The 65,824-nt window shown below is 40.2% G+C and overlaps 1 protein-coding gene across 3 annotated transcripts; it reads right to left on the bottom strand.

Moving 5' to 3' along the window:
- Nucleotides 1–6,887: 6,887 nt before the first annotated feature.
- On the bottom strand, nt 6,888–56,905 carry LRIG3 (leucine rich repeats and immunoglobulin like domains 3). 3 transcript variants are annotated; one of them, XM_040491550.1, is made up of 19 exons: nt 56,548–56,905; nt 50,878–50,949; nt 50,595–50,669; nt 26,915–27,046; nt 25,979–26,122; nt 24,823–24,966; nt 24,378–24,521; nt 23,841–23,984; nt 22,837–22,917; nt 21,864–21,935; nt 19,397–19,468; nt 18,735–18,898; nt 16,137–16,457; nt 14,309–14,590; nt 12,880–13,332; nt 11,954–12,112; nt 10,011–10,154; nt 9,642–9,917; nt 6,888–8,414 (listed from the first exon to the last, which is right to left on the bottom strand). In XM_040491550.1, exons 1-19 carry the CDS (start codon nt 56,790–56,792, stop codon nt 8,170–8,172), a joined length of 3,369 nt encoding a protein of 1,122 aa, XP_040347484.1. In that variant the 5' UTR covers nt 56,793–56,905; the 3' UTR covers nt 6,888–8,169. The 3 variants fall into 3 exon arrangements, with proteins under 3 accessions (XP_040347484.1, XP_040347485.1, XP_040347486.1); XM_040491551.1 differs by lacking the exon at nt 9,642–9,917; XM_040491552.1 differs by lacking the exons at nt 50,595–50,669; nt 50,878–50,949; nt 56,548–56,905 and adding an exon at nt 34,255–35,166.
- Between the last annotated feature and the right edge of the window lie 8,919 nt (nt 56,906–65,824).

Here is a 65,824-nt window from a genome sequence, read left to right as displayed (position 1 = left end):
GAGAGAGAGAGAGAGAGAGAGAGAGAGAGAGAGAGAGAGAGAGAGAATATGAATCTAAAGCAGGCTCCAGGCTCTGAGCTGTCAGCACAGAGCCCTATGCAGGGCTCGAACTCACAAAATGTGAGATCATGACCTGAGCTGAAGTCGGATACTGAACCGACTGAGCCACCCAGGCTCCCTGGAATTATACTTTGTAAATCACACAAAAAGATGGAAAATAACAGGATTGGAAAAAAGACATAAAGCAAATAGAAAATTAATTGGTGTAGAATAAACATTAGCCACTCCAATCAGCTTATGCTCAGAGCAACACTGCTTTTTAAGGAGTGGGGCGTAGAAGAAGAATCAATGGAGGAGACCAAGAAAAAAATGAATGGGAGAATCATGAGCAGAATAAGAAGAATGTAGAGATTCAGAAAGTAAAGATTATGCAACAATATATTAGTTCAGTCAAATAAGGACCTAAACACGTGAGCAAATGTAGAAGTTCGGAGTACTGATGATCTCTATTGGTGATCTTGGCCAAAGCAATTTCAGTTGAATTTGAGCAAATTCCTGTCTCTCAGATTGAAGAGGAATTGTGCTTTTGAGAAGTTTGAGAAAAAATGGGTGAGAAGATAATGTACAGGTGAGGCTAAGGGATTATAAATATTGCTTTACAGGACACATATAACCATTTTTATATATTGAGAGCAAAGAGATTAAGCCAGAGGGGTGGCAACATCTCTCTCCAGCTACATCTCACATACATTTCCTTTAACACAGGGCCACTCACTGGTCCCTGAACAGCCCTATACCTTCACCTGTACTTTGATATCGGTACTGTTTCCAGGGTCTAAAATTTCCTTTCCCTTTTTTGCCACTTCTTACTCATCCCTTTAGATTTAGCTCAAATATTCCCTCCTTTGTTAAATCCTCTCTGACTCTCCCAGGAGAACCAAACACTCGATCCATTGTATTCATTGGGTTTGTAAATAAGTCTGTTCTTCTGTAACAAATGTTATTTATACATGGAATTATCTATGCCATTTCTAGGTATGAGTCTAGCCATGGATTTCTCCTCCTTAGTATAAGTCATATTTCCCTGCTTCTTTACAAACCTGGTAATTTTTTTATTATTGTATCAAATATTATGCATTTAAACTTGAGTGCTGTGTATTTTGGTATTTCTATAAATATTCTTGAGCTTTGTTTTCAAAGACAGATAAGTAACTTTGAAATAGCTTGACTCTTTTGAGTCTTCATAGTTTTTAGGTGGGACCAGAGCAGTCTTTAGGGCTAATTTTGCCCCATTACTAAGGCAATGTCCTGGGTAGTCTACCTGATGCCCACTGAATTATGAAGTTTTACATTCCAGTTAGTAGGACCAACTACTGCCCCTGTGGGAACTTTGGAAATGTTCCTTCTAATTCTTTTCCTGGCCTTGGGTTGTTGCCTCACACGCATGTGCTAATGGGTATTCAACTAAAGACTCAAGGGGAACCTGTGCAGATCTCTGAAATTGTCTGTGTAGTTTTCTCCTATGTAGTACCCTACACTCCCAACTCTCTTTCACTCAGATAGATGGCTGGACTCCAGTTGGTCCCCTCTTCCAATGCCATAGCCTGGTATTAGAGGGCTCACCTTATTGATTTTTATTTCCTTGGGGATCATTGCCTTGTGATTCCCAACGTCTAATGTCTGAAAATGACTGTTTCAACAATCATTATGTTTCAATGAGGAAAAGAATGGGAAGCTAGGAGCTGGGAGGTTTCAGATTAAAAAAAATAAATATCAACAGTGAAGTTTTTAAAGTTATACATGCATAGCCATAAAATTTAATCATTACTGATTAAATTCTAACTTTTGATCACCACGATATTTTGCATAGATTTAATGGCTTCTCCTTCCCTATATAGCTGTTATTATTCGCATAGAGCTTCTCGGGTATTAGCATCCATGTAATATGATACATGATAAAGCCACTCAAAAGGAGCTACACTGTGTAGGCAACAGGTTTTTTTTTCTTCTCCTGGTTGTGATAAGCTTGTAACTACTTGTGTCCCGAGAAAGGCAAATCACATCCACTATTGATTATATTAATACCTACTTTTATTGAGAATTTTACCATAAGAAAATCATCACTGTTTTATCAGGGTGTGACCTCCTGAAAAGAAGAATCCTTCAGTGATCCAGGCCATGTCTCACTGACTTTTGATATCCCAAGAGTCTATCACATTGCTGGTACTCATGTGTTAAGAGACCTTGAAACACAGTTGCAAAAATCTGTATGACCAAATACACTCAATAAGCCTCCTTTAAAAGTATATCCATGGTTGAGGTGGAAAGAGAGGACACTGTAACAGCGGTGGGATGTACCACTGCAAGAGGATGCTCAGTAAATGCTAGCAGGGTCAAGGACTTAGTGACCCACCACAACAGTGGAACCCAAGTCCTGGCATCTATGTTAGGGCTGGTCATTGAGGCCAAGCTGTTCATTTTTAAAAGGGAGCTTGATAAATTAATGAAGAACAAAGTCAATGAGCATCTTGGGCTGTTCTTCATATTAAAATATGATTTCAAGCAGGGGCAGGACAAGCTGTTATAAATACACCCCAAATGCCATGTTCAAGTGCAATAAGCACTTTTTTCCTCACTTATGTTGCTAGTCTTCAAAGCAAATATCCCAGGTTGGTGGGGAGACCGTATTCCATTCAGCCATTCAGAGACCCAGTCTCTCCTACAGGTGAAGTCAAGGAAGAGCAGCTCTTGGCTATGGCTTTCCAATCAGACAGCTGCAGGAAAAGGACATGGATGGGTGCTTGTAAGTAAAGGTTATGGGTCCAGGCTTTCTACTTCTGTTCACATTCCACTGGGGGGAAAAGTCACACAGCGATAGACACACCTAAATGCAAGGTGACTGAGAAATACACAGTAGCTGGGCGGCCATATGTGCAGTTCCTACCCAAATAAAAATCTGTTGACACACCTGGCCACCTGTTTACTTTTAGTAAACTGAACAGGAAATTATTTTCCTGCTGACTGCTGGACCAAATCATCTGGTGATTGTTTGAAAAAGAAACAAAGATCTTTTGACTTCCTTTAGTTCTTTCTAGAAGGCGTCCTACTGACACACAGGTTAACTGTTCTTAGTATTTTTCATACAATGACATCACAGCTGGCTTTGTAACTAACAGCTTCCTGTGCTACTCTCATGACAGTTCATATGAAGTTCTATGGGAAAACATTGCTACGTGTGGGGCAAAAAGTAAAAGCTTGCTTTTCAAGGAGCCTCTGGATTCTAACAGAAGAAAAATAAACATTTCAGGACAATAATTTTTTCGTATGTCTAGGAGTTTCTTTGGAGAAAAATATTTATGAGTATTTAAATATTTAATTTTAGTATTTAATAGCCCAAGCATCTAAGATAGCACCTGAGAGTACTCAAAAAAAAGTTTGCAAAAACAAAAATGAGAAAATACACACAAGGACAAGAGTGTTGTTGCCAAATTTCAACTTTAGGCTGTACATGTGTCAATATAAACCACAGAGGTGCATAGGGGCTGGCCAGGGGTACTGTACTGTTCTCTGAAAAGCTGGGAGTAGGGGGTTGCAAAGCAGGTACGGTTTGAAGGGTGGGCTGGATCTATGAGTGAAAGATCTTATACACCATAAATGGGATTTAAAGCTTAGCCATCAATGGTTTTTAAACAGGAAAGTGACCGATTCAGATCTAGTTTAGAAAACTAATTTTGTGAAACAATGAATCGGGTAGGAGAGAGACAAAGGACAAAAGACAGATGAGGGTCTGAAGTTGGCAGTGGCAATGGGCTAAGAGGGAAGGCATAAACCATCTTGAGGACATTCAGGTGCAAAATCAATAGGAGTGGTGATTACTGATGATTAAACATGGAAGGGAGTACCAGAAATGAAATTGTTCTAGGATGCAGGTGGGAAACCTGGATAATCAACTTGTTCTAGGACACGCGGAGTGAAGTGCATTTAACACTTGTAGATAGTTCCATTAAAATTACAAAGTTAGTTCAAAAATAGCTACAGGGGCCAAAGCTATAGCATTTAACGCAAGGTATCATAAGTATTTATGAACCTGCTTCCTGTCCCTCTGATTAATTAGGACAAGGATTTTACTCATTTCTCTATCACTGATTCAAAATATACATACAACTAAGTATATAAGAAATGTCTGACGATTGAGAGTGTGTTATCGAATTTCCACTCTGAGCTGTAGATAGATCAAAACAAAACCATATGCAGAAATATCACAGTAACTACCAAAACAATGACAATAATCTCATGAAGGCATTAGGTGTTACGTTTAAACAGGATTAAAAAAAAAAGTTTACTTGTTAAAAGCCAAAATCAACCATAAAACCCAACAGAGATATATGAAAATTATAGAAATCCAAGAGTGAAATTGTAACAATTGTGGATTGCTTTGCCTTATTAAGATGTATTCTTAAAAATTCTTTAACTAAAACATGTAATTCTAATAAAAGGCTACATGCAAATACTGATTATAATTTCTTATGCTCATGGATATCAATCATCATATGGGAGGATACAGAATTCGGACCCTAGACACTAAAACCGGTAGAAATAAATTATCTTGAAATTTTTACAATAGAGAGATTTGGGGAAACTGTATACATTTCAATCTATAATATAGATTTTCATGTTTTTTTAATCTCAGTAATACATCTCAAGTTAAATCAAACATCTTTATTAAAAGACACCAATTATCAGATTTCTCAAAAAAAAACCAAAAACAAAAACAAAAACAAACCAAATGGTCCCAAATATTGGGATCAATATTTCTCTGTTAAAAGACTTTCTTTTTATACATTAGTTTAAAAAGTGCCTCATGGAAAAAGGTAAGCTCTGGTAACTGGATATTTCTCAAATATTGAAATAATTCAATTCATGAAGAAACCGTACCCCTCTTTGAAGACTCTAATAGTTTTTTTGGCAGGACGCTGAGCTATTCAATGTGTTCATGGAATGCCGTCTTAAAAAATAGTGAGTTCTAAATTATCCTATTACACAAGTCCAACCACTGCAGATTCCGAGAGTGGGAGGCACACAGCAGGCTCTCTGTGGTGACATTTGGTTCTCCTTCTTGAAAAATACCCCTGTAGCACATCTATTGTAATGTTGGTTATAAATTACTTCCTATCACATTAAATCAAAAGGACTAACACCCTTCAGGTGTGTACAAATAGCAATTCACTTTCCTTTTTGACATCAAGTTTTTAAAAATAGTACCATTGGCTTTATTCTGAGAAGTAATTTCTGGCTTCTGTTAAGAGGACTGTGAAAGTGAGTTGTAAACGTTCCACAGACTAGACATTACAAAATATTGCTGGGGCACCGGGGTGGCTGTCGGGTAAGTGTCCGACTTTGGCTCAGGTCATGATCTCACGGTTTCTGGGTTTGAGCCCCGAGTCAGGCTCTGTGCTGACAGCTCAGGGCCTGGAGCCTGCTTCGGATTCTGGGTCTCCTTCTCTCTCTGCTCCTCCACTGCTCGTACTCGGTCTCTCACAAAAATAAACATTAAAAAAATTTTTTTAATGTTGCCTGCCACAATTATATAACCTTTATCTCCGAATATCTTATTTATTTTTTTTTTTCTAGATATTTATTAAACATCTACAATGAGCCAGATCCTGTTCTGGGTTCTTTTTTTTTTTTTTTAATTTTTTTTTTCAACATTTATTTATTTTTGGGACAGAGAGAGACAGAGCATGAACGGGCGAGGGGCAGAGAGAGAGGGAGACACAGAATCGGAAACAGGCTCCAGGCTCTGAGCCATCAGCCCAGAGCCCGACGCGGGGCTCGAACTCAGACTGCGAGATCGTGACCTGGCTGAAGTCGGACACTTAACCGACTGCGCCACCCAGGCACCCCGTATCTCCGAATATCTTAAAAAACAGGTTGAGCTTACACACAGTAACGATGTTATCATTAGCACTGGTAATGAAGAAAACACTATGAAAGTGGCGTGAACATCTATTAAGATATGTTGTATGTGAATTAGTCTTTATCAGCACAGAAAGATTACATTGAAAAATTTTAGGCATTATTTTTCATAAACTAAATGATTTGGTATTTATCTTTTTCTGAAGTCTGTATTATTCTAGGATATATTAATACTTACTAGATTCATTTTGTGATTATATACGTTCTTTTCCTGCAAATGTCAAAGAGAAATTGAGCTCCTGTTTTTCCACACAGCTAAAATTATCTGTAATCCATATATACACACAGAGTAAAAGGGAAAAATCATATTAAAGTAGAATGAATATAATTTTTGAATTTCAAGTGTTAATGATTTAAACCTTTGTGGCTAAGTCCGGAAAAATGAAATCCTTTAAAAGAAGTTCTTAATCATTGAATAGGCCCCCATCAATGCTTGCAACACATCTGGCAATAATGAAGACAAGTTAATAAGATTTTGAAAGTCTGGCAATATGATAAAGCCAAAGCATACAAAATCACTTCTCTGCACGTAGTCACTGGTGGTCCAAGGAAGGATCAACTTCCTGTCCTAGACTCTGGTGTCTACATTAAAGGAAGAAACTCTTACTACAGTCTGGGGTCGTTTCTGGCTCACAGACGACAAAACTGGACACTCCCTAAGCAGGAAAACGTCACCCCCCCCAACATATCCTCCGAGAAGAATCTGCTTTTCTACCAACTGCTTTCACTTTAGTTCAAAGGACTGAAAATGGCATAAATTCACACCTTCATCAGGTTGGATTTTAAAGCTTAATGTGCTGTGCATTAACTCTTCCCATATATATTTAACTATTCTTGGGCAAGAGGATTGGTCTTTAAACTATAGACGTAAACAAGAATTGCCTTTAAAAAATCCAATTTCATCACCTGAATTAGTAGACTTAAGTTTATTTCAAGTAATTGAAATAATGTCACTTAATTTTAAAGATGACTATATTCATGTTTTGTGTGTATATATGCACCATGTAATGACATTTTCACTTAAATACTATTTAAAACAAATATTTTAAATAGTTTAAGTAACAGATTTGATACTCAGTTTTTACCAAAAGCAGGATAACCAAATTAGGAAAATATTTTAATTCTTTAGAATAGCTTAAAAGTACCTTTTTTATAAGAACTGCTCATCCAACACAAAATCAGTAAAAAATAGCCAAGATTTCTATCAGCATCCCACTATAACCTGGAACAGTAAATGAAAATCACCTCTGTTATAGCCACTTTAACTACAGAAATGTGCAGTAAACCATGCTCTTGTTATAATTAAAGGGATGGTAAATGTGAAACTATTTGGAAAAGCACAAGGCATCAGGCCACATAGGGCATTATTATAATTAAAGAAACATGGCTTGGGCAGTGATTTAAGCAATGGTGGTTGCACTATATTATACCAGACTATACCAACAAATCTTTGTTTGTAAAGTTAGAAATAAATTAATACACCTCAAATCTTTGTAGCTCTTTTTCGTTGTTTGTAATCTTTGTTTGTAAAGTTAGAAATAAATTAATATACCTCAAATCTTTGTACTCTTTTTCGTTTACAATGTGCTTTTATATACACTAATCTGATTTGAGTTTGCATTACCTCAACTCTGTGTGATAGGCAGAATGGTCAGTTTTGGCTCATATTTTAATGTGCTAAGTAGAATTTCCTTCAATTTGGACATGATAATATGAAATTATTAAGCCTAAAATGTGTTGAGAACAACAAAAACTGTAATTGTATAGATGGGGCTTGGGATCAAAATGACACATTTTATTAAATGCAATGTGCAAAATAAAATGAAGTGACCTCTATTCAAAAAAGGTACAAGACAGGTATTAATTAAAATGTTTTAGTACTCATTTTCAATAAAAAGAAATCTGGCATTATAAAAATACATAAAATAGTCATGGATTCATACCATTAATTTACATTAAGATTTTTTTTCACATAAAACAAAGTTAAAATAGTTTAAAAAGGTATCCTTATATGAAAGTTACTCCCAGTATAAAATTTTTTATAACTTTTTGTAATTTTGGTCCATCTGTATAAATAAGACATTTTATCCTTTTAAAATTCATAACTCCATTTAAAAACATAGGATTCTCTCTCTGTTAAATAAAAGTCTGCTTGAGGTAGTATGTTAGAGCTCTTCTTTGCTCCTACTCAGTCTAGGTGTCCAAGTCATAAGACTGAAAATTTGGAGTCCTATGGTTTTCTAAGGTCTGTTGATAGGTACACGTGTGATTTTCTTGCTGAAAATCTGTCCTTTCTTTCCCATATTCCTCTGACTCAGAGTCCAAGTCTGGAGAAGAACGAGCTTTTAGGTGAAACGCTCTTGGCTGACAATCTGATGGCTGTCCAAAGCTTGAAAAAGCATCCAGGTGAGCTCTCTTCAGAGGCTTTCCAAACGTTCCTGAAAGAAAACAAAAAACAAACAAAACAAAACAAAAAAGACCCCTTAACATATGGGTCCTTTGGCTAGTATGGATATCAAAACACATTTTAAATGAAGGAGCATCTTACCCAGTGAGCACAAATAAGTGTTTTGTACAAGTCATTTATGGTTTCAGGTATATGTGCATCTGTGTTATGGAGAGAGAACTTACGGAACGGAGCTGAGGAATGAACACATATGTCCAATCGTTGCATTTCATAACCTACAGTAACATTAATCACTGTGCAATGAAGTTCCCCAATATAAGTTCTTCCAAATCCTAGCTTTGTTACTGAAGGGTCCACAATTTTCCATGAAGGAGATTTGGATTGTTGGTTACAAGTAAATTGTGCCTAGATACAGAAACTTTCTCTCAAAATCATCCTTATGCCTTGCCCTTTCTTCTTCACTAACAAAATATTATTTGACTCAAATTCTTGTCATAGTCATATAAAAGATATTTTCATTGTTAAAAGAAGGAATATAAGTAGTTACACTGTGACAAAACAAAATTTCTTAAAAGCTGGTAAACAGTTTTAAAATTCCATTTTTTAAAAACAAGATAATTTGTGGTTCATTTTCCCATATCCTCACTCAGTGAAAAGATGGCCTCAGTTCTATCCGTTGCCTGTCTGAAGCACTAGACCAAAAAACTCACAAATGAGTCTTGGCACTAGCCAGTGTCTACCACCACCAACTTGGGCTTTAAGGCTCTGATGGGCTCCTCCGCCAAAGCAGTCCAGCTTGGCAGACGGGCAGATGTTGCCAGGCGGGACGCTGTCCACCCTCCGACCATGGTCCAAGTGTGAGCGCCACCAGACAGCCCAAACCACAATCATGCAGCGCGCACAACTCCACCCCAAAAGCTGCTGTAGCCCAAAACCACTTTTTCCACATGGCTGACAAATGGAGCTCCTAAGTCACTCCCCAAATTCTTGTATTCTAGATGATGCCACACACAGTGTTAACCAGAAAGCTCCTAGGGCTTACTTACGGATTACATATATAATCAAGGAAAATCCCCCGTGGCTGACTCCGCCTTTAGAAACACGTGTACTAACTCACAGGATGTCATGACAACACCATTTCAACAATAATGACAAAACACTCTTCACAAGTTTGGCATCTGAGGCGCTCACTGCTCTCCCACATACAACATGCAATGTGAGTCCTGAGTTGAGGGGTCTACTAAGTTAATAAACTCACCCATGAAAGAATTACTTGAAGCAACTGATGCTGGCTCTGGACTTAGACTGAAATCTAAAGAGGACTTGTTTAGACACAAACTTTTCATTCCGGGTCCTTCATTCTGAGAGTAAGTGGAGTTGATTAATTTCCTCACATGTGAAGGCCATCCTACATCACTGCCATTCTGTTCACAGGATTCTTCTGAAGGATAAGGACATGGGTAGCACTCCTTTTTCTTTATGTGACTGGGCTCACAGTGGTCCATTAAAGCTGTTCTCAGGTCTGGGCCACAGCCTTTCGAATTTGGGGACATTATCAGAAAGAGCCAGAGTTAGTGCTTCTGAAAATCTCTCCAGGAAACAGAGCTCAGATAAGAAAACCACATACCTGTATGATAGGCTTCAAAAGGATCGGAGCCACATACATTCCCCTTCAAATACACAGGGCCTGAGGGTCCCAAAAAGGGACAAAGGAATGGATCCGTGGAAACTTCCACATCGGCTTCACTGCTATTGTCGATATTGCACGTTCCTTTAAAACAGACATCTCGGTCACCAAATGAATTTGATTCAAGTATCCTTCAACACTGTCTCCACTTTTGGTATTTTCCATTATTTAGAGATAAAAATTTTGGATAGAATGACATATAAAAGAAATAAATTGCAGAAATTTATAGCAGGAAATTTACTGAGGCCTATGGATTAGTAACTAACTAAATCCGTGCCATCTTACAGAAAGAGTACTTGATTAACCATCATACGGACGTGTTCACCTCAGTGAGCCTCCCCGCCCGGCTTACGAGAGAAACTGATCTGTGTCTGCGTAAAGCACCTAAAGCAGCCATGGTCTGAAACACATGATGGCATCAGCACTGCCCCCTTCCTCCGTAATGTCACAGGTGAGCAGGATGAGGAAGGGGCCTTCAGCAAATGATCTCTGAATGCCCAGCTCAAAGATGAGCTCGGCCAAAAAAGAAAAAAAAATCCCTACTGTGAGTATCTGAGCCAAAAAACCCAGAAATGATATGCCAGTTAGCAGTGGCCACAGTAGAAGGAGGACAAGAGATGCGGTGCAGGTGAGAGATGCCATGATAGGCCACGTGCCTGAGAAGTAGGAACCGGGCAGTCTTCGAGAGAAGAGACTGTGCAGAATGTGATCAGTGATGCTGGTGGCCTCTGGAGCTGCTGACAGCACCAATCTCCAGCCCCAGCACCCACGTGACAGCATTATTGCGTTCCAGTTCTGTTGCTTTAAACTTTCATAAATGTCTCTGGTAAACCCTGCTACATTTGAACAAGCTTGGGCTTCTGCCCTTTGCAACCAAATGAGCCCAACCAGAACGCCCACTTGGGTGTGCAAATCTTCTATCTCTACACCACTGCCTTGCCAAGCACTTTGTGATTATTTGTTGAAATTTTTGTCTCATCACTGACTATACTATGAGACTGAAAACAAGTATCTTCCCTCTTGACTACAGAGTCCACCACAAAGCAGATATTCCATAAATGCTTGTGGGACAAGATGGTAAAATGTTTGAAAAGAATGTCAATAGCTTTCACTTTTTGAGCCCTTTACTATGTGCCGAGCACTATGCAGTTTTCCAGTATCATTTTGATTTCACAACAACCTAATAAGTACTATAGAAATGCCCAAGATACACAGGGAGTAAGTGTCAGAAGTGGGTCTTGAACCAAGCCTGCGTGCTTGTCTTATGCTGCCTCCATGGTTATTCTTAAAACCACACAGTTCTTTTTTTAATGCTTATTTTTGAAAGAAAGACAGAATGTGAGTGGGGAAGGAGCAGAGAGAGAGGAGACACAGAATCCAAAGCAGGTTCCAAGCTCTGAGCTGTCACCACAGAACCCAATGCAGGGCTCAAACCCAGGAACTGTGAGATCATGACCTGAGCTGAAGTTGGAAGCCGAAGTTGGAAGCCGACTGAGCCACCCAGGTGCCCCAAAACCATACAGTTCTTAAAGAGTCAGAATTTGATTCCTCTCATTTGACTTTTAAGACCATACATGAAACCAGTTAACGCCATTTAAAAAAGGAGAACGTTCAGGGCCAAAGAGCATTTACGGTGTAAAGAAAATACTGCGTTGCATGGGGAAATTAAACTTTAGTTCTTCTATTGGTCTTCTATTATTATCAGAAACAAAGATTTTTCCAGTATTTAAGAGAACAGCATAAAAGTATTTAATTTCAAGCTTTGCTAGTGATGCTAGGCCAGTTCCTGAATATATGAGTGTATCGATTTCTTGAACTGTACTTCAGCCTTCCATCAAATTATTTCAAAACAACTATAGCCCGTGTTCATTTTAAACACTTACCGTTACTGTCGTGTTGCGGTAAGAAAAATCCGCCTCCTGAAGAAGTGACGAACTGGTGGTGGCTTCCACTTTCTGAGGAGATGTACCCATCCTGCCTGTCGGCTAAGGTTCCCTGAGATGACAAATAACTAGGGATATCTGCTGGCAAGTTGGTCTCATCTACAATCCAACAACAGCACTCTGTTAACCCAGGATGACCATACATACCCCACAGCCTTCCTTGATGAACAGTAAATACTGTTTGGGTTTCTGTACAAATCAAGTAAACCTACTCCTGAAAACCCATCTTGATTGTATAGTATTTAGGTAAGGAAGATTAGGGCTTTCTGTCTGCTGCTCGGCGAGCACAAGCCCATTTTCTACTGATCTTCTCCAGAATACCCCTCCCAAATTTCATTTCAAAAAATAAAGGCTTAGGAATTTTCATGGGATGTATCTAAGCTCTTGAATTAAGCTTGATTTCTGCCATTTTTCCAACTTAATATTTACCAGCAGAGGAGTCTGCACATATTAGTCAAGTGACAGCCCCCTCCCACTAATAACAGGATCCTCCCCAGATGGCTGCACGCACATGACAAGACAAAGAACTACGTCAGCGTGTAAAGCTCACAGCTGAAGGGCTGCTCCTGTTCTCCATCACCACCATGTGAAAGAGTGAGTCTGTTTTACTCTGTGATTTGGGCTGTATCTCACAGCCAACAGGATATTCTGATGAGGTTTTAACAAAAAGGATTAATCTTTAAACGTCAGCTTTCTTTGGGGCTGAGGTGTTATTTTTAGCTAACCATATTTCTGCAGCTTGCAACAAGTGAGTCACCCCTCTGCCATGGCCTCAGGATGTGAGACACACATTCTAGACGAAAATTACCACGGGACCACAAACACACATGACGACGGCCTGCTGTGCCAAGCTTCTGTTTACACACCTGTGTTGGTAATGCTGCAATCTTCGTTCCTCCGCCTTGTGTGGTATATGATGACCACCCACACGAGCGACGTGCCCACCACACAGCAAACCACTGCTATGATCACGACGCCCACGGTGGCCCATCCGTCGTCGTCTAACGACGAAGCGGTCATCTGAGGGGAGTCGCAGGTGGGAGTGGGGATCACACTGAGGCGCACGTTGCCTCTCTCAGTGCCAAGGGTATTAGACATTTCACACGTGTACTTCCCAGCATCGCTGACATCAGAGTCCACAATGATCAGCAGCTGATTGCCTGCTGCAAAAAAGTGCCTTTCGGTGACCACCAAAGGGCTGTCATCCTTGGTCCAGTTCAATCTGGGAGGAGGGCTACCTCCAGCAATGCACTGCAGGACGGCCGTTTCTCCCTTGGTTACAGTTCGGTCCAACAGGGGCCGCAGAAAGGATGGTGTCTCTGAAATGACAAGTTATGCTTTTAATCTAAATGAAATTAGGTTTTGCATATCATAAGACCCACTAGTTCAATTTACTAAAATTGGCACCTAACAATGTATTCTTCCACATCTTAATGTGTACACTTCTTTAAGAGCCTAAATGTGTATACAACATTTGGGATTTCATTTCATTATTTGGCTGTCATTTATTGTGACACCTGTTAAGGATAATATTTACTATTTTTCAAATCTCAGCCTCTCTCACTCTTGGCAAGATTGGGAATTGTGGAAGAAAGGCAATGTGAAACATTTTAGACATTTCTTAGAAACAGAAGATATATAAAAATAATTTTAAGCAGGGGGATGTGTTGATGGAGGAAAGATTTCAGAATGTTTAAATGTTTTAAAGGGAAACTTTCTAGTGCTAGATGTCCAAAAACCTATATTTAAATTATGAAAGTATTTTTATTTTCTGGTATTCATAGGTTACTTTGCTCAACTCTTTCAAAGATACACAGATGATTAACATATTCAAATGCTTAAAAAGCTGCCGTTTAGGCAAAAGGTAAAAGACAAACTCCTGATTTCCAGAATGGCAGGGCAGGCCACGAAAAGAGAGCAGGTCCTTCCCAATCTGCTCACATGTTTTTTTTTTTCCTTAAATATTTTTTATAGTGTTAGGATTATTGGTAGAGACTGGGCAATGGGAAGAGGAGGGCAGAGGAAAAGGTGACTCCAAAAAGGGGAAGCTTCAAAGCATTTACTTTTCTCCTGCCCTCGGAACAGAAGAAGCAGATTCATCTCACTGGCCTCGGGCTAGAAGATGTAATGCACTCCCCACGTCGAGCTCTCAAGAAGCCATCCGCCCTCTCCAAGGGAAGGCAGTGTCTTATGGATTACCTCTCACCCTCACAACTTGGGACACTTAGGGCCTCTGGGGGAGCTAGTTATCTTTAAGATTAACTTACATCACGGAACCTGACAACAGCCACTTACCTAGGACAGTCAGAGTTGCATTTGCAGAAATGCTTCCTGCACTGTTCTGAGCTGTGCAGCTATAAACCCCGATGTCCTCTATCTTCACATCCACAATAAAGAACACATCGTCCTCAGGCATAACATGCATGCGTCTCTCCCTCGCAGCAGGGAAGTCTGTGCCCCCGTCCTTCTGCCAGGCTATCTGTGGGGCTGGATGCCCCAGGGCGGCACACTCCAGACGTGCCATTGCCCCGGCTCGGATGGTAAGGTCCATGGGGGTCTTGGTGAAGGAAGGAAGCACTGAAATCAGATAAAGAATATGGGCATCAGTGCTATGGAGTTTTAGGGGTTCATTTCCATTCTGGTTTTTTTTTAAGTACATACCTACCAATGCCCCTGACATAGTTAAGGCTGGTGTTATTTCTGATTGCAAGATAAGGAATGTAAAGCTGAGATGAAGAGGTGCCCTCAAGGTTACACAGACACAGAAATGATGAAGTCAGGCTGAAACAACACAGGTCACCTGATGTTCAGAGTGAAGGTCTTTCTGCTATTTTCAAAATACTTCTCAGTTCCCTCAGTAATCATCTGTGAGATCTTGGGCAAATCAATTAATCTCTTTGTACGCTGACCACTCTCTCCTGGCTCCAACATTCTATGACTTTAGATATGTGTTTTGTCCTACAATTTTAAACTCAAAATTGTTGTATGTGTCAGGCCTCAGCAATCATTTGTAGAATGGATACATTAATGTATCATACAAGAAAATCTCCTACCATGGAAAGTACAAATGATTAAAGATAAAGTGGTAAGACTCCAGTCATAAAAATGTATACCAGCCACACAAAGTAATTACATATTTTTACTAACACTAGCTAATACTTACTGCCTTTAGTGAGCACTCACCATATGCTAGGTATTCTGCTAAGTTCTCTGTACCAATTATTTTATTTAATGAAGATCACACCTCTCTGTAAGGTAGGTACCATTATTCCTAATTGAAAGATGTGGGGCGGGGGGGAAGATGTGGAAATGGGAGGCACAGAAAGGTTAAGTAACTTGCTAAGGGTTACACAGCTATAAGCACGAGTTGCAGGATTCCAACCCAGACCTCAGAATTAAAGGCGGTGTGCTCTAACAGCATACATCATGGCCTCCCCACATCAGACTAATACATCGTTGGGGTGTCTGAGTGGCTCAGGTGGTTGAGTGTCTGACTCTTGATTTTGGCTCAGGCCATGATCCCAGGGTCATAGCATTGAGATCCACATCAGGGTCGGCATGGAGCCTGCTTGGGATTCTCTCTCTCCCTCTGCCCCTCCTCTGCTTGCACGCACACTCTCCAAAAATTAAAAATGAAAAAAAAATGGGGTGCCTGGGTGGCTCAGTTAAGCATCGAACTTTGGCTCAGGCCATGATGTCATGGTTTGTGAGTTCAGGCCCTGTATTGGGCTCTGTGCTGACAGCTTAGAGCCTGGAGCCTGCTTCAGATTCTGTGTCTCCCTCTCTCCCTGCCCCTCCCCCACTCGCACTCTGTGTCTCTCTCTCTCTTTCAAAAATAAATAAACATTGCAAAAAATTAAAAAAAAAAAAAAAAAAAAAAGACTAATACATTGTGAACTCCCAGGAGAGCAAAGAGTGTCTGATTCAGTCCTGTGTTACCCACCACGATGGGGTCCTCGACACAGTAACTGCTTGCATAGATGCCAAGACTCTTAATTTTGCAGAGAGGCAGAGAAGGGAAGGGTTAGGTGGGAAACTCTGAGCAGAAGACAGGGTCAGGATTAAGAGAAAACCAAATCTAAAAGGCGTCTTTAAATGCAAAAGGAAAAGTCAGACCACATACTATTTACTGTGAGCTTGGCTTTGACAGAGTAGGATGAGCCAAAGTGATTGGAGATGACACACTGATATCTCCCCTCGCTGGTGAATTCCACGCTGCGCAGCCGGAGAATGGTGGTGTACTCCATCACCTCGCCGCCTTGGGCCCGCAGGTGTGCGTAATTTTCCATTTCAGCATCATGCAGTAGTTCATTGTCTTTTTTCCAAGCAAAAGTCATCGGGGAATCACTGCTGCTGGCAGCCGAGCAGATAAAACTCAAATTGGAACCTTTTATTGCCGACTGTGTTTCTGGCTGAACCGTGATCTGGGGTTTAGGAAAATCATCTGTTCAAAATGGAGGGGAGAAAACAAAACGATTTTAAGGCTCGAGAGTCCAAAAGCTACTCACTTTTTAATACCAAGAAACCCAAAACAAATGAGGGCTTAGGTTTTACCCTTTGTGTATGTTTCACAGATGGACTAACAGTCTTAGTGTTGAAATGATGGCTTGGGAGAGTGTTTATCAACTAATTTGTTCACTTCAAAGAGAGACTGAAACTTATTTATCAGTCACTAACTGAGAGGAGACTGCTATTTTGGAAGATAGGTTATCCTAGGCCCCTTATGCTTTTTTCATACAGATACAAGAAGAAATCAGTTATGGAACTTCCAGGCTCAGAGATCATACTTAAATGCTACTTGTTTTGGGGAAGTGCGATTTTTTTCCATGTTACCCATGAGTAAGCAGCAGGGAAATTAAGAAATCACTATCACTAAAGACAGCAATTAACACCCCATTTACCAAAGACAGAACCCATATTAAAAAGCAGTAATTTTTAGATACAGCAGAAAAAGATAATCCTGCAGTGAAAGAAAAAGCATCTTTCAAACTTCCTGTGAGACCCTGGCTTCAGCCTGGGGTTTCGGGTGGACAATCAATCAGGCCGCTGTGCTACACTGTTGGAGCTACATTATAATTAGAGCTGAGCAACTCTTTCATTCCAAACAGCTATTTTTAGTTCTCTGTTACTTTTTGGAAAAGTTACCTTCTTGAACTGCAGTTTCTTGGAGATGGTCTAAACCCAGAAGGAAAACAGCTTAGAAATACTGAAATGTATTATTTGGGTGCTCTAGAAAAACAACTCGTGAGTGTGTGTGAGTGTGTGTGTGTGTGTATGTGTGTGTGAGTGAGAGAGAGAGAGAGAGAGAGAGAGAGAGAGAGAGAGAGAGAATGATTATGTATACCTCTGTGTCTGCACATGCGTGAATGGGGCACGGGAATGTTCTGATAACTCCAATGCTGCACACTTCCAATACCATGGTGTAATCAGGATGGTTTCTTCTTCCGTGGAATTATTCTAAAATTCTCATCTGGTATATCAATGTTTAGATCCACAATGGAAGGAGTGACAGAAAAATCTAAGGACACCATATGTACGTCTCAAAGTAATCGTGTTCCTATCTTGAGACTAGAGAACTGTGAAATAAGCACCACGGGAAAGGCATGGCTCAGGCCCTTCTAGATGAGTGCCAAAAGCTTATTTAGATCCAAAAGCTACATCAGACATTTTATTTCCAGAAACCGTTGGCACTGTTTAATGCTGCAACCTAAAAAAATATATTTTTCTTGTACTTGACTAAACAATCGCAGGCAAAGCAGTTTCAAATAAATTTTTAAAGGCCAATGTAAAATTAGGTTCTGTAATATCTTAACACACACGCTAAAATTTAAGCACAAGTCGATTTCGTGTTCTATGTGCACATTTATTTTTACAAAGGTCTCCATGGTGGTGAATAGTAAACAGCAGTGTGGTGTGGTAGACAGAAGCCTGCACCAGGGAGATGAGAACCTGGGTTTTGATCCGATCTGCTGACTAGCAATGTGAAGTGTGAGATTTCTGACACTGAGATTCTTAGATGCTATGACAATGGACCTTACATTTATTTATAATAAATTCAAACTTTCTACTCCTTATAGTGCTTTACCCACTGGGAGCAAAATTGTTAACGGCCCATCAATCATAAGCAGATAATTTTTCTCTTTCTACTCTTAATACACAGCATTTACACAGGGGTTAGTTCAGCTTCTCAACAACCCCACGGTTGGGAAGGGAAGTCCACAGAGTTCCCACCTCACGGACACAGAGATTGAGATTTAGGGAAGCAGGAGGGCTGCCCCTGTCCTTCAATTCTCCCAAGATCCAATGTCCTACTCTTTCCATCAAACCACCCTGATGTCAAAACAATGACATTTTGGAAAACTCTCATCTGTAACATTAAAATCATCACGATAGATAGCAGACACGGAAGCTTCATTAAGAGAACAGAAGCTTAGGGGGCGCCATTAGGGATGGCCCAGTCTGTTAAGCATCTGACTTCAGCTCAGGTCATGATCTCACAGTTCATGAGTTTGAGCCCTGCGTCGGGCTCTGTGCTGACAGCTCAGAGCCTAGAGTCTGCTTCAGATTCAGTGTCTCCCTCTTTCTCTCTGCCCCTCCCCCACTTGCACTCTTTCTCAAAATAAATAAACATTAAAAAAAAAAGAGACAGGGAACATAAGCTTATTCAAAACCATTAGCTGGAGGGAAAAAGAAGGAACGCAGAGGCAACAGGTACACTCACCACACACAAAGCCATCTGGGCTAACAGCGAAAATACTTCTTCCTTTTAGCAGCTGAGGATGGGCACAACTGGCATTTACAAAGCTCTGAAAGTTGTTTTCTGCCACCCACTGTGGGAGCCATTTTAGCTGGCAATCGCACAAAAGGCTTGATGTATTTAAATGCCTGAGGAGAGTAATTATGTTCAATTTGTTTTATATGAAATGCAGATTCTACAAGTAAACTAACTCAAGTAAATATTAACAAAGCAATGAATGTGGAAACCAAATACACCCTATGAAATAAATATTCTCTAGTCCACCTTAAAACGTAAGAAATGTATTAGCACCATATTGTTTGTTCTTACCGACCTGCTGAGGGAGAGGGACTGATGATATATCAAAAATCTCTCACTACTTTAGACCTGTTACTGGGATATTCATTGCCCTGCATTAGGTCCCAAAAATGTAAATTGCAAATTCCTAACAGAAACAAAAAGATACTCCTCTTTTCGAGCAAGGGAACAAATAACCAATTCCCTTTGCTTTCTGGTATAAAAATTAAGTAATGCTAAGGACATGCTAGACACTTTTCATAGACACGTGATCTAGGATGACATACCTCATAAGAGCTCCCCCCACCATGTTTTATTTGAAACCCTTGGAAGGAAAAAGAAAAGCTTACAATTGCTGAAGTTTCTTCATCTGTGAAAATGCATTGCCTTGTAACGACATGATTGCGTTGTCACTCAAATCTCTGAAAACAAAATACATTAGAGCGAATTATGGTCACTGCATGTCTCAGGGAAAGACTGGGCCCACACTCCTCACCCCATTCACCGAACTACTCCATGCGCTAAAATATATAAACCATGCAACTCCAGAAGAACACAAGAAACTTAGATCAAAGAATAAGAATATCTATTTGTATCAGAGGTAGGTTCTGTTATAGTAAAAGAGATTTGCTTTATATCATTATGTACAGGTTATTTGACTCCTAAGGGCCTAAGCTGTTCTGCTGTATTTTTTAAAATAGTTATATGGCTTGTTCTGCTGGGATACTTTATTGTTTCTCATTATTCAAGTTAGTAACTTGAGAAGTTAGAACTTCAGAAGTTACTGAGAGTAACTTTTAAATACACAACTAAATTCTTCATAGTTATCCTTTTTAAAAAACCCATCATGCATCAAATCCTTTCTATGACATGCACTGGGTTAAATGACTTAACATTTACTCCTCACAGCAACCCAAAAGAAGATGGTTTTACTACCTTGTTCAGCATGACAGGCACAGCTAAGATGCAAACTCCATTAGTTTCAATTTCAAAACCTATGCTCTTAATAGCCCATTCTGCAACACACATGTATGTCACTGCTAAAGACAGTACGCTGTTCAGACGAGATGTACTTGCCGTAACACACTCTGGGAAGCGCATTAGTAAAACCAGAGAATATTCTAGGCTGACTTTATTTGTAACTAGTACCTACAAGCAGTATGAATTAAAGCACTCTCCACAATGATTACTACTCTGGTTTTCTTTACAGGTCAGAGTGTACAAAAAGGATTTTGAATGAGATGAGGGGCAAGAGAGGACAGAGTGAAGGTACCAAACATGGGCAGAGAAAGAGGCTGGGAGAGTCAAGAAGGTTTAGAAAGCTAAAGCCGAGGTCAATATACTCCACTGATCCACTAATTCCACTTTCCCAGAAATGGAATGGGTCAGATGACAAACCCTTTTGGCTAGTTTCCCTCTGAAAGCAATTTGTTTCAAGAAGTCCAGCAACACTGGCCCGCCCTTCCAAATTCTGCAATACAGAATCACCCTCCTCCAGCCCGAACTGTTTCTGTCGGTGTGGCTAGCCATCCAAACCTCCCTCAAACTAACAAGTGAGTCTGAAGACAACAAGGTGGTCGTGGATAATGGTGAAATCTTCCCTCTTGATACGCAGTGCAAACATGGGTACAACAAAATGCGTACTGTAAATCAGAACATCTTTTGTCGAAGTTAATAGTTATTAAAACTTTTGGCTACAAACATTCCCTAACAGAGTGGAGACATTTAGTATCACTTTGTACTTTTGCTGGACAAGTATAAAACACAGATCCAGTTGTAAGAAGCTGGTCGGTTCAAGCTCATGCAGGTTTCGACTCCTACCAAGGTTGGCTAGCTTGCCTTCCTAGTGGCTGGAAATATCGGAGTCCCTGAATGTCATTTCAAAACTGTGTGCCAGGAGTTGCTAAGAGGGGGTGGTGCAGAGCTCGTGGAGGTGAGAGCTGCTTGGCACAGGGACGCCTACGGCAGAGGCAGCCCTGGTTTGAGTCCTACTTCTGTCAATTGCTAGCCGATGGACTGGTAGCAAAATGGAAAAAGAGAAAGAACAAAGGTGGAAAATGGACTGTCTGCTTTACAATTAACCACAACAACAAACTACTAAAAGCCTCCCAGTAGTGCTACTAGTCTCCTAATGTCATGCCTGACGATTGCGGGGAGTGGTCTTTGTATCTTTAAAATTCAAGTCACCATCTTAACTGTTCGATGGAATCAATGGACACTCTGGACTTCCATTTCTTCACTTCAAAATAAAGGTAGTAATAGCTATTGAATAGTTTTTCCTTTTTTAGAGACGGAGTGCAAGCAAGGGAGAGGGGCAGAGGCAGAGAGAGAATGTTAAAGCAGGCTCCACGCTCAGCGCTGAGCCCCATGTGGGGCTTGATCCCATGACCCAGCGATCACCTGAGCCAAAATCAAGAGTCAGACACTCAACCAACTGGGCCACCCAGGTGCCCCTGAATAGTTTTCTCATGAGGATTAAATGAGACTGTATATAAATACCTGGCATAATGCCTGACATGTATATACAATAAATGGTAGGTTTTTGAAAACTAAATATGTCACCGCTTGAGAAAAATAACTAAAAGAAAACCCAATAACGTGCAGCAATGTCCTCAAATGCAAAGGAAAATATATACCTATATACTGCCATGAAGATATAGATAGGTAGAAAAATAGGTGCAGGATAAGCAGATGTGTAAATATACTTTATGGTACAGAAAGGATGCCAACAAAATTACATTCTACTTTATCTTTCATGACACATAAGTAGATAACCATCTCAGATTCCTTTAGGGTAACTAAATTCCAGTCACTCACAGATGTTCTAATGCGTCCAAACCAGTAAAGGCTTTTTTGGTAATAGATCGAATCCGGTTCCCCTGGAGTATTCTGGGGAAAAAAAAAATTACATTGGAACACTTAAAGCCATTTGGGGATGGAATTCTCATGAAAAGAATTGCTTTTAAAATCATTTGTGAATAATTCTATCTTCTTCAATTAAATAACGTATCCTGTAAAAATGTTATCCATGCCATCTATTTCAGTAATACAGTTCAGCAGGGTCTCAAAGCATTCAGCAGAGAACTCAGCAAAAGTAGGTATTCAGTAAGTTACTCTGGCAGTTAAATTAAAGCAGTGATTTTGAAAGTCTTTTTAGGAAGAGGTAGAAACTTTCTTCCAAGTAAATGGTCTCAAAAACTATAATCAGTAAAGAAGATATAGTGGAGATCTTCTCTTTACCCTTCCTCCCCATGGACACTTTCATCATCCACAGAAGCTTAGGGCTATATGAAACTCAACCCGAAAACTTAAAACCCAGAATCTGGCCATCTACAAGGCCACTTTAAGGCTAAATAGAAGCAGGTTTTCCTCCTCTACTGCTTGGAACCTACTGCAGTACTATCAGTGGACACTGGGTCACTCCACTTAAAAACTCCTGTGAGCAGAATACAACTCTGAAAGGTTCAAAATGGCGGACTTAGTAAGCATATTAATTTTTATACAATGATAATCCCAAGAGCCTAAGCACTCAAAACAATTTAACACTCTTATCTAGATATTAAAATAAGTTACAACTCACCAAAGTGTTGAACAAAACCACCATCTCAAGGAAGAAAAGCTAATTAATACCCATCTTGTGTAACAATACTCATTTGGGAAAATGTCCAAGGGAAACAACCAGATATAAAGCCTCTAGTTCTAAACTCTTCCAAATGTGAACCTGTAGACTGGACCTTCAGTGAACGTGTAGGTCAGAGAGTGAGACAAACATGAAGCAAATCCCACTCACAGCCGCCTCAGTTTGTCAAGCCCAGAGAAAGCACCGTTCATGTCTTCAATAGTCCAGGAAATTTCATTGTTCTTCAGATCCCTAATTATTGAAAGAAACGTTACTGAAACCGGTACCAGATATTTAACACAAGATACAAACACTCCCCTTAGAGATATGCTCAAAAAGCTAAGATCACCGCCCAGGTGGCATATAATTTGTAACAAATTCTTCATGATCCCTCATATCATCTCTACCCCTTTCAAAACAATACAAAATTTTCTCTCTCCCTGCCCTCCTCCCTCAACAACATTTTAAGTATTGCTGCCCAAAAATCAAGATAGTTGAACCTGTCCTATTAATTCCTCTATCAAGATGACTCAATTCTGAAAGACCTGAACAGTCTGAAAAATACATTAAACTTTAAAACCACAGCTCCAACCACATTAGCAGGAGTTGGCCAAAGCACACAGCATGTCTTTCAATTATGTCATGCTTCAAATAGTGAATGGAGCAAAAATTTCTGACAGTGCAAAAACCAAAAACCCACTGCACAACATTAAAATGAACATTTCAGAGATATTTCAAAGGTCAATTAATCCAAAATTTTCTCTTCTCTTAGGAGATGGATTAAATCTGGATATAACTTGTATGATAAACAGGCATCTTCCTTTGCTGCCCTTTGTAGATCTTTTCGCTCTGGGTAATTTCTAATCTGCATTTTTATAAAGAAAAATCAGTGGATTTACAATCGTTTCCCCTTTGAGCAGTTACCAACTTCCTGGAGATCTTGAGAAGGCTAAGTGTAATCACCAAACCAATCTGATCATTGTCCTTTTTAATCCCTCTAAGAAACACATGGATGAAATGGACCTATTTTAATCAAACTGATCTGGGAAAGATTAAGACACTACTTCTGAGGCTGTAGATATTTCCTTCACAACAAAGGAAATCTGCTTGGAGAAAAGTGGGCACATTTAGGAACCAATTAGGTTCATGTACGGAGAGCAAAATGTGTAACTTACAAAGTCTTTAAACTGGAAAGCCCCCGGAAGGCACAATCAGCAATGTAGCTGACTTTGTTATTCCCAATGTGCAGTGTATTTAGTAAGCTTAGGCCCAGGAAGCTTGAATCATCCAACCTCGATAAGTGATTGAAAGTTAGGTCCCTGTAAAAACAAAAAACAAACAACAGCTTTTATTTTCCAATTCAACACAATGATTTGTTTTCTAAACAACAGGTGATATATGTAACCACAATAATTCTTATTTTGACACTCTGCCTTCTTAATAATACTCAGGTAAACATTGTTTCTAATCCTAGTAATTAAAAAAATTCTCTTTATTTGAAAATAACCGTCACTGATTTAGCCCATGTGCCCCAGAAGTCAAATAGCAGAGTTGGCTTCAACTTATCACAACAAAAATATGACTAGGTTGCATGTGAAAAAAGCTGTCACCTTGGAAACTTTGTTATGAAAATTTCACAGATCAGTGGTAAGAAGCTCATGCTCTGGCATGATCCCTGCTCTCAAACCTGGGGAGAATAAAAGGCAACTCACAGCTCACTGAGTTTCTGGCAGAACTCCCAGGCATCAGGGCTGATCCTGTTGATGGCATTTTGGCTGAGATGAAGTTCCTGCAGCATCAGCAAGCCGTAAAGCCAGCCTTTGGTAATCTCTGTTAGGTTGTTATGGTCCAGCTGCCTACATTTACAATAAGAATCAAAAGCAGGATCAAAAGTTCATTATCTAGTCTTTTCAAAGGAGACATATGATTACAACCTATTACATATTCCTATTGTTACAAGATGTTTAGCTTTTGTGATATAAAGGCATCAGCCAAAAGTACCATGTGCTTCTAAATTTCAGTCACATTACCTGAAACAAAACTGGGTATTAAATGAGGAGACTGTAACATAGGATTTCAAATAAAGCTACTGCATGTTCACTGCGTGGTCCATGGTCGTACTACCTAAGCAGGAACTGTAGGATAAGCCATACTTACAAGATTTCCATGTTGCTCAGCCCCCAAAAAGCTCCATCCATAAGTTTTGTTACTCCATTTCTTTGCATTTTCAGAGACTTCAGAGCACCAAGCCCTTGGAATGTGAGCCCATCTACATTTCTAATCTTGTTTCGGTTCAGTTCACTGCATTGGATATAACAGTTAAACGGTTAGCTTATATGACAAATTCTGGAGTTAGTAATAAAATGCAACATTACTATAATATAGTTAAACCAGCCGGTGTTAAATTACATGGAATGTTTTAAATTACTAAACATTTTTAGTGAGAAGAAGTTTGATTTATTAGCAGTGAGGGCATTTCCTTCTGAAACGTGTGATGTATTTTTAGAATGAAATACTGAAACTAGACTACACTTTAATTTCTAAATGGTCATCTACTCAGTATATTTGTCTCTAAATTATCCAGAGTGAGAATACCGAATATAATGTTAAAGCATGAGGTCTATTTCGGGTGCAGGGCCGTCAAGCTTAGCTTGCTTACAAAAGTTGGTTGGTTACTCTCTTTGACGATTCTTTTTATGTTTAATGCTTTCTCTTTAAGGCAGTCCTTTTCAACCTTGGTTGCACACTGGAATCACCCGGAGAGTTTTAAAAATTACCGAAGCCTGGATCTTACCCCCAGAGGTTCTAATATAATTGGTCTAGGGTGTGGCCTGGACATTGGGATTTTTAAAAGCTCCCCAGTGTCTATAATGTGCAGCCAAGGTTGAAAACCACTGTGTTGCAGGAGCCTGTTCACAGATCATTCCACTGCTATTAACGAGACAGTTCTCTGCAGCCACTTAAGCTATCAGAGCCTCCTGGAGTTGTCGGTATTATTCTCATAAACCACAGCTGTTGAGAGTCACCCACGATGTCTTCTGTGCCACAATGACGCCTTTGTGTGGAGATTGTTCAATGATTACACTGTGCATTCCTTCAGTAACAATCTAACCTGCCCTGTCAGGCAGGAGTCTGCACTAGGTGACTGTGAAGGCTCTTTCCAATTCAGAAATTCTACCACTCCAGCTCTCGATGGAAAGACAGCCACATCCTTGCTTCTAAACTCCTTTGGCCATGTTGTGGATTTTGGGCAACAGATGCCAAGGGTTAGGAGGAGCTGAGGAAACAATATCTAAGAGAACATTTTACTTACAGGTGTTGTAGTTGGGACAGTTTAAACATCTTGGGGGGGATAGCCGGGATTCGGTTCCTGTTCAGCTTCAACACCAGGAGCGTGTTGGCCAAGCTGTCAAAATACCCAGGTTCCATCGAAGTGACCCGGTTGCTGTTGATATACCTGTTAAAAGTTTGAAGATGAGCTGCTCTTTCCGGTTCTTTGGAAAGTTAAAGCACAAACATTCTCTGTGTTATAATGTCCAGAGAACCTAACTATCATCTGTAACAATGGACACTTTAAAAATTAAGTATTCAGGTCCTTGTGGACCAACGCTAAACTAGGGTTCACACGTACTGCTCAGGAAAGAGTGACTGGAATAACTGAAGGTTATACAAGTTTGTTAGAGATGCTTATCCAATTTTTATAAAATTCACTTACTAATGAAACAAGCAGTGGTTTAATTTTTTCAAAGGAGCACTTTTAACTCCACCTATTTTTTCTAACACTCAAAGGAGGTCTAATTTTTTTTGTTTACATTTTTTTTAAATGTTTATTTCTATGAGAGCGAGCGAGCATGGGGGCACACGAGTGGGGGAGGGGGAGAGAGAGCGGGAGACAGAATCCAAAGTAGACTCCAGGCTCCGAGCTGTCAGCACAGACCCTGCTGCGGGGCTCGAACTCACGAGCTGTGAGAGCATGACCTGAGCTGAAGTCAGACACCCAACCGACTGAGCCACCCAGGTGCCCCGGATGTCTAAATTTTTTGTAATCCAAAAGTACAACAACAAAATAAAGATTGTGGTTATTTGGGCTTACAGCAAATTACACATCAATAAAAGTTAAGTGGCTGATACACCCCAGCAATTTAAAAAAAAGGCAGATTTTATTATATCCTAAAGTTGATTTTTTGTTATTATTACAATGATATTTTCATCATAGGTGAATATTTTTGTTAAAGAAGAACTGACTTACAGATATTTGAGTTGTAGGGGTGGAAGGGGAATTTTAAGCTCTGAAATATTATTGCTGCTCAGGTCCAAAGTTTCGAGGGATTGAAACTGTTTCAGATGTTCAGGTAATACTTCAACAATCCTGTTTCCAGCTCTGGAATTTAAGGATAACACAGATGACAAGGTTAATAGTACAACAATCTGAAAGGCCATTCCTAATTTGTTCTTCAGAATTATGGAAAATTGATTGCTCTAAACTGTACTTTTAAAAGTTAAACAGCAACTCTTAAGTCACTTCAATTTTGCCTTAAACAGTAAATCATAATATTAGAATGTATGAAAAACATTCCTATGTAAATCTGAATGTGTTTACCAGTTGTGGTTACCTAGGTGCTATGCACTTAAACTGATTTTTCTTTATGTTATTTTATTACCAGTCCTTCTTCCTTACCATTTTATTATATGTTATGTAAAATGACTAGCACCGAGTTGGCATTCTAGGTACCGGTGTGTTAGTTCCCTATTCTTTTTCTTGATTCCTAATCTATTTCTAATTCTTCTCCTGGAGAGTACCCACACTACAGGTACCAATAACCTTAAAATAATCATCAGGTTGGGGTTATTTTTTAAAGCCACGCTAGAGAGCTCTCTTTTTAAGAGACAGCAAGTTTCAATGTATTGCTACACAGTCTTCAAAAGCAGTGGATGTGCTCCAGGGCTTTGAATAGTATAGAAGTATTACATAAAAAGCACACCAGTCTAAAGAATTCCTAGAGAACTAGATTAATAAAGTTTGACATTAACAGCCTTAAACACCTGACCATGATGACCAATATGGTAGGTAGCCATATGTAGCACTTAAAATTAAATTTAAATGTTAAAACTCAGTTCCTTAGTCACAGTAGCCACATTTCAGGTCCTCGACAGCCACATGTGCTTGGTGGCTGTCAAATGGGTCAGTGCACATACAGAATATTTCATCACTGAAAGTTCCACTGGTGCACCCTACATAGATCACAAATGAAAAACAAAACAAAAAAAGAGGCCAAGTCAATCTCTTAAAAGGTCATTAACACAACAGCTTTCAAGGGGAAAGTCAGCATTAAATGACAATCTTGCTAGAGAACAGGAATCAAACTGATGTGCGAGCCATCTTATTTGTCATATTAGATCAGGAAGCGTGGACTTCTTAAACCATCATTTGGTGGGGGAAAACAACATGTCAAGGTAGGAAGCTAGGAAGGCCAGGATGAAAACAGAGTCCACCTGCAAAAAAAGTCTCTTTACAATCCAAGGAACAGGGAAACAATCTGAAGGCTCTGGGCAGAACTCAGAAACAGGATGAAAACAGAGTCCACCTGTAAAAAAAAGTCTCTTTACAATCCAAGGAACAGGGAAACGATCTGAAGGCTCTGGGCAGAACTCTGTGAATGTCACATGCTGACGTGTTTATACATAGTCTACGGTTAAGCCTCATTTAATGAGAAAACTTAGGAAATACAGCTCATATGTGTATCTTTCTACCAATAACTTATTTCTATAGTGCTTTCAGTTTATTCAGCTCTTTTGCATTATTATAACTCACAGGCCTCTCACCATCTCAGAAGGTCCCTGAGTTAGGAGCACCTCGTATGTATTTTCACAAGATCCTACACTGTGTTCTGACATTGCACTTTTACACTGCTGATCTTCTCTGCCAAACTGTAGCGAAAGTAGGGATAGGTCTCTACCCATGTCTTGGATTGTATATGAAATCTAATAATGTTGAGAACGTCTCACATGTCAAGCCAAGGCTAAGCATTTTTCATATGTCGTGCCATTTAATCCTAATAGCATTTCTCTAGTGTAGATATTATAGATAACTGCAAAATTAAGAAACTAGAGCTTTTAACCTAACAAAGCCATATTGGTCCCAAAGCAAGGCTTATTTCATAAAACACAGTGTCAGATTTATTTTGGCAATTCAATTCTTACATGGAGATGCACGTCCAGAAAGGGCCACTACTTCCCACTCCTGCAGACATGTTTAACTTCTGGTTTCAAACTAATGTGGGAATCAACACCGGCTCACAGAGCCATCACCATGCCAACAACAAGGATGCCCTGGACACAGGGTCTCCCCAGTCTTGCTTGTACCCCAGGAAGATAACCCAGGGGTTTGCACGTATTTGCCATACGCCAGAGCTTCTAGAAGACTGACACTCTGAATAGGCGCCAATGTCGGGTGCTGATTTCCCTGCCAGAAAGGACAATAAGGGGAGAAAACAGGTTGGATGCTTTCTATTTAAACGACAAACTAGGGGCGCCTGGGTGGCTCAGTCGGCTGGGAGTCCAACTTCGGCTCAGGTCATGATCTCACGGTTAGTGAGTTCGAGCCTGCACTGGGCTCTGTGCTGACAGCTCGGAGCCTGGAGCCAGCTTGGGATTCTGTGTCTCCCTCTTTCTCTGCCCCTCCCCCACTCACGTTCTGTCTCTCTCTTTCTCTCTCTCTCAAGAATAAACAGTAAGAAAATGTAAAAATAAATAAAAATAAAAATAAACAAACTAACAAAACTTGTCAAAATACTGTTAAAACCCTCCATATGTTACTTTTAAGGACTGCAGGGATTCATGTCTTGATCCAAGTCATCTGGGAATCTATGTTTTGAAATAATCCTATACAAGGTAACAGGCATAGGTGATGTGTATCTTAAGAACTGAATTTGTCTGAGATAATAGTAAGGTTAAAAAAAAATAAAGGATTAACAGTCCTATTTACAAGTAACAAATATCAAGCCCCTTAGACTCCCATAAAGTCTTACAGACTTTGTTTAGAGTCAAGTCAGCCATGACCTCTGATTTTGACCATTTCCCACATCTGGATTTGCCAGTGTTTAAACTCCTTGATCTAGTTGTGAGGTATAGGGTAATGCAACAGAGACAATTAGTCAATTTCTAGGTCCCGGAGATGGATTTAGTCCAAGAGAAAAGCCACAGGGCCTTAGGGTCAGGGTGTGTGGGTTAAACAAAACCACACTTTAGGGGACAAAAATGTTCTCTTAAACACATAACCCAAATGTTTGCATTACCAGGATGTCCTCCCACAAACAGTAGAGTAACCCTGAAATGCCCCTCTTTCTCCACCCCCCTCCCTGTCCCTAGTCGCTACCTCCCATCAAACTCTGCATCTGGTTTTGGCCCCCAGGCTGTCTGACGCTGGTACAGCTACACTTAACGTTTAACAACACAAAGAAAACGCTCAGCTATAGATTTCTGCAATAAACGGAACAACCTGGTTTTTTGTGGGAAGGAGAGGGAGGCCTACAGGTGTCTATCACGTTGGTCAAATAAGGCTACAGGTTAGATAACAGGCCATACAATCTTTGGTTTATATGTTCGTTTGTTTATTAAGTAATTATGAACAAGGTATTAAAACTGCCAATTACTTGAGTGACGAATAAAATTTTCCTTGCAGTTAAAGTATGCTCCAGCCAAAGCCAGCAATTTCCTGAACTGCACACTTCCTAAATTGCAGTGTGAAAGTGCTCAGTTACAGACGGAGTGTGCACAGTGCCCTCTTTGTCAGCCCTGCTTCCTCGCACAAAAATCCCTTACAACTGCCAGGATAATAGTCCCTGTATCACAGAATTTTAACTCTGTTCTAATGGAACTGAATTAAATCCAAATACCAGTTTCGTATTAGCTCTCAGACTAACTGACAAATAACCACCTGATATGTACCAGTTTAAACAAAACAAACTTGCTTTATATCATGCAAGAGTTTTTAAAAAAGGAGACAGCTCCATTAAAAAACTAGATTGAAAAACCTTTCTAATCACCTAAAACCCTCAAAATAAACATAATTCTAATAGAGTTGGTCACAAATAGCTGCTTCTAAAAGACAAAGATTCAATTCAACTCCAGCTTTAATTTTTCTCCAAATATGGATAAATGCCAAAATTGATGAACACACTGAAAGCACTGCAGTTAATATTTTTGGCAGGATATGTGCAATGCTTTAACGAAAACAAAACAGTGTGAATACCTTTTTCCACGACTTGATGTGGAAATGCCATCTCTGCATTGTTCAAAATAGACAACATGTATGTCGTGTAAGTACTAGAAGGCATTTTAACCTTGTGCAAATCCACCTAAAAAAGACCGTGAACATTTTGGTCATCTGTGTCTGTTGACAGTACAAGGTGTTCCATGGTCAAATCACTGCTGAGGTCAAGTATAATTAGTCCCTTGTGGACACACACAGATCTGGGGGCTTGGGCTGTCGGAACGCAGATGGTTCCCTGAGGCTTCCAAGAAGCCACAGGAAAAACAGGAGTCCCAGGTATAGCCTTGGCTTCTCAGGACCAACCATGCTGGTTTCACTTTGTTGCTAATTTCCCACTTCCGGCCCACTTTACCCAATACCTTTGGAATGCCGAGGCAAATAAAGCTTACCATTTGCTTATGGGATATTTGCTCTGTGAGTGAAGATCTAACAAGGAACAAGATGGATATGGTCCCTGACCTCACGGAGCTTACGTTCTGGTGGGGCAAAGATGCAGGCAGATGAAACCAGTCACCAGAGTGATAACTGCTGTGATAAGACTGCAGTGGGAGAAGAATGACCAGCTTGTTACTTTTTAGGAGTAAAAGGTGGGGGGGGGGGCAATGGTCAGCAGAACTTCCCAGAGCAAGGAGACGGGGCTAGCACTCCAAGCAGAACCAAGTATGAGTAAGGCAGGGCTTCCCTTGGAAGAAATGAAAGAAAGCAAGCCTTGATGGCTGGAGTAGGGAGTTCCTGGGTCAAGACTGGGGAGAGATGAATCCAAGAGTGAGGTAGCTGGGAGAAGAGGAGTGCAGGCCAAGTGGGACCCTGTAAACCACTGTAGGCACTGGACCTTTGTCTCAATCAGCTGGGGGAGGAGGGCAGAGGACTTCGAACGTGGGGTGGCAGTATCAGGTGTGCATTCTAGAAAAGCTGCTCTGGCAGTGGTGGGTAGAAACACTGGTGAGGGCAGGTAAGACCAGGTGCAGGAGCACCAGCGGGTGCAGAGGACCAATGGCGGTGTGTCGGGATAACAATGACCTCTGCCTAGCGATCAACTTTGGGGGTGAAGCACCATTCTTCATCTGGTTCCCCAGGACACAGGCTGTGTTTTTCTCCTCCCCTGACATACAGGCTCAGGTTTCCAGTTCTGCAGCCTCTGGACACTGGAACCCAATTCAGCACCACTCGCCACTACCACTCGCGTGTTGTGCCGCTGACATGGAAGGCCTTGTAAAGCATGGGACATAGACTAGGATTGCGTCTCGCTCAGGTCTGAGATGCTACTGAGCAGAACAGCCCTGTACTGGCATTTTAATGTCTGTAACCGCTCGGAAAATGGACAAATGTGTTATTCCCATCTATAAGAATGTCCCAATTTGTTCCGATACTCTCAACACCTGCACTGAATGTAAACCCAGACTAAATTAACAGTAAAATATAACTTTCGAGGCTAGTGACATGATCACTTGGTATGATGATTTACCTTCTGACTCACTACTATCTCCACAAAGTGTAAGAGTCTCAAAAGAATTTCATGGACTCTTAAGTGGATATAAATGGTATCTGTTTATTTCCAGAGTCTGAGAGTGCAATATTCTTTGTGAGGAACCAGAGTATCAGTTTTTTTTTTTTTCACACTGGAATTCCTGAACTAATTAAACTGTAGCGTCTTGATGAATAAGAAGTATCTGTCAATAGTTTCAACTGTCTCCTACATACTGCACAAGGTAACAGGCAGCTTAAAGTTTCTCAACTGTGATGTGTAAAGACGTGCAATCTTGGCTATTCAGAGAACGTTATATGCATGTGGCATTTACCTTTTAGAGAAGGTGTGAGCAGTAAAGTTCACTCTGAACCATATATGTTGCAATGCCCCCTTTTCTTAGAAAGCATTACTCTAACCACATCACTTATGTCCAATTCAGTGACAGCAGCTAACAAATTGCCGAACCTGTGGTCTTTCTATACAACCACAGGACAAGCGTATTAACTGTACTGATGGGGACCAATACAGTGGGGGTCGGCCTGGCCCCAAGGAAATACTGATTTCTATATATAATTTGCAAACAACCAGTTTAGCACCCATTTATGAAAGAATTACAAGTTGTTAAAGAAAACGTTACATTTTGCAAATACATTAAAGGTCACTTACACTTCCAATGATGACCTTCTCTCCCCAAGAAAATGCTTCCTTGAAAACTATCTTGGCTGAAATAACTAACACCCCATAATATTAGGCTTCTTTTAACAGAGAGACTTGGCAAGCAGAGAGCCTCTCCCAAGCAGATAAAAATAAACTGTCTCTGCTCATCTTTTTTTCTAAAAAGATAATTAAGAAGTTTCATTAAAAGAACACATGTTCAGACTGGTCCGCTGGTACTGTGGCATCAAAGAATACAGCCAATTGAAGAAACTTTTGCAAGGAGAAAGATTCTTGATTAAGAACTAATGATACTAAGCAGCAAATGAACTACTGTAAGGAGCAAAGAGTTCTTTCAGCTAAAAGCCAGGTCAACATAAAATATAATTGTCTTTTGGATCAAAACATGAATGAAGATGGCCATATTTTAATATAGAGGTTCTACAATAATCAGGGCCTTCTTCATGTGCCAATATAATACATGTTATTTGCCAATATAAATACATGTATTTATAATACATGTTAAAAATGAAAAAAAGAAATAGGGGTCAAAAACCCATTTTCACTACATATGAAACCACCTGTTTTGATCCCCAAGTGTGAATTCAACTTAAGAATCTTTTTTAAGTTTATTTATTTTGAGAGAGACAGAGACAGCGTGAGTGGGGGAGGGGCAGAGAGTGGGGGGTGGGGAGAGAATCCCAAGCAGGCTCCACACTGCAAGAACAGAGCCCGATGCAGGGCTCGAACTCAAAAACCGTGAGACCATGACCTGACCTGAAACCAAGAGACAGGCGCTTAACCAACTGAGCGACCTGGGTGACCGATGTGTGAATTCCATTTAGTCCTTTATGTAAACAGAGATTTCAGGGTGAACCCGCTAATGTTAAATGTCAAAGATACTTACTGAACAATTATCTGAATCTCAAACAATTTAATTATGTACAAAAAAATTTAATTTCTAAAATTTAACAATTTTCTCTACCTCTCTTGTGAGGCAGAGGCTTTCGATAAGAGAGTTTCATATGCCAGACCACTGTTAGAGTTCAGATGTGAGTTTGAGTTTCCCCTTACCTTGGGACTTACTTGTGAGTAGAGAGGCTAAATCATCTTTGGTTCCCCAGAACTTAGGATTTTGATTCTCTTCCTGGCTCTGTTTTGATTTACTACACTTTGTGGACCTTGATTTTCTCACCTGTTAATCAAGAGGACATTGAATGGACCGATTTCATCCATGTCTAAGAGGCTGTGATTCTGGATTTGGATGATGAACTCTGCAGAAGATCAGATTTGCCACAAAGTCTTCACAGAACCATTATTAGAAAATGAAGCCTGGCTCTGGAGGGATTTCACGTCCTTCCTCTGCGGGGGAAGCTCACTGCCTGGCTGCCCAGTCTTCATCCTCAGTTTACTTGTTCATTTTCCTGGGACATATCCTCCACCAGCTTTACAAGAAACCATGCACAGAGGTGCTTTCCTCAGCCCCCATGTTTGGAGATGACTTAACAGGATTGATAGTTTAGGTGTACACAGAATTTAGAAGTCATTCTCCCTTGGGATTTTGAAGACATTGTTTTACTCTATATCCACAGCGCTCATGCAAGTACTCAGAGGAGCTGGAGGCCATTCTGATTCTCTATCCCTGGGTTTCTCAAACTTTGGCAGGCATCAGAACTGGGGGGTGGGGGTGGGGGCATGGCTTCTCCTCCAGCAGGTCTAGGTGGGACCTGAGAATCTGCATTTCTACCAAGTTCCCAGGTGATGCTGATGCTGCTGGCAGCACACTAGAAGAGCCACTGTCAACCCTTATAGGTGACCTGTTCTGTGTTTTCTCCCCTCCTCTCAGAGCTTCTTTACTCCTGGCATATGGAAACTGCAGTAATGTCTCTAGCATAGGTCTTTTTTCAATTGCTGGCGCTCAGTAGGGCCTTTCAACCTAGAAATGTGTGTTTCTCAGTTCTGGGAAATGTTTTTGTATCTCTGATAATTTCATCCCTTCTATGTCCACAGATGTCTCTGTGGAATTCTGATTAGACAGGTTTTAGATTTCAGTCTGATATTCCTATTTTCTCATTTTTTCCTCTCCCATTTTCCATCCTTTGTCTTTTGGTTCTTCCTTTTGAGAGAGTTTTCAGCTTTCTTCCAATATTTCTATTGCCTTTTTAAAGTGTCTGTCATCTTTTTAATTTCTAAGACTTCTTCCTTATTGTCCCAATATTCTTTATTGTCATGCACTAATTATTTACCATTCTTTACTTATTTCGTGGATGTAACACCTCTTTTCTTTCCACACATATTAGGTTGTTTTGAGATTCCCTTTTCCTTCCACTGTCTCTGGCTCTCTTTTTCCATTTATTTCAGTCAAACACTGATTTTATTATTAGAAACTTCTACAAAAGTCTGGCAACCACTGGGCTATCCATTTATATTTAACAAAAAACAAAAGTCTGGCAACCACTGGGCTACTCATTTATATTTAACAAAAAACACTCAAAAGCTTACTGAGGGTGGGGCACCCGAGTGGCTCAATCGGTTAAGCGAAGGACTCTTGATTTCAGTTCATGATCTCATGATTTGTGAGACTGAGCCCCACACTGGGCTACGTGCTGACAGTGTGCACAGCCTGCTTCTGATTTTCTTTCTCCTTCCCTCTCTCTCTCTCTGCTTGCTCTCCCTCAAAACAAACAAACAAAAAACCAAACCAAAACAAAACAACAAAAACAACTTACTGAGGGCTGTGTGTGGAACAGACTTGTTGCCTGGTGAGTCCCAGCCACAGGTGGCAGGCAGAGTGGCGACCTATTTCATGATGGGATCTCTTACATGTCTTACTGCTCTGATCCTCCAACCTCCAGTCTGGTAAGTCTAAGCATGATTGCTAGCCTCTGGAAGGGCTAACAGGTACATAAGCTGAGGTGAGGCAGTGTCCTCCTCAGTGTTCAGATTAGATTTAATTGCCCTGATGCTGCCCTGAATCCCCACTCTTTCTCTGCCCAGTAGGTCTTGCCTCCTAAACTCTAGAGACTCACTGTTTCAACTCTCCAGAGGGTAACTTCCGGTCTTCTGTCCATGTCAATCACCGGGCTTTGAGTTTGGAGGAGGAAGCTGGAGGTCTCACTCCTTCTTATAAAAGAGTTTTAGCCTTTCCCCCATTTTCAGTCCTCCTCTGCACCCGAACCCTTATAGTCTTTGAATTTCTGAACTCAGAATGGTTCTGCAGAAAAGAAGTCTGCTGCTTTTGGACTCCACTCCATTTTCTCTAAGTCAGTTACAATTTGTCCATTTGCGTGCAAAATTTTTATGACATCTCTCATGTGGACGGTCTCCTTTCCTGTTTTATCTTTGTTCCTATCTGTGTGCATTTTCTTTTTAGACCTTTACTTCCCTTTTAAGGGAGTTTTAAGGTGCAGGGTGAAATGAATTCAGTTAGTCCACCATGCTTGATAGGAAGTCTTCAACAGAACTCTAATGAAGAAAAATGGATTTTCTCTAAAAACCCCAAAATAAATCACAAAACCTTCCCTCAAAAAAGCTACTGTAATTTTTTGCTGGAAAAAAATCATCCAACTTAGATTTGTATATTTTTATTTATTTATTTATTTATTTTTTTTTTTTTTTTAAAAATTTTTTTTTCAACGTTTTATTTATTTTTGGGACAGAGAGAGACAGAGCATGAACGGGGGAGGGGCAGAGAGAGAGGGAGACACAGAATCGGAAACAGGCTCCAGGCTCTGAGCCATCAGCCCAGAGCCCGACGCGGGGCTCGAACTCACGGACCGCAAGATCGTGACCTGGCTGAAGTCGGACACTTAACCGACTGCGCCACCCAGGCGCCCCAGATTTGTATATTTTAATGAAAAGTTAGCCTATATAAAGGATTTTCATTTAAGATGATGCTACAAAGCAGAAAACACATTATTTTGAACCTCAAATTAAACAGTTCTCATATAGAAAATTAATTCCGTACGAAAACATCAGGCTAAATTAATGTTATTTTATTTACTGATATGGTTCACAGACGAATGGACTAAGAACATCTCAGACACCAAATATCGTGATTTAACCAAGTATTTAAACTGTCCTTGTGGGGTACGGCACCTGACTGGCTCGGTCGGCAGAGCATGTGACTCTTGATCTTGGGGTCATGAGTTTGAGCCCATGTTCAGTCTAGAGTTTACTTAAATAATTTAAAAATAAACAAACTGTCCTTGTGAATAAGACACAGAAAATGTGGTGATGATGATCATACAGGCAATTGAGCTCACATCCCTTAACTTTTGTTCACAGACTGACATGAACCTTTAAAGGAAGCTGCTAGATACAAAATCAATGTACCTAAATCTGGTGGATTTCTATACACTAATAATGAAGGAGCAGAAAGAGAAATTCAGAGAACAATCCCATTTACAAATGCACCAAAAATAATAAAATAGGAATAAACTTAACCAAAGAGGTGAAAGAGCTATACTCTGAAAACAATAGAACACTGATGAAAGCAACTGGAGACAACTCAAAGAAATGTAAAAACATTCCATGCTCATGGACTGGAAAAACAAATATTGTTAAAATATCTATACTACTGAAAGCAATCCATAGGTTTAATACAAACCCTATCAAAACACCAACAGCATGTTTCATAGAACTAGAACAAACAATCCTAAAATTTGTATGGAACCCCAAACTGCCAAAGCAATCTTAAAAAAGAAAAACAAAACTGGGGGATCACAAGCCCAGAATTCAAAATATACTACAAAGCTGTAGTAATAAAAACAATATAGTACTGGCTGCAAAAAAACACACAAAGATCAAAGAAAAGAAAGCCCAGAAATAAAATCCCAATTATATGGTCAACTGATCTTTAACAAGTATATGCAATGGGGGAAAAGACAGTCTCTTCAACAAATGGTGTTGGGAAAACTGGACAGCTACATGCAAAACAAGGAAACTGGACCACATTCTTACACCATACAAAAAATAAGTTCAAAATGTAATTAAGACCTAAATGTGATGTCTGAAACCATAAAAATTCTAGAAGAGAGCACAGGAAGTTATTTCTCTGACACTGCCTGTAACAACACCTTCTAGATATGCCTTCTGAGGCATGGGAAGCAATAGCAAAAATAAACTTATTGGATCTACATCAAAGTAAAAACCTTCTACACAGGGAAGGAAACAATCAACAAAACTAAAAGACAACCTACCAAATGGGAGAAGATATTTGCAAATGACATATCTTATAAAGGGTTAGTATCTAAAATACATTAACAACTTCTACAGTTCAACGCCTAAAACCTAAATAATCCAATTAAAAATGGGCAGAAGGCATGAACAGACATTTCTTGAAGGAGACATCCAGATGGCCAGCACACATGAAAAGATGCCCAACATCACTCATTATCAGGGAAATGCAAATCAAAACCACAAGGGAGATATCACCTCACACCTGGCTAAAAGCAAAAACATGAGAAATGAAAAGTGTTGGCGAGGATGTGGAGAAAAAGAAACCCTCTTATACTGTTGGTGGGAATGCAAACCGGTGCAGTTACTCTGGAAAACTGTATGGAAGTTCTTAAAAAGTTAAAAATAGAACTACCCTACAATCCAATCATTAATTGTGCTACTGAACGTTTACCCAAAGAATATGAAAACACCCCTATGTTTATTGCAGTAGTATTTACAATAGCCAAATTAAGGAAGCAGTTCAGAGTCCACTGATAGATGAATGGATAAAAAGAGCTGACACACATATACACACAATGGAATATTACCCCGCTATAAATAAGAATGAAATATTGCCATTTGCAATGAATGACATGGATGGAGCTAGAGAGTGTAATGCTAAGCAATATAAGCCAGAGAAAGAAAAATGCCTCATGATTTCACTCATATGTAGTATTTAAGAAGTAAAACAAATAGGGGAAAAAAGAGAGACAAACCAAGGACTCTTTAGAGTACAAATTGATGGTCACCAGAGGGGAGATGGGTGGGGGGTTGGGTGAAATAGGTCACGGGAATTATGAGTACAGTTAACTTGATGAGAACTGCGGAATACATGGAACTGCTGAATCACTGTATTATACACCTGAAGCTAATATAACACTGTACTTAACTACAATGGAATCAAAATTAACAAAGAAACAGGGAAGCTGCCAGTGGCTGCAATTGGGTCTGTGGCCCTTGTGCTCTCAACATTCGTATGAGCATGGACAGAGGTAGGAATGATCAAATGCGAATGTCCTAGAATTAAACGTATACATCATCTATTAGATGAATCATGATGCCACAACTCTCAATGTACTAAAATGATGGTCTAGAAGCAATTAGAGAAATTAAGTTGGGGTAAGTGTTTTGAATATTTAATTAATCATTTTTAAAAGGCCTATGTGAAAGAAATTCTCATGAAAATGACAATAGACCTGGGGAGCTTGGATGACCACAACTCAATATGAGCCAAAAATACAACACTGTCCTTAAAAAGTCAACACAATTTTAAGCTTCATTAATGTCCAGTAATCTGGTCAATGGGCATGATCCCACCGTATTTTGTGGTGGACTTACCTCAAATATCTTGTCTGGGCACATTTTACACTGTCACAGTTAATGATGTATGAATAGGGCAACTTTAAGAATCTAGACCTGTACTGTCCTGGACAACAGCCACCGGCCATGTGTAGCTATTTAATTTTAAATTAAATAAAATTAAAAATGGAACTTTTCAGTATACTAGCCACATTTCAAGTGTTCAATATGCATGTGTCTAGTAGCTACCACAGGCGACAGCACAGATACAGAGCATTTCCATCAATGCAGAAAGGGCCACTGAATACCACTGGTCTAGACTCCATGTCATATAGGAAAGGATAATTGGAATTTGAGCCAGTAAAAGAGAAGGCTTTAAGAAAACCTCATGTTTTATGACCTGTAGGTATTATTATGCAGAAAATAGAACAAAGTTGTTTTTCCCAATACAGAGAACTAAGGCTATAGGTAAAGGCAGGGGAAGAGCTCAGCTTAACAAATAAAACATCCTAGTAACTACGACTATTCACAGTGGAATGGCTTGTCACCAAGAAGTGAGGCTTTGTCCCTGGAAGTGCTCAAAGGGAGGCTGGATAACCTCTTTTTCCAGAGATCTCTCCATAGAGAGAAATGTGTCTTCCCATTCTAAGTTACTAGGATTGCACGCAGATAGTCAAAACCAAGAAAAAATGGGTTGTGACCAGTTATACAATCTACCGAACTGTTTTTAATCCCCCTCATCCTTTAGTGGACACTTAAATGGGGATGATGGTGAGGAACTGAAAGCAAAAAAGACAGGAGGAGGAGAAAAAAAGAAGGATTTATACAATTGACTACTTTCCTGATTTTGCAAACATCTATTCATCTTTAAAGAGTACTGCCTCTATTCCTAGGCCAGTACCTTGTTCAGGATTACATGGCAATTAGTGACTAACTTCAAAAAGCGTCTTGTTTTTTTTTCTAAAAAAAAATGTTCGTTTTGATTCTATTCCAATGTTTGTTTTGGAATAAAAACATTTAAAATCGCTCACGCACAGTAAAACTGACCGTCCAAGAATATACACCATGTTTATCCTGTGTTGTAGGGTACCTGCAGCATGAACGTTACCTCGATATTTCATTTTGCCTTCAATCTCATTCTAGAGACTGGTCTATCTACTGGCTAAAGCTTCAGAGGGAGGAAGGGAGACTCTCAGGCAGGTGATTTTACATTTATAATTGCCTCTCCTTTCATGTTTCGAATTTAGTACTTATGCAACTTTCAGCCAAGGGAAGAAGCAGTGGTACAGGTTAGAGGCCTGTTTCACTGTTTTGGTCTCTCTATCCAACTAGAGCTTTGAGCCTCTCATCTGTGGAAGATGGCAGCGATACTGAAATGAGGATGAGAAGGAGGAAAAGCAACTAGGCCAGGAGAGAGACATGTTCACTCTTGCCACCCCATCATGAAAAGCAACTGGCTGTGACTTTATTGTCTTGTCTGTCTTGGCAGCACAAGCCTCATTCAGCACAGAAACGTCTCTGGCAGAAGTCGCACTTGATACTTCAAAGCAGCAATCGAAATGGCTAGCATGAAGTTGAGGGGAGATGAGAAAATGCTGCAGGTTCAGGTAAACATCAGTAATACACGAGTTTTGGGGGCAAGCTATGCTGGAAGGACAAGTTCAAGGGAGCAGGGAGTCATTTCTATGGGGTCTGAGTACCACCACTCAAGAAAGATGTCCATTGGGTCATTACTTCAAATCTGAGACTGTTGTTACCTTGGAAAAAACAAGTGTTAATAGTGAAAACAGTTCTAAGTGTGTATGGAGAGGCGTGAACAGAAAGGTTAACTGAACAGTGTCTTCTATAATTAACTGTATACGATATTAATTAGGGCTATCCATTTGGTCGTTCATTCAACAACCATGCACTGTCTACCAGGGGCCAGGCACTCACGCTAGAGTTATAATTGGGATGAAAACACACACACTCTCAGCTTTTATGAAGTTCCATTCTGGTGGGGAAAATGGACATTAAAAAAATCACACATACAGGGTGCCTGAGTGACTCAGTGGGTTGAGCGTCTGACTTCGGCTCAGGTCATGATCTCACGGTCTGTGAGTTCAAGCCCCCCGTCGGGCTCTGTGCTGACGGCTCAGAGCCTGGAGCCTGCTTTGGATTCTGTGTCTCCCTCTCTCTCTGCCCCTCCCCTGCTCATGCTCTGTCTCTGTCTCTCAAAAATAAATGTAAAAAAAAAATCACAAATACACAACTGACAAATGCGACTGCAGGTATGACAGCATCATAGACACTGTAAATAAAGGTGATAGGAAAATGTGTCACGTGAAACCTAAGTCTGACTTAGCAAGAGTTAGGAAAAGGGTGAGTACTGTGGGCAGAGAGGAAAGTGTGCAAAGGGAAGTGACGCAGAACAAACTGGCACGCTCCTAAAAGCAAGAGCTGAGTCTGGAGAGGGCTCAGCAGGGGAAGATTCAGATCGGGCAAGCGCCTTGTAGGTCTTGTGAAAGATTCTGCTCTTGACCTAAGAGGAGTGGGGAATTCCTGAAGGGTTTAAAGAGCCATGGCATGATCACAAATGTTTCATATCTAAATTGAGAATTCAAACACCTAGCAAACCTGTATTGTGGGGACTGGTTTATGATTAATTGTAAAGATAAACGTAGAGTGTAACAAACACATCTTTGTGTACAATAAACTCTTTTATGTGCAAATCACATATAAACATTTAAAAATCCAATAAAAGAATACAACTTATCATATTAAGATGTTTATGTGTTTATTTTGTAAGACTTCAGCTTTATGAGCTTATTTCCATTAAACACAATAACGTCTGGGTTATTTACACTGGAAAAGGCTATAGCCTTCAGATGCAATGTCCTTTAAATACAAAGACACTAGTCCATTCATCCACATCACTAGAGCAGACATTTAGGGATGAGTTCTTCAGTTAAGGTGGTCAAATTCTATGGGCTCATCTACACCCACAAACGGGTAAAGATGATATGGTTTATGTCCACTTAATCAGAACAAAGCTCCCAGATTCCCCAGAAACTTAAGATTCTAATTTTGGCTAAAGCTTCTTCCCATTTCCCTAATTAACATGACACATTGGTAACCTTCTTTCAGACGCTGACTTATATAGGTTTGGTTTAAAAACAAACTATTTGAGCTTTACCACAGTTATACAGTTGCTTAGTTACATCATCACTTGAAATTACATCAATCATCGTATGTGAAAACGTATGTAATGCTTGCCTTCCTTTTATGCAGCTTTATCTGAGTTATAAACTATTCAAATATCAACACGCTTTAAAATCACAAACTGAGTTTGAGGAATTATTTAAATCAACTCTGTGCCATACAACCAAGCAATGGTCTCTTGAGTCACCATCTCCCAAAGATGATTTTATTAGTCTGTAACAAAAAATGCATGCTTATGGATGAAATTCCCACTCAGTATGGTGTTGGCTTCTAGATCTATCTATATATATATTCTGATATATATATATATATATATGTATTCTGATATGTGTATATACATATCGTGATATATATATTCTGATATGTATGTATATATATTGGTACATATATTCTGATATGTATATATGATATGTGTATATATATTCTGATATGTATATATATATTTTGATACGTATATACATATACACATATCAGAATACTGCAAATCTGATTTTTAATTTTTTTATTTTTTAGAAAGAGAGAGAGAGAGCGTGCACGGGGGAAGGGCAGAAAGAGAAGGTGACACAATCCAAAGTAGACTCCAGACTCTGAGCTGTCAGCACAGAGCCCGATGTGGGGCTCGAACTCACGGACCATGAGATCATGACCTGAGCTGAAGTCAACGCTTAACTGACTGAGCCACCCAGGCGCCCCTGCAGACCTGATTTCTAATCACTAGTTCAACTCCACCCTTTTCATCATACAGAAGTCAATGTTTATATGATGCCCACCCTGTGGTCAATTTCCTTTTGTGGGAAAGAGAGATGTGGCCCTAACAGACAGCAAGGGCCAGAGCACAGGATAGTTCTAAGGATGGATGGATAGCAGGTATTTGGCAAATCGTAACTGTTAATGATCAACAGCACATTATTTATCTTCATGGCATTTGATTTTGAAAATGAACATGGTTTAGTGACTTAAAAAAAAGGAAAGAAGATTCTGTGCTTCAATGAAATGTAGTCACTCTCCTGATTAACAAAAACGTCATTTCCTCCTCCAAACCTGTAAAACACTTAGGTGCATCACTACCAACTTACCCATGTCTCCTTTCCTTCTGTGGACCTCACTCACCCTCACGTTCCACACACACTGAAACTACAGCTCTCTTCCGCACTGGGACAGCCCTAGGCATCTCTCCATCATTCAGGGCATCACCCTACTCGCAGCATGCCCTTATTGTCTGTCTTCCCCCGTTATTCCTTATTTAAAGTCTCTTGAGGGCAGAGGCCAAGTCCCATTTTTCTTTGTTCCCTAGCACTGAGCACATAGGTGGTGTTGCTGGGCACCCCGAGCAGCTCAAAATCCACCTACAGACACACAAGTCCTCAGGGTAGAAATGCTGTTCAGTCATTACAACTGAGTTTTCACCAATTCTTTGAACTACTGGAAGAGAGCAAAAGTTTTCCACATAAACCACTCCAAATGCAAACGCAAAGTTCTACCTCCCTCCCTCAACTATGTGGCCAGGATGTTTCTCAATCCTGCCTTCCCCCTGTAACCCTCTGGCTCCAGAATCCACTCTGGCCCTGCTGCAAGTGCTGCTGCTCGCACCTTTCAGAGCCGTCTCCTTCTGTTCACTCTGCCATTTGATCCTGCACCGGAACCACAGGAGATGGAGGGGCAGACATCTCACACCGTGTTTACAGATAAAGAAGAGGTGACGAAGTCGGCCTGAGGTCGGGCAAGTCACTGGTGTGAGACAAGACAATGTGTGCGCCCCATTCCCAGTTCAGGTCTTTCCACTGTTGTACAACGGCTCCACGGTCTCTCTCCTGACTCAGATATTTAACGAGCACCTCCTGCGTGCCAGATTCTGGGCTGGGCTGCTGAGGGACTAACAGCTCAGTAGGACATGAGTCCTACCCTGGAATGAGACATGTGACAAATGCCACTGGAGAATCTGAGGGAGTTTCAAAACCGAAGGGAAAAAGCCACCTTTCTTCTCAGAATTCCATATATCATGCAGGCCACACAAGCTGCCAGCATCCCCAGATGCCCAGGACTGTTCCTTGCAGCGGGTAAATCACATTAGACCTCAGGAAAGGGCGTAACCCCCGTACTTCCCCACATCCCAGAGCATCCCCGGTACAGGAGGGCACGTGATGTGATGGGCCCCACGTCACACCACGTCAGGCTCTAATGTCAGCACACGAGGGGAAAACATCTATCAATAACACACCCTTGAAGATCCCTTTAAGACAACAGCGAAGTGTTCTTATGCAGGCATATTCTCCCTCCCTGAGTCCTATACGACCAGTTTTGCCTTAAGTGTTGGAACAGATCGATTATGTATTTTGTTATTGTTTCTTATTTTGAATTTTCAGTTCAGGACCTGATGAAGTAGTTCACATGTATGCTGGGCCCAAAACCTGAAGACCAAAGTCATCCCAGGTAGGCTGAGATATTCAAACTAAGAAAGGCAAAATAATGAAGGGGGCTTTTGTTTCCCACACACTTCCATCTCAAACACACTGCAGGGCGTGCACTCACTGGCTAGAGCGGGAAGCTGAATCCTTTCACTACTTAAATTACTTCTCTTGTTCTTTCTTTTACTTATTACTATTGCTGTTGTTATAATTTATTATTATTTGCCAAGCACGCAGAGTTGAAGACACATTAAGTAAAACATACATATGCTTGGTCTTCACTGTAAGTTTTTAGGTACTGGTATAGACTAAGTAACAGGAAATCTGCCTGAATAATGCTAAGTGCATGTGGCTTTCCATATATACTCCTTAATTTGTATACCTAATTAAGCACCGACTACATGCTATTCATCTGCCAAGTGCTGGGGAAACTAAGAGCAGGCCCACAGGCCCCAAAGTATACTACAGGAGAAAAGTATGAAAAAAATCATTTCGTTACCATGTAGGAGTTGGACATACAAGGCGGGAGGGCCTGGATAGATTAGGGGAGGCTTAAGGAGATGACCCTGACCCCCAGGATGCTGCACATGACCCTTCCCTCACCTTCAGGCCATGATTCAAGTGTCATCTTCTCAGCAGACCTCTCCCTTCATCCCCATTTAAAGTGTTTGGGGTGGCTTTGGGCTCTGGGTGGCTCAGTTGGTTGAGCATTCGACTTTGGCTCAGGTTCCCTGAGTTCTCATGTTCCCTGAGTTCAAGCCCCATGTCAGGCTCTATGCTGACAGCTCAGAGCCTGGAGCCTGCTTCAGATTCTCTCTCTCTCCCTCTCTCTCTCTGCCCCTCCCCCGCTTGCACTCTCTCAAAAATAATAAACATTAAAGTAAAAAAATAAAGAATAAAACTGTAAGCCCCCTCTTGCCATAAACCCCTATTACCTCAGCTCTTTTTTCTTCCTAGCCCTCACTACCTTCTGAGCACATTTTTTATTTTACTTTTTTGTCTTCTTCCATGAGAAGGTCAGCTCTGTGAGGGCAGGAATTTTGTCTGTTTGGTCAAAACAGTAATCTCAACCTGAGACGGTACCCAGCACATAGCAGGATTTGGCAAATACTCAGAAGCCTTCCTTGAACATATTAAAGGGCATCCGCCAGGGCTCTTCTCTGTTCTTGCTTTCCCAAGAGATAAATGCCAGAACAGCATTTATCAAGAAACTGAAGTAATCTTTAAACAAAAAAAATTGTTAGTGTCCTCTTACTCCTCACTAGAAATGGAAACTTCACAGCAGTGACTTGTCTGTTTTGTTCACTGCTGTGTCCCCAGCACTTAAAACAGAGCCTGGCACTGTGTATTTATTCCACGAATTTCACTTGGGTGAATGATCATCATCATCATGATCACAGCTCATATTCACTGAGCACTCAGCATATGCCAGATGGTTCTATCTGTATTCTCTTTTCAGATCCTCACAACCCTAGGAGGTGGGCACTGTTATGATTCTCATTTTGTAGATGAGGAAACATAGACAGAGACTTGCCCAAGATCTCAAACCTCGTACATGGAAGAACCAGCAAATAATTCCAACTTAAGCTTTGCTTTAATCACTGTTCTGCTGCTGTGACATAGTACTGGCATCACTCTTGGGCTACCATAGTGGTTCCCCCATCATCTGTCCCCTCTACACCACCCTCCGGCCACCTTCAGGACATCCTCCACACTAAAGACAAAATGACACCTTCAGATAGCGAAACTCATCACCTCATTCTGCCTTCAATCTCTCCATTGGCTGTCCATTGGTAGAGTACACATTTTGAGGTCCCACCAGCAATGTTTGTAATAACCACCCTTGAAGGATGACATTATCATTTCTAGAAAAATTACAGGCTATAAAGAACATGATGGGCTTGGGAGAAATGCTCTACCCTTGAGATAAGAAATAACGAGAAAAGGCTTATTTGATTATAACTGGATTCCATCAGCAGTTCCAGAAATACTTACTGAATATCTAATCAGAACCAACTAGGTAGATGTGTTAAAATGGATATTCCTGGGCCCCACCCAATCCCATTAATTTAGAATCTCTAGGGAGAGGGTCAGGAAATAGACATTTTTTAACAAGTACTCTGAGTATTCCTTTGACATTCAGGGACCTAAGTCTTTTCAACTCTAACACATAGGCAAGTACTTACATGTTGAGCAATGCTATATAAAACCACCAGTGTCAAGGCCAAGATCTAACCAACTTTATTTAATGACCAGTGAGAACTCTTTTGTTCAATAATAATGTTATGTAACAATAATGTTATATAATTCAACAAAAATGCTCTAACTCAAAACTGCCCGAACTCAAGCCATAATTTTTACAGATGTCCAATGTTTGAGTGGCTCATGCTGCCTCACAGGAGGTCAGAACTACCATGTCTGGTGAAATTAACTTATTTATGCCAGGTCAACAGTTTTATTCTTTTAAGTTTGTTTATTTTGAAAGGGAGAGGGAGAGAAGAGGAGAGAGCAAGCGAGCATAAGCAGAGGAGGGGCAGAGAGAGAAAGAGGGAGAGAATCCCAAGCAGGCTTCACGCTATCAGCACAAAGCTGACGTGGGACTCCATCTCATGAACTATGAGATCATGACCTGAGCTGAAACCAAGAGTCGGGCGCTTAACTGAGCCACCAAGGTGCCTTATCAGGGCAACAGTTTTAATGTATGTTCATTCCAAACATTATTGCATTTCTTCCCTTAACATATAGCATCCTGCCATGGCTACAAATTAGAAAAAAAGAAAAAAAAAATCACACAAACCATGTGCTGCCTCTAGCATGTCAAATGTGCTCTGGGTGGGATTCAAAGAAAAGCAAGTCTATTCAGGTCTTTTACATTCTGACAGACCCCTAAAAAGGTTAGAGATGAACTTTGTTAAGGGAAAGTTCAATGCTCATCCAACCACCATCCCAAAGACCCTGGTATTTTACCAGGCTTCCCTGACATTATCAGAAGTGGTCCCTAAACAAATTCATCTCTGGACCTGGGATGCCATTTGCTCCTGGCTCCTGAAGATGAGAGAAGGTGAAGGTCTCACCAGGTGCTCTTCTCTGCCTCCAGCTAGGAAGGGTCCCCACCGCACAGAGCAGCAAAGATATGGAGAACCAACCTTAAATCTTTTTGCTCAAGACTCCCAACTGATTTTTCCTTTCCTTTAATATGTTTCCAAATGATTTAACTTGCACAAATGACCCCCAAAAACCTATTTTCCTCCACAAATGTTATGAAAAAACAAAAACAAAAACCAAACACCTTGATCAAAAAGAAGTCAAACAGTCCTGAGACCTACTTTGAGAGACATGGTGCTTAACTGTGGTGCCATGGCAAGTTTCTAATCTAAGCCATGGGATGTGGTTGAACAATCTCTTTTGAAATTTCAGAAATTTAAGTACTGATCTAATGTTCAAGTACTTCTATATAAAAGAAAATGCTCTGTCCTATACAACACAAGACAGTAATTAACAGTGCTTCAGAAACAATGACCGTGTACTGCAATATCGAAAGAGGACTACAGGAGACAACAACACATTTGTAAAAGAAAACAGCCAGAGAAATACATTTTTCAACATATTTTATAGGCATGAAAACAACTTTTCACTACCTATATTGAATTAGCAGTCCCATCACATAAATAATCCTTTGCGGATGCTGCGTAATCTAGGTAATAAATAGGATCTCTCATTACATAAAAATGAACAAAATAATCCCCGGTCAGACATGCTGCAACACATTAACGGGAAAGAAAGTGAGAGTCTTCAAGTTCAGTAAAAGATTATTCAGCGCTCACTAAAGTAAAACACAAATGAAAACAGGGAGGACGGTTCAAATTTCGAAGGCTTCTGTCTTTCCAGAGTTCTTTTTCAGTTTTCAAATTATAAAGGAAAGCTTGAAGTGTAATTAAAATCACCTAGGTTGTTTATTTCCAATAGAAGTTTCTAATTTCCTTACAAGTTCTTACGATTTCAACTCTATACCAAGCCAAAGAGAAGACTGTTTTCCCCACCCCACCCAGATTCTAAAACTCCACGGTGGACCCTCTCGACCATGAAGCACCCAATGACCCTCAACTCAAGACTCTCTTGAACATGCTGACAGAATCTGCCAATACACAGGACAAGAACAGCAGGGGGAAGAGGCATTCCCTGGGATTTAGAAAGGCCCCACTGGTCCAATGCGAATAGCTAAAGCTGTTTAAGATACCAAAACCAGTACTCCATTTCGACACCAAATTCTTAAGCAATTATGAAAGACAAAGAAAACAGGTATTAATGCTAGCATAAAAATGTTTCTTAAATTCAGTGTTTATTTGTCAAATACCAACTCCTTTTTCTTTCATTCCTTTCTGTTTCTGATCTTTGGAAAAAACCACATCAGTATCAAATGTCACTTAGTTCTTATTCAAACAGAGGAAAGCAGACACAGCGGCTGCACTCGTGACTTAGGTGACCTGGGCCCTCAGTAAAACCCAACCTCTATAAATCACCAGATGTAAGCAATTGGGTAGTGATCACTTTAATTAATTGAACAGCTTTCCTGAAATTTACTGTATAATTTCAACCCTCACAACACCTTTCCTAGAAGCAAGCAACAATGGTGGTTTTTTCTTAAGTTGTATTAGGAAGGAAAACATTTTAAGCTCAATGGCTTCAATATATTTTTAAATTATTCAAGATCATGGTGGCAAGCTAGTTAAATTTTAGAAATTAAATGTTGCACATCCTACATGCTACCCTTAAGTGCCGAAAGTCAAAATTATGCCAGAACCTCTCCAAAGCATGAGTATAAACATGTTATTTGTCCTAAAAATACAGGAAATTTAGCACAATTTTAATTTTATTTGAAAACTCATCTTTGTAAAGTAACATGCAGTGGTTTATAACTTCAATCACGTACTTAATTTTAACTGTATAAAGCTGATATTTTGTCTCTGAACCTCGATTTCTGCTACAGGTACCACACTTAAAAGAGAATACTTCAGTGTCTTATTACCAACTCCCACTTCTCACAAAACAACTCCAATCACCCTCCACCAGGAACTATGTAATACCTAACCCACAGATCCCATGCCGACCACTGAGCAATAACCAGAATTAGTCCGTCTACAGGACATCATCCAACACCTGTCTCTATGAGGTGAAAGCAGCTCTTCTGAATCTTGGAGACCAGTTCAGCAATGAGAGCAACACATAAAGTGTGTTGTTACAATGGTACTTCAAATTTGGGAGAAAATGGCTGGAAAACAAGTCAACCAATTTAAAAAATGCTTCTACGTTATCTATAGAAACATTCGTATTTTGCTTGTAAGACCTTTACTCTAGCAGAACTGCTACTACCCATGGTCCTTGCAAACACAAAATCCTAAGGTTCACTTACAAGGAGAGAAGTGTAATATTTGCTGAGACTGGTCCTAGATTTGGAATGGTCTCCAATTCATTGTTGTTCAGTTCCCCTCCCCCCCCAACCCCCCGGGGGGGGCGCAGAAAAAAAGACAAAAAGAATGCTGATTAGATAATCTGTAATTCACAGAGGTAAAAACTTTATAAAATTAAAGATACCTCCCAAATTAAAAGTTTTTAATAATTTACTGTTATCTAAATGTTTATAGTTAAGTGGTATATTTTATTCAACCTCAAATAGAAAGTAAAATAAGACTCACACTTCTCGAAGGCTCTGAAGGTGGCTCATGGAATTTGCCTTGATTAAAGACAGTCTGTTGTGACTCAAGTCCCTATGAGAAAACAAAAATAAAGTTATAGGTGGTTTCAAAAACAAATCACTAACGGTCTTTAACAAAGTGCAAGACAGTTATGAAATATCTCTATCAACACTAGTGACAACATAAGAAATAACTGGTTCATCCTTTCCCCAAACTAGATGGTAACCAAACTGCCAAAATCAAAAATACAAATTCTGAGGACAAAATTAGTTCAGGAGGCTGGCAGATTCAAGTGCTTTGAGCCTACAAATTTTTAGGAGATGTTTTTTGGCACAAGGTGAACAGATCTTTTGTGAACTGGTTGTTTTGCTTCACCCTCCCCATCCCCTACCATCTCCTCGCTTCCAACCTGATATGATGAAGTCATGGCCTATGAAAAGTGGCTAATTAGGCAGACTGCTGAAACTCAAATCTCTAAAGAAACCTTTTATTATCATAAAATTAAGCATCGGTGTCTTTATTACAGTCAAACAAAATAGAAATTGCTTTTTATACATATTTGTTTCTCTGGGTTTAGGCACCAAATTATTTCAAGTACCATTTTGTGTGTGTGTGTGTGAGAGAGAAAGAGTAGGAAGCCACCTGAATTCTACTTTCCTGAATTTCCCAAATCTCAGTATCTGATAATGTAATGTATAATTTAAACCACATAAACCACCTACAAAGTAGGCTGTATAGAAACCTATGATCAGATTTTTTTTCAATCATTAAATACATCTGCTTCTTACTCAATGACTTAACCTGAGTAACAATTTCCATAAGACAGCATTATTTTTAAGAAAGCAAAACAAAACTTCTACTTATACAATATTGTAGGCCAGGCCATCATCTGAGCATTTAAGATTCAAGAATTTTAAAGAAACCCAGTAAATATTTGATGGCATTCCCTTTATGTGTTAATAAATTGACTGTGCGCCTTCCACGTGGTATAATGAAAACGAAATGGTTGGAACAGCCATCGAAAATCAGGCTTACAAGCAGTATGGCTTAAAGCTCTCCCACTGAAGGAAGCTTACCAACCCTTACCAAATTAATTCTTTCAGTGTTTAAAAATGAAGACTTGTAACTAACCCAAGTTTTAGGTAACCAAACTTGACTGGAGAAAAGCATGAACCAAAAATAAAGGGCCGAAGAATCACATCCAGAGAAACACAGTGTAACTTGGTGCACATCTATTAAGCTAACAATTAGAAACCAGCAATCCTTTCAAGTCTTTGAATTTTTATTTTGAGAATAAACCTGGATTTCTCTATTTCACCTAAATAGAAAAAAAAATCTGCAAAGGTTTTATTTGAAACATGTTTGCTTAAAGACCTACCAGACAGTAACAGACATGAGTAGATTTGTTCTGGTACAGTTATAACATGAAAAAAAATCTGGCACAGTCTTTAAACTATAAAAATCCTGCAATTACAACCACTGCTGTGCATGCTCACCACGCTGGAGCCAGACACTTTCCCTCACGGCCCAGCTCATGTCCGTCTGGAGTTCATCAAGGAACCCGTGGGCCCAACAACTCACGTCAGGATTCAAACAAAACCTGTGTGCTTTTAGCACCACAGACAGTCACGGATTTCCCACAGGGTTTCAAAAACAACCAGTGAAAAGAGTCCTTCACCTGGGAGGTAGCCTGAATCAACAGAGAGTCTCATTTGGATCCACTTAACTAAAGAACATTGAACCAGCATAAAACTGCGTCCCTGATTGTTTCAATTTTTAAAAGGAAAAGGGGAGCCAAACTGGCATTGCCATTTAATACAGGTGGTTTTCTTTTTAATTAGAAAAAACTAAAACCACACTCTTCGCTTCGTTTTAAACATTATTTCATAGGGCAATCCTGTGAGAAAAGAGAGCGAGTGTTGAGCTTTTTTTCAACCAGTAATGGGATGAGATCTCCAACAAAAGACCTTTAAAATGAGAAACTGCCTTCCAAGAACTATGCACATGCTGGGGACCACTCATTTCTGATCCAGAAGCGGGAACTGGCAACCTTAAATATTTCAGTTATTGCAACACACTTCCATTCCTGAGTTTTGTGTACTATTAAAACCACATTATATGTGGGAGGAAAAAAAAATCACCTCTTAAGTGACTTTTACTACTAAATACTTAAAGCCACGAATCTTTGAATGCATCTAAATTTAGATTTAATACAGTTTATGTTTCAGAAATGATTACTTTCCAGTTAAAGGATGTCACATTTTCCTCAGTCTTCCCTATATTGTTTTTATGGCTAAACCACATTAAAAACAAACACAAGTCATACAATGTCGATATTTTCTTAAACCCGCAAGAACATTCAGGGAGAAAAGCAGATTCTTCATTGTTAGGGTTCCATTAATGAACACCTTCCCCAGGAAACCTTACTAAAAAACTCTGTAGAGTGAGGTTAATAAATGTGAAAAGTGGCGAGGCAAGGAGGTGTGAACTATTTACCTAGAACTCAGCCGGCCAAATGCTTGAAAATTAAATGCTACATGGTAGAGAAAAGTCTTCCTGCACGTTAGCAAGCAAATAAATATACATGAAAATAATTCATTTACAACATTTGGTTCCGGCCATCATTTTGTTCCTTTTAGCATTTGGAAATCTGACTTCCAAGTCAAATTTTAAAATGCAAATCCAGCTCAGCTTCTTAATCAATCCCACTGGGGCCTGCAGAGCTGCAAATTCAGCAGAAATCTGGAAAGCTGAAAAACAAAAAGCCAGGCTGTAGCTGTTTTAAGACACTGATCCAAAGTGACTCATAAATCAGCCTGCTATGTTCAAGTTTTAGTCTGGAAAATACAGAAAAACAGCTGTGAAAACCATAAGGCCCATTACCCCCACTCCAGCCCCAATTCTGGTACCAAGCAGACGATTTCTAACAGGAGAACACTAAAGCCACACCAGCAGAAAGTACCTTTTGGACTTTCGCCTCAGCCCAGCTAACTCAAACATCTCTGTGTGATAAGATAATTCTGAAACTCCATTGAGATTTTAATACGTTTAGCTCTCACTGGCAATTGAGCAACTTCTGTCTTTTGGCTAAAGTAACATACTCCAACCAGCACTCCTCTTTGGGTTCAGAACTCTGTAAGTGCAAACTCAAAAGATGTAAACTCAAGTCTGCCTTTAAAGGCAGTTTGTAAGCAAAGACTTCCAGTAGTTACTGTTTTAAAAGCCACTTTCAGTAAAGTACTACAAGTTACTTTTGGAAAAGAGAACTACGGTATTATTATTTTACAGCTCAAACTACTCAATTTTTCACACACGAGATTCTTAAGGCAATACATTACAACCGAATAAAGTGAACAAACTACATACGCACGTACATTAGATTTTAACTCGCAAATTCAACAAAAGACACAAAACACAAAATTTTCCTGAATGGTGCTCTCATCAATTAGTCCTAAGGCAAATGTTTACTATCTTAATTACCCGAGAAAGAGTTAAGATACGGGAAAGAATGATACGTACTCTTCTGTTTAGTTCTCAACTCTGAAACAGTCTACTTAAACGCTTTTATAATTGTGTAAAATTTAAGAAATGGTGATCTTATGCCTCCTGTTCCAAACACCAAGTAACAGAGAAGTAAAGCCCAATTCCACGTGTTTTTCTGCTCCTTTCAAAGGTGGAGCTAGGAGACCTCTAGAGCTTTAGGAACAAAAGAAACATTTATAATAAAGAATTTAGACCGCATGGCTTGGTGACAACTACAAAGTTGGTTAAAAGTCACACAAGTACAAGGATGACAGAACTGTCCAATGAGTGATCACAGTGGGGCTTCTGACAACAGACCTGGTGCTTATTTATACAAGTGGAACTTATTTTCACATATATTTAAGGAATGTGTACTTGTACTGAGACAATTTACTGCTGGCGGAAATGTAATTAAAGATTGTGCTAACCAAATAAACTGTAATTTGTTTTTAGTGTGTCACCAAATTATCTGCAAAACAAAATCCTAATTAGGTCAGCTACTTTTAAGACAACGTTTCAATAGATATCAAACCCCTTTTGGTTTAACTCAACTTCTAATCAAGACCAATACAGTTATTTTTTTTTTAAGACATCCAAATTCACACCAAAAATATATATTGCACACTGGCACGACCCAATAGACTACTTGGCAATGAGAAACTACTAATATAAGTTTGGCGAATGATTCAAGCATTTCTAAACACACCCCAGGAAGGACTATTCATTTTCTTTTTCTCATCTCTCTATTATTCATACATGTTCACCTCCAGTCATTCAAATGTTCAGTTCCATATGTTGTCAATAGAGCCATTCACATTTCATGAATAAGGCAGCATGACCTCCACAAGAAGCAATTGAACAGAATTAGCCACAACTAATTGAAAGTCTTCCTGCTTCGGGTTAAAGCCCTTATCTCCTTTCAATTGTAAAAAAAAAAAAAAAAAAAAAAAAAAAGAAAAAGACACTATTAAAACATCATAAGAGATTAAATCATCTAAACCTTTAATTCTACTTTAATTCTACTTTTCTGTTAAAGTAAGGTTTATTAACACAAATAATGTGCTTTTGGGGCCAACAGTCCCACAATTCACAAATAAAGATTTTGATTAGCGCAATGATTTAAAAACACAATTTCTTAAACTACCAGACTAAACTTTCTACTACTATTACCAGGATGAAGGCAGAATTTGCGTTGCAATTCTGCTAGGCCCAAACCTAAGGATTAAGGATGGACTGTATTTCAACTTTTTTAGACAATATAACTTTTTAATTTTTTTTGAGAAACACAAGTTTTGATTATTTACATTTTACACAAGTCCGCCAATTTTAACAAAAGACTGGGGCCTGGAGAGCCTAAGGAGAGGACATTTGGAAAGAATCAGCCTTTCCAACTAAACTACATTTTCTTCCTTGTTCTTCCACGCAGTTGGCAGTGATTTCAAGTTTTCAGACTTCACAGCTAGCTTCCAAAAACTTGCATAACAGCGTCCAGTCCTCTGTCCTAAACTGTTTGCTGAGAAGCTACAGAAATCACGCCCTTCGTTCTGAAAACTAGTTCCTTCCTTTCCGTATCTACTCATCAGTCTCGCCGACTTCTTACCGGAACCAGGATGCGTTACAATTTGGTGGAGGCTTTACGGAATTTCTTATAGGCGAAATTAAGCACAGGGGAAGAACAACAAAAGAATGTCTACTACAGCTTGGACGGAACTCTGGCGAGGGGGACTTCTCAAAGGCTCACTCAGTTACTGGTTAGGAACAGTAAAGGGGGCCAGAACCAGTTAGAAACTGTAGTTGAGCCACAGGATCACACACTCAGGGAGAACTGCAAACGCCGGTAACACGTAGGTTGCCACCTCTCCTGTCCCGCCCTCGCAGGGGAGCGCAGTAGAATCCCCTTGGCAGGCTCCAGGCTCAGGACCCAGGCTCTACCCTTCGGAGTTGTCAGCAGCTCCCTTCCCCCGCCCACCTGCAGCCAGGCACCGGGGTAGAGAGACTGAGGCCTCGACGGCTCCTTTTCCATCCCCACGGAGCGCCGCTCGAGGCCTGGGCCAAGAGCAACTGCTCCAGAAGGGCCAACTGAGCGCCGAGCCCCAGGCCCCTTGCGAATCTCGAGCGGCTCCCCCCAGTGCCCTCGAAAATACTTACAGCCGAGCGACCCACGGCGGGAGCGACTCGGGAAGGCGCGCCAGCCGCTGGCGACTGCAGTCCAGGAGGTCCCCGAGGCAGCGGCAGGGAGCGGGACACAGGCGCTCGGCGGCGACCCCAGAAGGCTGCCCGAGTGTCCCCGAGCCGCCGCGACCGCTGCCCTCGGCCGGGCCCAGCCGCCCCAGCACCGCGCACAGCAGCAGTCCCAGCGCCACCGCCGGCGCGCAGAGCCTCGGCGCGCCCATCGCACTCTTGCGGCCTCTAGCTCGGCCCGGCGCTCCGCAGCCGGCGCGCGCTCGGGGCTCGGCACAAACTTGCAGCTGAGAGTGGCCGCCCGCGCTCGGGGCCGCGTGTGCGCGCCCTATCCGGCGCTCCGCGGCAAACTCCTTTATTTTACGCCCCGCAGCGAATCCCTTTCATGCCCCGGAGCAGCGAGAGGAACACCGGAGAGGACGGCCAGCTGCGACGGCGTTGCAGCCCCAGCAGCGTCGGCGCCCCGAAGCCCCTCTCGCCCGCAAAGAAACTTTTTGCCTCCTCCCCGCCGCGGTGCGTGAAGTCCCGGCGCGGTGGAGTCGGGAGGCGGGGCGTGCGGAGCCGTCGAGCGCCCATTGGCCGGCCAGGCCCAGTCGCCCCGAGTCCACGTGACAACAACAGGGCTCCAGCCCCGGGCGGGAGCGCGGGAGAAAGTGGAGCTGAGGTTGTAGGAAATTTGGAGTTAGAGTTTCCAGCCTCTCCGGCCAGCAGTCTCCACTACGTCCTGGGAAACATATTTCAAATGGAGTTGAAGAGAAAAAGGGAGTGTGCAAACAACTGAACACATCATTAGGCCAGCTCTCGGAGTTGGAGGTATTTTGGCAAACTTGAGAGGAGTAAAGTTAGTCCTGTTATCAGGAAAGTTTTCAATTCCAAATTAAAAAAAAAAAAATTAGAAATTATCCACAGATGTAACGATGGTTTCAGTAAAAATACGGTTCCCTTAACATTAATAATGGCTGATTTTTTCACACATATGTCAGCTCTAAAGATAAAAATAATAAAATGTAAAAGTCATGGCATTGGAAACGGTATATGGCGTGGAAATAGCCAGCCTTAGTGCATTGGGTCGAGCTGGGGGGAAATTCTGGGAAATGACCTTCCAGTAAACTGTGATGGCAATCGTAGAGCGTATGCAATAGCTAGGAATAATAAAAATAGTCAACAGTGATTTCAAGGCAAAATGAAAACTAGGACCTTGGAGGAGGAGGTTAATATAAGCCCCATAGTCTGCCTGGGCTTTGAGTGATGACAAATTCTGATTGAGAATGCGATCAGGCTAAAAGTACTGGTATACCTGCTTAGCTACGGGGTGTGGGGACGGGGGTTGGGGAGTGGGGTGGATTCAGGCATATAGGACTTCCCCAGTGAAGTCTGTGTCCTGACTTACTCCTGCAGGTGGTTGGGGCCACAGGATGTTGGAAACCTCGGAGATAATCTGTGAACATCCTCCTCCTCTAGGTGAGGATATATACCCAGAGAAGGTAACTAATCTGTTTGTGGTGAAAAAAGGAAGCTTATTTGAAACTTCAACTTCTGCGGTCGTTGTTTCTTGCAGGCCATCTGCCAAAGCATTCCTTAGGGACTGCTTAAACTGTTCATTATTGAGGAGTGGACGTAGTTTGTCCAGTGGAGACTTTAACTCCAATTTCAGTGCTCTTTGATTTCTACTGCAGCAAACCACCTGTTAATAAGCACTCCCATTCTTGGGGGAGAGTAAACACTCACTTTGAAGTTGAAGAACACTTTAGATATGATATCCTATCCTCTTCCTTTCACTACTGTTAGTGTCAACTCCACCACTTTTTTGGATGATGTACAATTAAGAAATATTTATAACGATGTCATCTTGGTTTTGAATGATTGCTCTGCCTGCTTGGAGTGGTCAAGAAACACCACAGTCGTGCTGTGTTCAGCTCAGTCTCCCCCATCTATTTCATGTAAGGAAAATCAAGCTTAGTGCTTTGGAGTTTTTAGAAAGAAGTATGCCATTATACATGTGCCTTTATGTATAAGTGTGGTGGCTTGCTGATTGACCTATCACCCATGTGATGGAAGCAGTCAGAAATTGGCTACCATTTGGGGGAAGTTTGGCTCATTTTCTTTCTCTGTTTTCTACTCTCCTTATTTCATTTTCTGTTCATTTCACTTACACCTATGTGCTGACATTTACCATATCCATATTTCCAGCCCACATCTTTCTCTTAACTCGAGACTTACATATTCAACCACTCTTAGGTATTCTCAAACTGGACGTTCAAATGTAACATGTTTAAGATTAAATTTCATCACCCCTGAACCTTACTCCTTTTCTTCATGAGTTGGACATCTCAAGGAATGATGAAACCTCCCTCTTTCCAGATGGCTACAACTCCAGAAACCTCATTCACCCTTAATAGTCCTCATTCTCACCACCACCTCTGCATTTGATCAATTAGCAAGTCCTGATGAAGCTAGCAACTAAATGTATATCTCCTCTCCATCTCCAGAGGTGTTATGCAAACTCAGACCACCATCAGCTCTTGCTTGGATTACCGCTATAGCCTCCTTCCTATCTGGCATTCCAGTCCTTTCTCCACAGTGCACTCAAGTGATAAGCCGAAAGATCATATCTGAGCCTGTGATTCCAATGCCTAATTCCTACTGTCCTCAGAGTAAAGTTTAAATTCTCTAGCATAATATAGTCTCTTTTTGTATTTGGCCTCTACTCACCTCTTTAACTCATTTCATTTAATCGTGTTCATTTTACTCCAGGAACTACTGGCAATTCTCTTCCCATGCTGTGCTCTTTGCCTTGTCTCTCCTTCGTACCCTGGGGCCTCTGTCCCTCTTCTGTCTGGTTGGTTTGCACTTCAACTTAAGCACCCTTCTTTTGGAGAAGACTTCCTTGAGTCCTATCCCTCCACTTCCAGCATATCCTTCCACTTCCAGCATATCCTTCCAGCATGTCCACTCTTCACTGGAATGTAATTGGCCATTTTTACTCTGCTATTTCCTAGGTAATGCTTAGAATTTTCCATATAATCATTTTTCCTGTACATTCTTCAAGGGTTTTACCAGATATATATTAATTAAATTACTTAAAATTTCAGTATTTCAGTTTCTCCATCTGTGAGTTGGGAATACAATATATATATATTTTTAAATTTGACTTCCAGTATCAGTTCACTGTATTGGCTGTCACCCTCTATTCCCTCTGTATTATTTAAGGACTAATAGCCATGACTAGCTGAAATCTAGAGGCTACCAGCCCCTCCCTAGTACACCCCTTGCATGTTTGCTCCTACCAGTAGTATCCGTAGTAGTTCCAGACTTGTTTATATCTATAATTACACAATCGAATTAAATATTATGTTAACCAAATAAATTTGAGTGCAATCAAAAAGTAGCTTTATTCCTTATAATGAATAATGATTTGGATATCTAATGAAGAATTTGAAACTGGAGAAGATTCTTAAAAGGTAATTGCTAAAACACAATGCCATCAGATTAGATATGGGCAAGACAATTGAATAACTGGGGAGAAATTATAGATTAGAAGATTTCTTCACACAGATTGCTTTGTAAGCATCTTTAAATTCTTATTTCACTTCAAAGTAATTGTAATTGTGAATCAATCAGCAGAGGATGTTTTATGGATGTGGCTTATGCTTGCTCAGAACTTCACATGGTCTTTGAGCAAACTGTGAAGACATGGAAAGGTTTTAGCATACATTAAATATGGCTATTCTCCATCTCAATATGACCTCAACTATTCAGTCAATAGAAAGAGGAACTAGTTCTACATGGGAACTTTAAATCACCGTCATATTTTCAGAGACTTCTCAAACCCTTTATGAACCACAGGACGGAACTTCCATGGGGTTTCTGCTGAATGAGAATGTTCCTCACAGCCCTGTGCAGCTTCTTTTGTAAGTATGCAGACAATAGGAATGGAGGCAGAGTGCCAGGAAACATGGTCTGTAATAGAGGAGGAAAAGGAACGTAAAACTTTGTTTAACCTTCCCAAATTTATCAGTGAATAGCAGTGATTCAGAAACCATCTTAATGTGTCATTGAATTCTCTGATCGTCTCATGACGTAGTTTATCTGTACACACACACATACAAATACAGTAGTATCACATGTTGATTCTCCATTCTTGTGGCTAATCTCTCATAAAAACAGATCTAGTATGAAGTAGCCAGATTCATTTTGAATGGAGGTCTTTTAACATTTGAATTAAGATGAGATCAAGTGTTGGATTTCTGTACTCCTTCAGAGGTTTACACTGGTTAACTCGGTAGTTGAAAATTGACTCTATTGGAAATGACCTAAATCACACCAGACAGTTTCTCATTTATAACTTTGTCCTGGTGAATGGCAATTCCCATCCGTTTTTAAAACAGCCTCCAGCTGCCCATTTTGTGGTTAGTATAACCCGGTCCCAGTTCTCTTTTCAGTTTTCCTGTTTTTTTTCTTTCTTTCTTTTCTCCTTCTGGCAAGTGTGAGACTTTCTTATCTTGAGTGTTGGCAAGGGCAATGACTCACCGATAAAAAGTAATAGAGGTGCTAAGCTGTCAGTTTTAACATCCCAGGGCAAGAATGAAAGCTAAACACTCAGTACTTGCTTTATCATGACAATGAATGGCACAGTTTGTGTAAGTGTGAACTGTGAAAAGGAAAAAGAGATAAGGCAAAGGAGGAAGAAAAGCACAAAAATCCCCAGATAATGATGCCAAAAGCAAATGTTGCTGTACTCTGTAACCTAACCATATCTTTTCCCATTCATTAAGGCATTTTAGAAGAAATAGATAACCCCCCTTTCTCACAAAAAAGTGCAATGTTTTACTTAGAGAACAGGAGACTAGAGTCTTAACTTTATAAAAGCTCTGCTATGAACATGTCTTAACTCTTCAGGAAATATTTAGAAAAATGAAGATAGCCACCCATCTGTTTCTCTCAAGTTGGCCAACCATGCAATATTAATGTAATTGAAAACAAACAATGTTATCTGAACATTCTATTCATCCAACCCCAGATTACACATATGCTGTCTTTTATTTTACCCATTTCTCTGGTCACCCACTAGGAATAATATGTGCTCTGAGGAAAATTCATATCGTGGACAGAACTGGATACCCTGGAAATCACCTAGGTGTAGCCTGGAGCCATTGGGAGCTGGGAACCTTGAGGTAGGGGTGGGGAATGCGTGAAGGCTCAGGGCTGTGATCTCCCCTAGATTCTCCTCAGTGGTGTGTCCTTTCCCAGCAACAGATCCTTTCAGTGGTCTCCAGTTTCTCCATTTTTTAAGGGACTTCCAGATAGGTTCTCTTCTTTCAATGTCTGTTCTCTTCTTTTTCTGTAGCCGGCAGTAATGCTAACTCCATGGGGAATCTCGATGCATAAAAAATAACCCACCCTGTCAGAAATGCAGAATTCCAAACGCTTGAGAAATTGTTATAGAGGATGCAAGGTAGAAGTCTGATAGGGAGGTCATATACGCGGAAGCTTCGGCGTACCATACCTCGTCACATTGGCCTGTAAAACAGGTGAAGAATGACACATTTGCTGTACGGTAGTATTGTGTTACTACAAAGTCCTTCATAGATTCTAGTTCCTGTGACTTAACTCCCAAGTTGCTATTTTCTAATGATATTTCAGGGAAATAAAGTGAATTCACTATAGAAACATTCTCCTGCTGGGGTTTTTGACAATGGACTGTTGGAATTAAGGAAACCCTCAACTATTTGTCCTGAGAAAAGTAATATTTAACTTTAAGATGGAGAACAACAACAAAAACATTTTATAACCTTAATAGAAGATCCTTAATCTACGTGTATGACAGCATACTATACATATCCTGAGATTTTTTTTTAATTTTTTTTTTAACGTTTATTTATTTTTGGGACAGAGAGAGACAGAGCATGAACGGGGGAGGGGCAGAGAGAGAGGGAGACACAGAATTGGAAACAGGCTCCAGGCTCTGAGCCATCAGCCCAGAGCCTGACGCAGGGCTCGAACTCCCGGACCGCGAGATCGTGACCTGGCTGAAGTCGTACGCTTAACCGACTGCGCCACCCAGGCGCCCCTGCATATCCTGAGATTTTTAATAGGTCTTTTATTATGGCATATCAAAAAGTTACTGCATGACTCAATTTGTTATGATTTATCTTGTGAGGTCAAAAAGAATCATTAGGCATATTTACTGAAAAGATTCATATATACCCCCTGGAAACTTTTCTATAGAATATTTTTCTTCTACTTCTTGCGTGAACAGTTGGCGTATACACTATTCTAAGAATTAATATGCATTTCCAAAACATGAGAACACTCGTAAATGAGTTACTTATTGCTTTTATTTATGGTTTCATCCTCTTACACATTCGATGTTTACTCAAGTCTATCAAATTATTAACGTGAGTGTGCCATGAACATTCTCAAAAATCAAGTCCCCTACATTATTAAAAACTCGGTTTCTATTCTTTAAGGATCCCTATCAAGCTACAGTGTTTACTGTATCATCACTCATAAGTATTTCAAATAGAGAATGAAGAAGAATTTTGGTTGTATGGGGTTGGTTTCAACACGGCATCATGCTCCTGTCATAGTAAAGACAGAACAAGTACTTTCCTGCTAAAATCTTAAGTTTTTAGCCCAAAGCTTTACACATTTCTGTTGTTTATACATACATAAAGAAAGATTCCCTCAGAAACATTGACATGGAGCTTGAAGACGCTTTCAAGGGCACCTTGCTTATTGGCTTGCCCCGGGCACAACCATGTCTGCGGCAGGCAGCCTCCTCCACTCCCATGGCAATTATTTCAGACTTGAACACCTTTTTCAGTCAGAGCCTTCATCTTTAAAGCCCACACAAATAAATTCCTCCTGGTCTCTTGCTGTCTGTCATTTGAGCTTTTCTGTTTCTTCTGGGCAAAATAGAAGCTATTCCCAGAAATATTCCTTAGTTTTCCTCTTTGCACATTAAATAATTACAATTCTTTCTAACTCTTTCTCACAAGCAGTACCCTTCCTCTATCTAACACCCTCATGAGGATCAAAAATGTCTGCTTTTTTGGTTGCCTTGAGTAGGTGAGTATGGCAAAATAGAAGTAGGAGACTCCTGGGACTCCACAAGTGAGGCTATTCAACCTTTGTCAAGCTTTCGCTATTCTTGCAATTTTCTAAACATTTACTGTGTATTAACTCATTTATTACTTACCACCACCATGTATGATGTCATCCCCATGTGGCAGATAAGGAAACTGAGGTATGGAAATGCTAAGGAATTTGCCTATGTCGGAATTGGGATTCCAACCCAGTTAATCTTAACTCCACAGTGTACTCTCCTAACCACTACGCTACACTGCTTTCCACTAGAGTCACAAGAAGCAAGTTTCCGAAATGCTCCAGAGAAGGGGTTTCCAACTGGTAGACTGGGATCAAGACGGGAAGCATGCCTGGCATTTGCCTGGTAATTCTTGAGGATGCTTGACTGTAGTCATTGTTTCTCCTTTCCTTCCCTCCTTCTTCCTTGCTTTCTTCATCGATCCAAGTTTAGGGGGAAATTGTCTTATGCAGATATATGAATAAGTCACCTCATATTCTGATCATAAAGGTTAATATCCCTACTCTAGTTTCAGAGTACTCCTTCAAATGTAACCATTACAGATTAACCATATGTGCTCAGGCAGGACTGTCCCCCTAAAGTTCTCCTCTGCAATGTCACTACCCCCTCACCTCCAGGAGTGTTGCATCAGGTGTCATCGGCATTTTAGAGTCAGTGTTGTAGGAAAGTACTTATGACTTGCAGGAGAACCTAGGTGGTTGGTAATCAGAAGAAGGAAAAAATGTGGAAGGGGAGACAGGTTTGGCTTTCTTTACAATTTTGTCTAGGGCTGCGCCTAATTAGGGGAACCATGGATGGGATACATTTGTCCAAGAAGCCCAGAGAAAGGAAATATTAATACTAGAGATTATATTTCAGCTGTTGAGATGGTTTTCATGTGGTAGCAGAATTTTCTTTTAGCTTTTGGTTTATTAGCTAATGCTCATTTTTATGCTTTTCTACCTCTTATACAGGAGAATTGTTCTTAATGTGTCCCCCAAATTGGCTGATTTTGAATTCTAGTTTCCCAAGCAGTTTTGTTTTAAAGGCTGCCCTTTAAGTCCGTTGTCCCAGGAACATCTCAGAGGCTATAGGGGACTGTGCTCAAGTTCTCACAGTCTTTCTCACATTCAGAGATAAAACTCAAGGTATGAGATAGTAATTCTTATTATCTTCATTTACACTTATTAAGCCATCTATCACCATGACGAATAGTTTCTATTATGAGTAATAGAGTAGACAACGTGAAAATGAACTTACTGGAGTTTTGATTAAAAATCTATATTTTTCTAATATTGTAAGCAAAAGTGCTAGCGACACAAGTTCCCCTGGGTTAAAAACTGTGAATTCATTTTTTAATTTTTATTATCATCTAATATTAAGACCTCTCATCTACGATTTTATGAGTTTGTACACAAAACTAATTCATATAGAAGTATATTGATTTTTTCCAGGTATTTCTTAAATATGTTAGGAAAATAAAACTTATTTCAACATTTTTTCCGAGAACATTAAATCATTTAATGCAGTGGTAAAATTTGGAAAAGCCAAGACCTATCTTAAAAACAGTAATTTGGATATAATCTTTATTTCAGCTAATGAGAGTATACCATAGGAAGTTAATGAAAGCATGAATAATTAATTACAGTAAATACTGATGGATCTGTCCCAAAAGGATTCATAGCATTAGAAGTTGATGATCATTTTCCTGAAGTTTGTGATTATTCATTGAAATTGATATGCTTGTAAAGGGAACAATAAAATGTACTATATTTTTTTCCTTGTAACTTTGGATCTTTTCCTATAGTTTTAATGAGAGTACATGCTAAATATCTCAAGGTGAGGGTAGAATTCTCCATCTTGTTAGTAATTATACTTGACTTCTTGTGATCCAATACGAGAATGTTGGAAACAAAATTATGCATAATTTGAACATACTGATTGCAGTCACAAAAGCTCTTTCTAAAATTTTTGCCATAGGCAAAAAAAAAAATTTTAAATCAGCTTTTATAAAATCACTCAAATGTAGCATGCTTGCTTCCATTAAAAATAACTAAATTATCCTAAGGCAATCCATATTTGGTAACTACAGTTACTTCTTTAAGATGTGTTTTATGTGTGACTAGATCTGAAATTAAGAGCAATCTGTTTCTTAAA

This window comes from Herpailurus yagouaroundi, unplaced genomic scaffold, assembly GCF_014898765.1.
Source record: "Herpailurus yagouaroundi ecotype Mexico unplaced genomic scaffold, PumYag 182, whole genome shotgun sequence".
In the NCBI taxonomy this organism is placed as follows: Eukaryota; Metazoa; Chordata; class Mammalia; order Carnivora; family Felidae; genus Herpailurus; species Herpailurus yagouaroundi.
The sequence above is the reverse complement of the archived record's forward strand: the minus strand, read 5'-3'. Positions and strand labels throughout refer to the sequence as shown.

Coding starts and splice junctions, on each gene's coding strand:
- LRIG3 (XM_040491550.1), bottom strand. CDS start 56,792: ATGGGCGCGCCGAGGCTCTGCGCGCCGGCGGTGGCGCTGGGACTGCTG. Junction 24,522..24,822: donor CTGAGCAACATGGAAATCTT/GTAAGTATGGCT, acceptor TTGTAAATGTAG/GCAGCTGGACCATAACAACC. Junction 16,458..18,734: donor CCCAGATGGCTTTGTGTGTG/GTGAGTGTACCT, acceptor CATTTTGAACAG/ATGATTTTCCTAAACCCCAG.